The sequence below is a fragment of the Choloepus didactylus genome, chromosome 2 (assembly GCF_015220235.1).
Source record: "Choloepus didactylus isolate mChoDid1 chromosome 2, mChoDid1.pri, whole genome shotgun sequence".
Taxonomy (NCBI): Eukaryota; Metazoa; Chordata; class Mammalia; order Pilosa; family Megalonychidae; genus Choloepus; species Choloepus didactylus.
The window spans coordinates 15,245,956-15,317,641 of record NC_051308.1 but is presented as its reverse complement, the minus strand read 5'-3'; the positions used below and the strand labels follow the sequence as shown (position 1 = coordinate 15,317,641).

At 44.4% G+C, this 71,686-nt stretch overlaps 1 protein-coding gene and 1 pseudogene across 1 annotated transcript; one reads left to right on the top strand and one right to left on the bottom strand.

Annotated features, from left to right (window-relative positions):
* Positions 1-12,465: 12,465 nt before the first annotated feature.
* Positions 12,466-18,409, bottom strand: LOC119511100 (annotated as a pseudogene).
* An 11,694-nt stretch (positions 18,410-30,103) lies between these two features.
* C2H1orf198 (chromosome 2 C1orf198 homolog) lies at positions 30,104-69,130 on the top strand. The gene is made up of 4 exons (XM_037820854.1): positions 30,104-30,584; positions 47,816-47,866; positions 59,456-59,998; positions 65,656-69,130. The coding sequence occupies exons 1-4, from the start codon at positions 30,237-30,239 to the stop codon at positions 65,710-65,712; spliced, it is 999 nt and encodes a 332-aa protein (XP_037676782.1). The 5' UTR covers positions 30,104-30,236; the 3' UTR covers positions 65,713-69,130.
* The last annotated feature ends 2,556 nt before the right edge of the window (positions 69,131-71,686 follow it).

Here is a 71,686-nt window from a genome sequence, read left to right as displayed (position 1 = left end):
CATTATGACCCAGTTCAGTGACTTTGGGGGCCTTATCAAAGATCAGTCGGCCATGGATCTCGGGTCTATCTCCGAATTCTCAATCCGATTCCATTGATCTATATGTCTATCTTTGTGCCAGTACCATGCTGTTTTGACAACTGTGGCTTTATAATAAGCTTCAAAGTCAGGCAGTGTAAGTCCTCCCACTTTGTTTTTCTTTTTTAGAGTGTCTTTAGCAATTCGAGGCATCTTCCCTTTCCAAATAAATTTGATAACAAGCTTTTCCAAGTCTGCAAAGTAGGTTGTTGGAATTTTGATTGGGATTGCATTGAATCTGTAGATGACTTTGGGTAGAACTGACATCTTAATGACATTTAGCCTTCCTATCCATGAACATGGAATATTTTTCCATCTTTTAAGGTCCCCTTCTATTTCTTTTAGTAGAGTTATGTAGTTTTCTTTGTATAGGTCTTTTACGTCTTTGGTTAAGTTTATTCCTAGGTACTTGATTTTTTAGTTGCTATTGAAAATGGTATCTTTTTCTTGAGTGTCTATTCAGTTTGTTCATTTCTAGCATATAGAAATATTACTGACTTATGTGCATTAATCTTGTATCCCGCTACTTTGCTAAATTTGTTGATTAGCTCTAGTAGCTGTATCGTCGATTTCTCAGGGTTTTCCAGATATAAGATCATATCATCTGCAAACAATGACAATTTTACTTCTTCTTTTCCAATTTGGATGCCTTTTATTTCTTTGTCTTGCTGGATTGCCCTGGCTAGCACCTCCAGCACAATGTTGAATAACAGTGGTGATAGCGGGCATCCTTGTCTTGTTCCTGATCTTAGAGGGAAGGCTTTCAGTCTCTCACCATTGAGTACTATGCTGTCTGTGGGTTTTTCATATATGCTCTTTATCATATTGAGGAAGTTTCCTTCAATTCCTACCTTTTGAAGTGTTTTTATCAAAAAGGGATGTTGAATTTTGTCAAATGCTTTTTCAGCATCTATTGAGATGATCATTTGATTTTTCCCTTTCGAATTGTTAATGTGTTGTAATACGTTGATTGATTTTCTTATGTTGAACCATCCTTGCATACCTGGAACGAACCCCACTTGGTCATGGTGTATGATTTTTTTAATGTGTCTTTGGATTCGATTTGCAAGTATTTTGTTGAGGATTTTTGCATCTATATTCATTCGGGAGATTGGCCAGTAGTTTTCCTTTTTTGTAGCATCTTTGCCTGGTTTTGGTATTAGATTGATGTTAGCTTCATAAAATGTGTTAGGTAGTGTTCCATTTTCTTCAATGTTTTGAAAGAGTTTAAGTAAGATTGGTGTCAGTTCTTTCCGGAAAATTTGGTGGAATTCCCCTGTGAAGCCACCTGGACCTGGGCATTTATTTGTGGGAAGATTTTTGATGACTGATTGGATCTCTTTGCTTGTGATGGGTTGGTTGAGGTCTTCTATTTCTTCTCTTGTCAGTCTAGGTTGTTCATATGTTTCTAGGAAATTGTCCATTTCCTCTGCATTATCCAGTTTGTTGCCATACAGTTGTTCATAGTATCGTCTTATAATTTTTTTAATTTCTTCGGGATCTGCAGTTATGTCACCCTTTTCATTCATTATTTTGTTTATATGGGTCTTCTCTCTTTTTGATTTTGTCAGTCTAGCTAGAGGCTTGTCAATCTTGTTGATCTTCTCAAAGAACCAACTTTTGGTGATATTTATCCTCTCTATTGTTTTTTTTTGTTCTCTATGTCATTTATTTCTGCTTTAATCCTTGTTATTTCTTTTCTTCTACTTGGTTTAGGATTGGTTTGCTGTTCATTTTCTAGCTTCTTTAGTTGATCCACTACTTCTTTGATTTTGGCTCTTTCTTCCTTTTTAATATATGCGTTTAGTGCTATAAATTTCCCCCTCAGTACTGCTTTTGCTGCATCCCATGGGTTTTGGTATGTTGTGCTCTCATTTTCATTCATCTCTATATATTTAGTGATTTCTCTTGCTATTTCTTCTTTGACCCACTGATTATTTAGGAGTGTGCTGTTTAACTTCCAAGTATTTGAGTATTTTCTAAGTCTGTGATGGATATTGACTTCTAATTGTATTCCATTGTGGTCAGAGAATGTGCTTTGAATAATTTCAATCTTTTTAAATTTATTGAGCCTTGTTTTATGTCCCAGCATATGATATATTCTGGAGAAAGTTCTGTGTGCACTAGAGAAGTATGTGTATCCTGGTGATTTGGGATGTAATGTTCTATAGATGTCTGTTAAATCTAATTCATTTATCAGATTGTTTAGGTTTTCAGTTTCCTTATTGGTCTTCTGTCTGGTTGATCTATCTATAGGAGAGAGTGATGTGTTGAAGTCTCCCACAATTATTGTGGAAATATCAATTGCTTCCTTTAGTTTTGCCAGTGTTTCTCTCATGTATTTTGAGGCACCTTGATTGGGTGCATAAACATTTATGATTGTTATTTCTTCTTGTTGAATTGCTCCTTTTATTAGTATGTAGTGGCCTTCTTTGTCTCTCAAAACATCCCTGCATTTAAAGTCTATTTTATCTGAGATCAATATTGCTACACCTGCTTTCTTTTGGCTGTAGCTTGCATGAAATATTTTTTTTCCATCCTTTCACTTTCAATTTCTTTGTGTCCCTGTGTCTAAGATGAGTCTCTTGTATGCAACATATTGATGGTTCATTTTTTTTTAATCCATTCTGTGAATCTGTATCTTTTAATTGGGGAGTTATCCATTTACATTCAACGTTATAACCATGAAGGCATTTCTTGAATCAGCCATCTTATCCTTTGGTTTATGTTTGTCATATATATTTTTCCCCTCTCTCTATTAATATCCTTTATTGTACCCATACCAAATCTCTTTAGTACTGAACCTTTCTCCAAGTCTCTCTGTCCTTTCTCTGTTTCTCTGTCTGTAGGGCTCCCTTTAGTATCTCCAGTAGGGCAGGTCTCTTGTTAGCAAATTCTCTCAGCATTTGTTTGTCTGTGAAAAATTTAAGCTCTCCCTCAAATTTGAAGGAGAGCTTTGCTGGATAAAGTATTCTTGGTTGGAAATTTTTCTCACTCAGAATTTTAAATATATCGTGCCACTGCCTTCTTGCCTCCATGGTGGCTGCTGAGTAGTCACTACTTAGTCTTATGCTGTTTCCTTTGTATGTGGTGAATTGCTTTTCTCTTGCTGCTTTCAGAACTTGCTCCTTCTCTTCCGTGTTTGACAGTGTGATCAGAATATGTCTTGGAGTGGGTTTATTTGGATTTATTCTATTTGGAGTTCGCTGGGCATTTATGATTTGTGTATTTATGTTGTTTAGAAGATTTGGGAAGTTTTCCCCAACAATTTCTTTGAATACTCTTCCTAGACCTTTACCCTTTTCTTCCCCTTCAGGGACACCAATGAGTCTTATATTCGGACGTTTTATATTATCTATCATATCCCTGAGGTCTATTTCGATTTTTTCAATTTTTTTCCCCATTCTTTCTTTTATGCTTTCATTTTGCATTCTGTCATCTTCCAGGTCACTGATTCGTTGTTCAACTTCCTCTAGTCTTGTACTATGAGTATCCAGAATCTTTTTAATTTGGTCAACAGTTTCTTTAATTTCCATAAGATCATCCATTTTTTTATTTAGTCTTGCAATGTGTTCTTTATGCTCTTCTAGGGTCTTCTTGATATCCTGTGTATCCCGTACTATGGTCTCATTGTTCATCATTAGTTCTTTGATTAGTTGCTCTAGGTGCTGTGTCTCTTCCTATGTTTTGATTTGGGTGCTTGGGCTTGGGTTATCCATATCGTCTGGTTTCTTCAAATGCTTTAGAATTTTCTGTTGTTTTTGGCCTCTTGGCATTTGCTTAACTTGATAGGGTTCTTTTAGGATTTGTAGACCAATTGAAGTCCTTATCTCTAATTTATCAGATCTACAGCTTCGTGGAGTACACTTTCTCTGACTAACCAGCAGGTGGTGTCCACGAGCCACCTGTTCTCCACAAGACAGTTCTCCCCTGCTTTGCCTTTGTGGTGAGTGTGGGAGTGAGTCTTGTGGGGTCCAATTAGTGTACCAAGCTTGCGTGTGTAGTTGGTGTTGCCCGCCCTGTATATGGGGCGTGTGTCTGGGCGGTCAGGGAGCGGGGGGTGGCTCTAACAATCAAATCTCCCTGGTGTTCCTGGAGTTTTAAAGCTGCTGCAATAGTCTAATCCTTCAGTTCAGTCCTGCCACAGTTTGTCTCTGCCACTGACCCACAAGTCCTTGGTATCAGCGTATGGCTCCTGAGACTTGCTAGTGGGTCTTTCTTCCAGGCCGTGCACCCCCTGGTCCTCTGTTGAGGGATGACTGTGCTATGTCACAGGTGAGTGCCGTCCCCCCAGGGTGGTTCTGGGCTGCTGGGCTGTGTAGAGAGGCTTCCAGTCTGCTGAAATGACGGCTGAATGGGGCTTTGTTAATTCACACTGCTCCACCTTCCCAACTCTGAGACAACCAGCTGAGGGTGCAGGGAAGGCTAATGTCCATGCCCAGTTTTGTGGTGTGTGCGTGTTATTTGAAGCACTTCCGTCACACTGGGTTGTCTGGGGCAGCTCTGGGCTATGGGGCTGGCGAAGGGCAGGAGTGTTTCCTGTCTACCAGGATGATGGCTGTGAGCGGACACCCCTTTTCTTGGGAAGTTGTGGTGTTTAGTGAATTTTCTCAGCCACTGGATTATTGCCTTTTGTCTCAGAGCTCTCTTAGTTCTGCTCTTGTCTTGACCTGCCCAAATTGCAAGTCTTTGAGGCTTTCTGTATTGGGCTTCTTAAAGTAATTGTTTTAGAAACAGAAAAAAAAAAAAAGCCCTCCTCACAGATCTAATGGATTATTGAAATGCTAAGAGACAAAGCAATTAGGGCCATTAAGGAATGATCCAGGGGGCAGAGAGATCAGTTTTTCTTCGGGATTTGCATATGAGCCTCAGGGCCTGAGCTCTGCCCTTCCCCTTTCTATGTTCACCAGAACTCCAAAAAGCCTCCGCTTTTATTTTGGAGTTTTTCTTGCTGTTTTTTGCTATGCCTGTCTCCTCTCTGCTGGGCTGGCTGCTCTCAGATTCTCTGGTGTCTGGTCTCAATCTATCTATGGTTGGAGTTTGGATCAGTAGAATGAGTTTCCGATAAGAGCTGCCACTGCAGTTCTCCCTTCTCCTTCCCAGCGCTGACGGCCCCTCCTCCCATGGGACTGAGCCTGGCAGGGAGGGGCGCGGGTCCCATGGCCACAAAAACTTACAGATTTCACTGATCTCAGCAGTTCCATGTGTTCATGAGTGTTGTATGACGTATGCCCAAAGTCAAATTGCTCTGTGGTGTCTAGTCCATGCAGTTCCTGGCTTTCTACCTACTTTCCTGGAGGAGTAACTAAAACATACAGCTCACCCATCCGCCATCTTGCCCCACCTCTCTCCCTCATTATTGAAAGAAAATTTTGCCAGATATAGAATTTTTGGTTCGCAATTTTTGCTTTCAGTGCTTTAAATATGTCATCCCATGTCTTCTTTCTTCCATGGTTTCCAATGAGAAATGGGGATGTAATCTTAGTGAGGCTCCCTTGTATGTGATATGTTGCTTCCATTGTGGCTTTCAGAATTCTGTATCTTTGGCATTCAACAGTTTGATTATAGTGTGCTGTGATGTGGATCTGTTTGGGTTTATCCCGTTTGGAGTTTGTTGAGGATGTCTTGTGTTAAATTTGGAAAGTTTGCAGCCATTATTTCTTTGAATATTCTCTGTGCTTCTTTCTTTCTGCCTTAACCTTCTGAGACTCCCACAATGTGTATATTGGTGTACTAGATCATGTCCCATAGGTTTCTCAGGCTTAGTTCACTTTTTTTTTCTCATTCTTTCTTCTTTCTGCTCCTCAGACTGAATGATTTCAATTCTTATCTTCAAGGTTACTGATTCTTCCTTCTGCCAGGTCCAATCAGCTGCTGAATCCCTGTTCCAGTTTGCTGATGCTGCCAGAATGCAAAACACCAGAAACAGATTGGCTTTTATGAAAGGGGGTTTATTTGGTTACACAGTTACAGTCTTAAAGCTGTAAAGTGTCCAAGATAACACATCAGCAATCAGGTACCTTCACTGGAGCATGGCCAATGGCATCTGGGAAACCTCTGTTAGCTGGGAAGGCACATGGCTGGCATCTGCTCCAAGTTCTGGTTTCAAAATGGCTTTCTCCTAGGCCGTTCCTCTGTAGGCTGTAGCTCCTCTTCAAAATGTCACTCTCAGTTGCTCTTGGAGCATTTGTCCTCTCTTAGCTGCTCTGGAGCAAAAGTCTGTTTTCAAAGGCCATCTCCAAAATGTCTCTGTAAGCTGCAGCTCCTCTCTCAGTTCCTGTGCATTCTTCAAAGTGTCCCTCTTGGCTGTAGCAAGCTCACTCCTTGTGTCTGAGCTTATATAGGGCTCTAGTAAACTAATCAAGGCCCATGCTGAATGGGCAGGGCCACACCTCCATGGAAATTATCCAATCAGAGTTATCACCTACAGTTGGGTGGATCACATCTCCATGGAAACACTCAATCAAAGAATTACAATCAAATCAACACCAATACATCTGCCCACACTAGATTGCATTAAAGAATATGTCTTTTTTATGGGGGACATAATATATATACAAACTGGTAAAACCCCTCTAGGGAATTTTTAATTTCTTTTAACTGTGGGTTTCAGGTCTGTTTGGTTCCTTTTCATAATTCCCATCTCTCTATTGATATTCTCTCTCTCTCTCTCTCTCTCTCTCTCTCTCTCTCTCTCTCTCTCTGCCTCCCTCCCTCCCTCTTTCCATCTATTGTTTTCCTTATTTCCTTTAGTTCTTTGTTACTGTTTTCCTTTGAGTATTCTTAGGACCATTTTTTTTTCCACAATTTTGTCTGGTATGTCCCAGTTCTACTCCTCCTCATTGTGGTTTCTGGTGCTTTAATCTTCTCCATTGCCTGGGCCATCACTTCCTGTTTCTTTGCATGTTTTCTAAACTTTTGTCAAAACCTGAAGTTTTTTTTTAAAAAGCTTTTTATTAAGAGTCAGAACAAATTTTAAGGTACAAAATTCATCAATTTTTTTTCAAACAAAATCCTTCAAATAGTTATGTCCTAGACTTAAAGCAAATTATTCCAAATTATACAGTAATTTAATCTTTTTAAATTAGAAAATACAACTTCTTAAGCTCCTAAATTTTGCCCCAAATAAATAAATGTTTTTCTAGTTCTAGATAAGTTTCTTAAGACAGCAATGTACATTTCCTTAAAATAAATCTAGTTTTGTCACCGATATGCATTAAATATGTTTAGGACTTCAACAAATATACTTTCTTACAAGTATAAGCCTTGTTTTTTTTTTTTTTTATTGCATAATGCATGCTGTTGATTATAAAAGACACAATTACCAGAACTAGTAACGTAAAACTCCAGTATACCGTCTCTCAACTTTTGTCATGTATAGCCCAGTGCAACAAAGTCAATTCCTTAAGAAAAAAGATATAAAAATCAACCTTATATGTACATTTTTTTATACTTTCAGTCTTGACATTATAGTAGTACAAACATAATGCACAGTATTGTGGGAGAAAATTGGTGTTCTCTACAGGATATGAAAGATTTTAAAAATTCTTTTTTTTTTACAGGAAAAGTACGGGAACATCCTAGCATCCCTCAGGCTTAAAAAATTCACGTATTCACCTATTTCCCCTTGTTTTTTTTTCTTTTTTTTGTTTTAAATTAAATTCAGTTTTATTGAAATACATTCACACACCATACAATCATCCATGGTATACAATCCACTATCCACAGTATGATAACATAGTTATGCGTTCATCACCACAATCTATCTCTGAACATTTTCCTTACATCAGAAAGAACCCGAACAAGAATAAAAAATAAAAGTGAAAAAAGAACACCCAAATCATCCCCCCATCCCACCCCATCTGTCCTTTAGTTTTTATCCCCATTTTTCTACTCATCCATACACTACATAAAGGGGGTGTGATCCACAAGGTCTTCACAATCACACTGCCACCCCTTGTAATCTACATTATTATATAATTGTCTTCAGGAGACCAGACTGCTGGGTTGGAGTTTGGTAGTTTCAGGTATTTACTTCTAGCTATTCCAATACATTAAAACCTAAGACGTGTTATCTATATGGTGCATTAGAATGTCCACCAGAGTGACCTCTCGACTTCATTTGAAATCTCTCAGCCACTGAAACTATTTCATCTCTGTGCCGGTTTGAATGTATTGTGTCCCCCAAATGCCATTATCTTTGTGGTCTTGTGGGACAGACATTATGGTGCTGGTTAGATTTGCTTGGAATGTGCCCCACCCAGCTGTGGGTGGTGACTTTGGTGGGATACTCCCATGGAGGCATGACCCCACCCATTCAGGGTGGGCCTTGATCAGTGGAGCCATATAAAACATGCTGACAAAAAGAGACTGGAAGGAGTGCAGCTGTGAGTGACGTTTTGAAGAAGAGCAAGCTTGCTAGAGAGGAACGTCCTGGGAGAAAGCCATTTTGAAACCAGAACTTTGGAGCAGACGCCAGCCACATGCCTTCCCAGCTAACAGAGGTTTTCCGGATGCCATCGGCCATCCTCCAGTGAAGGTACTTGATTACTGATGTTTTACCTTGGACACTTTATGGCCTTAAGACTGTAACTGTATAGCCAAATAAACCCCCTTTTTATAAAAGCCAGTCCATCTCTGGTGTTTTGCATTCTGCAGCATTAGCAAACTAAGACAATCTCATTTTGCATCCCCCTTTTGGTCAAGAAGATGTTCTCAATCCCATGATGCTGGGTCCAGATTCATCCCCGGGAGTCATATCCTGCGTTGCCAGGGAGATTTACAACCCTGGGAGTCGGGTCCCACGTAGAGGGGAGGGCAGTGAGTTCACCTGTCGAGATGGCTCAGTTAGAGAGAGAGAGGGCCACATCTGAGCAACAAAGAGGTACTCAGGGGGAGACTCTTAGGCACCATTACATACAACTTTAGACTCTCCTTTGCAGTAATGAGCTTCCTAAGGGCAAGTCCCATGATCGAGGGCTGAGCACATCAAACCGCCAGTCCCAATGTTTGTGACAACATCAACACCAGTCCAGGTGAGGATGTCCAACACATCCGCACCTTCCCCCGGATCCTCGGGACTGGGGAGGGGGAGGCTGTAAATATATTTTTTATTATCTGCCCAAATTACTCTGGAATGTGTCACTATTTCACTCCAGCCTATACTAACCTACCATATCTCCCTTCCTATTCAAAGTTCCATGCAATGTGGTGTTTGAACAAATCGACTGTAGAGTTGTACCGTTTAGAAAATTTAGATCCTGTACCAAATAGATATCTCTTCCCTTGGTCTCATATGGAAGTTGAAGTTTTAAAACACAATCAGTTTCAACCTTTACCCTTTGGCCTAGCTTGCCCTGGGCTTGACCAGACCTGCTTCGTTCATATCACTAATTGAAGTCTGGGCTCTTTTTCAGCTTTTTTTTTTTTTAACAGTGGCTGTATGCATGAATACTGACATTTATATCTGCCAAGCTCTAGCTCTGAGTTTCAGGTGTCTCAGAGATATGTATTGTTCCAGAGAGCAATCAGGTTATACGCTAGGGGATTAGCATCTCAAAGTTTAGAGACAGGCATTACAATTCAGGGATAGAGTTTACTGCTGTAAGAGCTTACAATCTAGGGAATATTACAATTATTATGCCCACGTTAGGCTATGTTCTAAGATTCAATTCTGAGTTTACACATTGTAGTTAGTCCATATTGGTGAGGCATTAAAGTGTTTGCCTTTATTTCTGGTGTACTTCACTCAGATACTGTGTACAGGATCCATTCACCTCATTGTGTGTCTCACAGCTTCACTCCTTCTTGTAGTTGCTCAATGTTCCACTGTATGTGTACACCACAGTACACCATTCCATTCTTCGGTCAATGTACCCTTAGGTCATCTGCACCCTTTGCAAATCATGATTACTGCCTCCATGAACATTCCCTTGTTTTTGAAATAAACTAAACTAAATGCCTGTAAAGGATGTATTTAAATACTAATTTAATTCAAATCATGAAAACTCCCTTTTAAGCAAATTTCACACATCAAATACACTAACATTAGTGTCATAACAAGACACTTAACACTTTGCCCTAAAACACATCAAGCTGGACCCTAATCCACAGATCCCTTCAATACTAGGAAGACCACCTGATGGCACCCCAAGAATAAATCTATCTGGGAGCCTCTAGGGCCTTGGTGACTAAGTTCTGGAAACAGTGTGCAGGAGCAAGGACAGTGTGCTGTGTGGTGGCCCCGGATGTTTCAGTCCTCCCTTTCATAAGAACTAACTGTGGCCTGAAGGCAGCACCTCCTTACCCATTTATATGAGGGGCTAGGAAGGCCCTCCATAGGAGGGTTCAATTCCCAAGGTCATCAGACATAAGCAGATGATAAAATTACCACCAAAAGTGACAGACACATCACATGAGCTTTGAAAACTAGAAAATTTCTGATGTGGCTATTAGGAGGGAATCCTGCTATTTTGGGATGGAGAAAAGTTTGCATTTCAGCTTGTAGCTGAGCTGCAAAGATAGCATCATTTCTCTTTCAGTCTGCAGAAGGAAGAATTTCTATAAATATTACTTAGATCACATCAGAGTCCATTTCGCTTATTACTGCACTTGCCATCAACTCTCACCCCATTAAATTTGCAGCTCCTACTGCCTGGAAGCCCAGGATCCTGTGTTTCAGAATTTAACTGCAGCCACACGATGAATTGGCCACAAAGCTTGGGGGATATTAGATAAACATGTTAAAAATGAAAAGATAGCGGTCACCTCTAGTTCTAAAACAACCACGCTGAGCATAGAATACACCAAACCGAGAATGGGCATAACTGCTGGGCCCCTACCTGGTTGGGAGGCCATTATTATGGCAGAAATTGAAATAAGGAATGAAATCTGTAACTTTAAACTAGACATTCTTTTCCTAGTATGGGTTCCCCGAAACAATGGCATCTTGAAAATCAAGCCTTTTTCAGTACTGTTTGCCAACACTGTTTACGTTCCAACAGTTCACTATTGAAAATATCCTTCAAGAGACATTATTACTAGAAATAAATCTTTACTAACCCCTCTGAGTGAGTGAATAAAAATTCAGGTTTTTGAAGGAAAACGATGTGATGTTTTATGGCTTCACAGTGAGAAAAATTAAAGGTTATATTTAAAGTGTTTGTACTAGTTAAGAGTTAAGATTTTAATGCTTTCTCAAACTTCTCTGAAGTCACTTCTCAATTCACCAGGTTAGGACTCTTTCAAACAAAGACAAACACGATTCTGACTTCAATTCCTATTCTAATTCTTAACTCTAGCACCATATCTTTGGTCATGAAAGCAACAAAATATTCACATTTTTATCAGACTACTTTTGACTTTCAAGGTTAGAATATTCTGCATTTGAAAGGTATTAATACAAAAATTTCAAATCACACATCATATATATATGTGTGTGTGCATAATGGAACAAAATAAGGTATAAAACATGGTTGAAGGTTAAGAAACTAATTACAAGATTAACAGTGATCCACGCAATTATGATGAAACAGAATATGCCAAGATTACGTAAAAGTTAAGGTTGTAGTTTCTGCAAAATTTCCTGGTAATGAACTCTTCTGTCCTGCTGGGGAGGAAGTGTTCTGGGGAGCGATGTGGCCAGATGTTTGCCACCTGGCCTGGGCAGATTCAGCAGCAGCATGTGCAAACACAACCTGAGTGGGGCGTGGCAGCCGTCAAACCTCTGGAACTAAGCCTCAAGCCCTCCCCTCTCTCCATGCCTGGGACACAGTGCACAGTCAGAGAAGCCCTAACTCTCCACGATTTGATGTGAACAGAAATGTTAACAAACAAGGAATTTGTGCAGAGGGGAAAATACTGTACATATAAACATGTTTACATTATGACATTAAGTTTTATGTAATATCAAATCACTTCACTCTAAAAGTCAAAGAAATTTATTGCATCCAAGAGATGGGAACTCTATTATACTGCAACTCAGAAGAATCACATTATTTGTCTCAAAGTGAGAGGAAGAAAAGAAGTGTTTGTTAAAATTTTTTTTGTAAAATCTGGAATTGTATTTTGCAGAGGAAAAAAAAAGAACCCATGACTACATTCCTGACATGGATCAACTAAGGGCATTTGTGCATATGTCTTTATCTTAATACTTTTCTCAGATTATTCTCAAATCCAGGCAATTTGAGGGACATTAAATGGACATTCAAGAGTCAGCTTAGAAAGGGCTGCAGAACCCTCCCACCACCAGAATTCTTCATTTTAATACATGGATTTGCAAGATTCCACAATAACAACTCGTTAAGCTACATCAAAACAAAGCTATCTTTAGTCTTGGGGAAGGCTGGTCCTTCACCATTAACTAGGTTTCATTTATATGGGTTCCAATCACATGATCTTTTCTGAAGAGAACGCTTTTTCTGCCATTTCAGAACTGGTCATGATTTCCTCATCTGAGTCTACTAACATGGGAAGAGCTACATCTGTGAATGAAGAGGGAATATTTTCTCCCACCCACTTCAAATTTTCATCAAAAGTATCAGAAGTAGCAGGTTTAGTTGTTCCATTAGAAACCATTTTTGACTCTTAATTTACTCCTCCAGTTATGTTTTCAGATGTTACCCTGAATTCTTCAATTTCATCATCAGGATCGTCTATTAAGGGCATGAAGGCATATCTCTGATTATTTGCTGATGGTCTCCACAGAAACATTATTACAATAAAGATAAGTGAAAAAAGGAAGCTCCAATGTGCATCATAAACTCAGCATTCCATCCAATCCACTTGGCACTTTGCAATTCTAAATGTCTTAGTTGTCCGTACCATAAATACAATAGAGGCCAGTAGGGCAAAGATCAGAGTATTTGTAAAGTGCCTGTATCAAGAAAATTTTACTGTGTTCTTTCTTAGCCTCAGTGTCTTCATAGATTGTGCCAAACTTACAAAAATGAACCGTACAAAAATGGAGTCAATAACTGCTATAACAGTGTCACCCAGACCAACAGCTAAATGGTTAGCACCCCCAGTGACTCTCAGGACAGCTGCAAAGATAGTGAAGAGCCCCCAGTCCAATCACCCAGTACATGACTGTTCCTAAAATGCACGAATGTTCCTAAAATTCACGACTGTTCCTAAATGAGCCTTCACAATATGTAGCCCAAGCTCACAGTAATCAAAAGGAGGCGAGCCAATGTCCCCTTCATCACAGATGCCAACTCCGCAAACATTAGTAAATCTCGGGTTGACAGTCCAGGGCTGTTGATATTTTGGTATTCAGTATAGAACCCTGCCTTGTCAAGCATTCCCAAGAAAATGACAGCTGCAACCCAGAACTGGATTCTTAATTTATCTTTCCCATAACAGGCAGACCACATTAGCCAGCCAGAGCATGCCATATAAAATATAAATATACATCACCATGTAAAAAATCATTAGATGCCAACTTGATATAGAGGTATACCCATGAGGCCCTATAGAAAGAGAAACATTCAAATTCCAGCTTGCATCTGTTTTTTTTTTTTTTTTTTTTTTTTTTCCTGTTTTAATAGAAACAATCAAGATATGAAACCCAACCCTCTGCATTCTGGTACAACATCCATTGAGCTGTCCTGGTTGAAACATTTGTGATATTTGATATTTGTTCTTTTATCCTGAAACAGGTTTGTAGGAAAAGATCAGGAACTCTGTTCTAGATAAGTTGGTTTTCACATTCCTGTTAGACACTTAATGGAAGATGCCAAGTAGGTAGTTGGATAAATGAGTCTAGGGTTCACTGAGGAAAACACTTGTATATCACTGTTGCAATTTAGGTTTTCAATTTTTGTTGTCCGACACTCAGTGTTCTCGAAATAATGACCATAAAAGTCTTCATCAACACCGAGCTCGTGCTTTTGTGGCAGATCTTCCAGCTCAGAATGTTCATTGTGACAGGTACGAAACTTCAAATGCCCCTCTGTGGGAAGCTTCACAGGTCCGGAACAATGGAAAGACTTAACAGAAAACTTGATCTCAGTAGAGTCATACACAGTTTTCCTAAATGTCAAAGGTCCAGATTTGTGGCTGGCATCACTGCCCAGGCTCAGGGATGGCAGCTACATCTGCTGGGGACCTGCACAGGAGGTGCAGGGAGACATAGTGGGTGGCGGCCACCTAAAGCCTGGACATTTTGATATTTTAATGTGTTATTGCTGGAATGAAGCCTCTGAGTCATCTGTTCCTTAAGATTGTACTTGACTACTGTTAGGATAGAGCTTTCCATGGATGCCTGGAACTAACAAAGGAGAAGGAGGAGGAGAAGGAGGAGGAGTGAAAAAAATACCTTTCCCAGGCTTTGCAGATTGACTTGGCACATGCTCTCTTTCAGGGCTTATCCATACAATGAGTTTAGAGAATAGCTCAAGGCCAAAATGTAGGAGCCTCCCAGATTCTTTCTGAACACGTGTTTTGTCTGGGACATGAGTGTGCAGCCTTAGGAATTCCCTCATCCACAAGGTTCTGAATGTCCCCTCTTCAGGAGCAAACAGTTTCCTCACAGTTCTCGGCACTGCACTATTGGTTCTACAGCCAGCAATCCCTTGCCCCAGGCAGACCTGACTGCTCTCCCACAGTGTTCTGTAGGAGAGCTCTGTGGACTGCCTTCTACACAGGACAGGTTCTGGGATGGTCAGTCCCTCAGGCCATCACCAGGCAGATTGGACCAGACATACTTGTGCTCCCAGTGTGTGCACGAGGGTTACTCTGCTCCCTCTGGGACCAGCACCAGGGTTCTGTACTGGGAGCTGGTGAGGGATGGGCAAGGGGCCAGTCAGGGCTCCACGAGATCCTCCTGCTTTTTTTTTTTTTTAAATCTTCATTTTATTGAGATATATTCACATACCACGCAGTCATACAAAACAAATCGTACATTCGATTGTTCACAGTACCATTACATAGTTGTACATTCATCACCAAAATCAATCCCTGACACCTTCATTAGCACACACACAAAAATAACAAGAATAATAATTAAAGTGAAAAAGAGCAATTGAAGTAAAAAAGAACACTGGGTACCTTTGTCTGTTTGTCTGTTTGTTTCCTTCCCCTATTTTTCTACTCATCCATCCATAAACTAGATAAAGTGGAGTGTGGTCCTTATGGCTTTCCCAATCCTATGGTCACCCCTCATAAGCTACATTTTTATACAACTGTCTTCAAGATTCATGGGTTCTGGGTTGTAGTTTGATAGTTTCAGGTATCCACCACCAGCTACCCCAATTCTTTAGAACCTAAAAAGGGTTGTCTAAAGTGTGCGTAAGAGTGCCCACCAGAGTGACCTCTCAGGCTCCTTTTGGAATCTCTCTGCCACTGAAGCTTATTTCATTTCCTTTCACTATCCCCCTTTTGGTCAAGAAGATGTTCTCCATCCCACGATGCCAGGGTCTACATTCCTTCCCCGGGAGTCATATTCCACGTTGCCAGGGAGATTCACTCCCCTGGGTGTCTGATCCCACGTAGGGGGGAGGGCAGTGATTTCACCTTTCAAGTTGGCTTAGCTAGAGAGAGAGGGCCACATCTGAGCAACAAAGAGGCATTAGGGAGGAGGCTCTTAGGCACAATTATAGGGAGGCCTAGCCTCTCCTTTGCAGCAACCGTCTTCCCAAGATCCTCCTGCTTTTAAGTAGCTTTTTTCTTGATTCTGCACTTGCCCAGTAACTACAGTCCTTTAACTGTGTTCTGGAGCTTCGAGAAAGATGTTCCTGCCTGCTCTTGGGAGCAGTTCAAAGCTTGGGGGATGGGGATGGGGTGGAGCGGATGGAGCTCTGAAGCATCTCAAGCACTCAGTTCACTTTTGAGAGATGAGAGGAAACAGATAGAAGGTAGGAATGTTCCACACACGTTTGAATGACAAAGGGACCTCAGTGCCAAGTGGTTTTATGTCAACAAAGCAGCCCCAGTGCTTTGCTTTTCAGGATGCAGAGAAAGAGCCTGGGCAGAGGGAAAGAACAGCTTGGAGACACAGGGGCAATTTTGACTCCTCACAAGACACAAACAACTTTGGTCCTCTTGAATAAGCCCTGTGCCCCCATCCCGCCTCCACCCTCTCTCCTGCATCAGACTGAAATGTCCACAGCCTGCATCTGCCCAGCTCCCTGAGCCTTCAGAGGTTCCTCCCAGCTAAGCCACAGGAAGCCCTCCGAGGGCCCTCCACTCTTCTCAGCCTTCCTGGGCTAATTAAGGACATTCCCATTCTGGGGGGAAGGTAGAACAAGAGCCTGAGCTACTTTGAGGTATGGGCCATCTCACTCCCTGTCTGGGTGCCTGCTCCCTCGCCCTGAGGTGCAAAGGCTGTGAGAATCCTGGGGCAGGATTCCACCCAAGGGCAAGCCCAGGGCTGTAGCCAGCTCGGCAGCTGCACATGTCTGGGTAGCCTGAGTTGCTTCCCACATGGCCTTCTTGGAACCTGAGGCCACTTCATTCCCTATTTCCTCCCCATTTCTATGGACTGCCTTCCTCCTCCCTCATCCTTATTTTCACCCTCTCTTCTGACGGTTTTCCTTCAGAACTCCTTTTGCACCGTAAGCCAAGTGCCCCCTGATCCCAGGCTCTTCCTGGACTGTTTGCTCCTCCCGCCACTTTGTGGAAGATTTCATACCTTTTCTGAAACCCGACATTCCCAGAGCTCCCTCCAGGGTCCCTAAAATCGGGTCTCTCATTTCCCGGGGCTTCATGGGGTCACTCTTCGTAACAACGTCCCTTTTAAACACACACTATCCCACCCTATCTCTGCTTCATTATCGTGGCAGAATTTCATTTTGCAATCCTACTAGCTTTGAGTGAGAGATATGTGTCAGGCAATCCTTTAAGATCCTTTAAGTATTATATACACACACACACACAGACACATGTATATATGTGTATATATGTGTATATGTGTATGTATGTACATACATGTGTATATACATGTATATGTGTATATATGTGTATATATATGTGTGCCTGTGTATGTATATATGTGTATTTTAATATGTATTTTATCTCTTTATTTTCACCCAAAGTAACATAAGATTTTGCATTTATTCTGGTGAAGCTTGATTTTTGGAAGCACAAGTGAAAAGGTTTGGCGTAGGAAATTAATTTATCTTTTTTTCCCCCTTTTGTCTTGCTGAAATGGTTCATAGTTTTTAAGTTGGAGAACTTCTACTTCTAGAGGATTTAAGCATGGCAGACGGGCAGAGATGGCTGCAGAGCTGGGGGGATGTATGGTTGGGCAGGTGGAAATTGGTTATAAGCTAGGATTTCTATCACCCTCAGTTTGGTGTTTCTTAAATGCCCTTGGGAGTTAGGAAAGGCATTAGGGAAGCAGGGAGCAGAAGGAAAATATTTTATCTCTTTTAACCCACACAAAACCTTTCTGAAGTAGGTACAGTTATTATCCCCATTTTACATACATAGAAACTGAGGCACAGAGAGGTCATCTAACATCACACCACTTATAAGTAGCAGTGTAAAATTTGAGAGCAGGTAATCTGGCTCCAGAGGCTACCTGCTAAGAGAGACTTTTCCTTCCTCTCCAGTGACTTCCTCCACCTTGTGGAGGCAAACGCCTTCAGGCAGGGGGCTGGGAGTGGCAATTATTTGCCGCCTGGAAGGGAAGATGTGAAAGCACAGAGACAGAACAAAGAGGCCAGTTTGTCTTAACACATTTTTAAACTCATAGAAAAGGCAGTAAAATCGATAGGCCAAGATGCTTTGGATGTACAAGTGCTAGGCTTTCAGTGCCTGTAGCAGAAAAAGATTTGGTTTTGTTCTGGTTTGTTATTTTTGAGTTTCAGAAGCTTGGCTTCGGACATCATGAAGGAACACTTTATGTATAAAGTTCACACTATAAGCAAGAGAGTTGGAAGATGGCAACATATTCTAAGGGCTAGTTTTCCACCCAGAAAGGAGAGAAGTGGCGGAGGTGGAGGGGACGGGAAGAAGAATGCAATAGTAATAGCGTTCGCTCCGGAGGTGGGCCTCTGGGAAGGGGTCTTCCCACACCGTCTCCCTCACCCACCCTCTCTCACGTGACTGTGTACACGCTGGCACACACCCCCTGTGTACTGGATGGGGTCAGAGTGGTCCCCTGGCGCAACGGGCCCTCGGTCAACTCCCAGCCTTTGCCGCTCTCTCTCCATGCAGCCCCTTTCCCCTTCATGTGTGCCACGGAGGAGGTGAACCCCTCATCCTTTCCCATTGAGCTCAACCCTTCATCTTCTCTGCAGGCTGTTCTTTTCCTCCCACAGGTGGTCATGGGCTTCCTTCTCACACCCCCAAAGTGCCTTTTGCTTGCCTGTAATGTAGCAATTACCATGCCGTGCTATCATCATTGGTTTTCACATTTCCCTCTCCAGACTGTGGGCTCCCTAAGGACGGAGAGAGTACTGAAAAGTACCCTTGGAGTCCCTGACACCGTCTAGGCACTCAGTACATGTTGAATGGCCTCCTAATGCTCCTTCACTCTACTATGATTATCCCGCCTAGAATAGGCTTATTCGGAGCAGGAGTTTGGAGAATGTCCTGTGATTACCTGCAAGGCAGGTGAATTCTCAAACCGTGAAGACAGAGGTGATTTCCTTCCTTAGGTTATGCCATCCGCAAGCCCATTTCCCTTGCTAATTAAGGAAGAGAAGACTCGAGCGGCATCCAGCATAACACATGAGAAGAAGAAGGGAGTTTTCACTCCCAGATTCGGTGTTGTCTGCCTTTGGAGGAAGGCCCTGTGACTGGGATGCATGTACTTTGGCTTCAGGAGGAAAAGGGCATGGGGAGTGAACAAAAGCATGTTCAGATCCCTGCTCTACCTCTGACTAGTGGTGAGACTTTGGCAAGTTACCTGACCTTTTTTTAGGGCTTAGTTTCCTCACTTGTATTTGCGGCGATAGTATGAGGATTCATGCCAAGCTTGTATTCGATAGATGGGCTAGATATTTGTTTCCTTCATAGCAATCAACACATTCTATTTATTTTGTCTGTGTGCTTACTTTTATGTTACTTGCTCTCCTATTAGATTATAAGCTTTGTGAGGGCAGGGTCTTTTTTAAAAAATTAAATTCAGTTTTATTGAGATATATTCATATACTATAAAATCATCCACGTTGTACAATCAACTGTTCACAATACCATCATATAGTTGTGCATTCATCACTCCAATCAACTTCTGAACATTTTCCTTACTCCTAAATAAATAAATAAATAAATATAAGAATAAAAAATAAAAGTAAAAAGGAACACCCAAAGCCTTCCTTCCCCCTTCATTCCACCCTATTTTTCATTTAGTTTTTGTCCCTGTTTTTCTACTTATCTGTCCATACACTGGATAAAGGGAGTATGAGCCACAAAGTTTTCACAGTCACACAGTCATACCATTTAAAATACATAGTTATATAATCATCTTCAAGAATCAAGGCTACTGGGTCAACAGTTTCATGTATTTCCTTCTAACTATTCCAATACACTAAAAACTAAAAAGGGATATCTATATGGAGCATAAGAATGCCCTCCAGAGTGACCTCTGCAATCTCTCAGCCACTGGAACTTTATTTTGTTTCATTTTTATTCCCCCTTTTGGTCAAGAAGATTTTCTCAATCCCATGATGCCAGATCCAGGCTCATCCCCAGGAGTCATGTCCCATGTTGCCAGGGAGATTTACACCCCAGGAGTCATGTCCCACTGCTCCGGTTTGCTAATGCTGCCATTATGCAAAATACCAGAAATAGATTGGCTTATACAAAGGTGGAGACTGAAGGCCATGAAAATGTCCAAATTAAGGCAGCAACACAAGTATACCTTCACTGAAGGAAGGCCAATGGTGTCTGGAAAACCTCTGTTAGCTGGCAAGGCATGTGGCTAGTGTCTGCTGATCCCAGGTTGTGTTCCAGTCCTCTCTCAGCTGCTCTAAAGGTCCTTCTGTTTGTGAGCTCTTTTATAGGACTCCAGTGATTAAATCAAGACTCACCCTGAATGGGCGGGGTCCATATCTTCATGGAAATAATTCAATCAAACGTTTCACCAACAGTTGATTGATTCACATCTCCCTGGAAACAATCAAAGGATTCCAACTCAATCAACACTAATACATCTGCCTCCACAAGATTGCATTAAAGAACACTGCCTTTTGGGGAACATAATACATCCAAACCAGCACACCCACTCAGGGGGGAGGGCATGAGTTCACCTGCAGAGCAGGCGTAGAGAGAGACAGAGGGCCACATCTGAGCAACAAAGAGTTTCTTTGGGGGAGACTCTTAGGCACAATTAGAAGTAGGCTTAGCCTCTCCTTTGCAGTAACAAGCTTCATAAGGGCAAGTGCCAAGATCTAGGGCTTGGCCTACTAAATTGTTAGTCCTCAATGTTTGTGAGAATATTAGTAATAACCCAGGTAGGGACATCCAACATTTCCACATTTTTCCCCAGTTCCTCAGGGGGGCCTTGAGGGCAGGGTCTTATTTGCTATTGTTTCTGCATCTAGCCTAGTGTCTGGCACATATTGAATGGATGCATGAGTGAGTGAATGAATGGATGAATGCATATTAATATATTGTGATGGCATGTTAGGTTGAGACTCTGAGTTTTGCTCCTGACACTGACACTGATGTATTCTGTGAGCTTGAGCAAATCACTCTTCGCTTTCTCTATAGGAGTTTCCCAAACCATTAGGTGAAGGAAATTGAACTTCCTTCTTAATGGGGATGCCGTTGGGACCTAGGTGCTATTGTGTCTCAAGCACTTACACCTTCTTAGATGACAGTTTCTATTAAATATACAGGATGAACCCCAGGAAGTGCCTTGAACCCCCTGCCCCCAAGGATATAATACATGGAAAGCTTGGTTGTTGCTTTTTCCAGCTTTGGTTTGGAGAAGAGTGAAGGGATTGTGCAAAAGTGAATTCCATCCAGCTATTGTTTATTAAACTAGGCACATCACTCAAATGCAGCTTTCTTGACCTCTCTGCTTTCTGTTTTATAATATCTTCAAATGGCTTAATCAGAGCTCTCCATGTTTCTACTTTTTTTAGCCCGCAAATTCTGCTAGAAACCAACAGGAGCTCCATATACCCTGAAAACCGGGAGTTCACATTGGCTTTGTGGAAAGCGACAGCAGCTGCAGGTGCTGGACCAGCGGGGAGAAGGGGACAGGAAAGGCGACGAGGAGGGGAGACTCCATATTAAACTGTAGCATCCTCTGAGTGGCTCCTCTGTCATTTCCTCCCATGTTTGTGCAATCGTCAATAACCACAATGTGCTTTCCACTGTGCTGGTTGCCATGGCGATCACAGTTTAGAAGAGAGGGGATGCCTTGAATGTCAGGGAAATGGCATTTAAATGGAACTTCCAAGACTCAGTAGAATTTGATAGGGGGAGATGAGGAAGCGAGGCTTTCCACCCAAACGGATGGCTGTGAGCCACGGCACCAAGGTAGGAATGAAGACGGATGTGCCTACCTGGGGCTTTAGGGATGTTCTGGGATGGGTGAGGGGGAGGCTAGTGAAGGCCAAAGAGAGTTTAGGCCTAAAGTGCTGATAAAAAGGGTGACATCAAATGAGAGGGTTTGTGAAAGAGGAGGCTCCTGGCAGTGGTGTGCAGGGTGATTTGGAGGGAACATCTTGGAGTTGGGGGGACTAGATGGACGTGGTGTATGGAGTATGGTGGTGGTGGCAGACAAGGAAAGAAAAGAACAGAGATATTTTGAAGACCATTAAAAACATGATGTAACTTGTTCCTTGAATAAACCTATAGGATGAAGTAGTGAGCCTAATCACAACATGAAATTTTGGGGCCAAGGTGTAAGCAAGATTCTTTTCCCATCCACCTCTCAGCTCATTTTAAAAAATTGTTTATCGAGGGCTCCCTCAAGCACAGTGACTTTCATTTATTCCAAGCAGGGCAGCAGAACTAAATGGCAGCCATCAAAAGAGGTAACGGCTGCTCCTCCTTCCCATCTTGCAGGTTAGATAGGCTCACTGTCACCGACACACACACAGTGTATTTTTAGTGTTCAGTAGTATTTCACTGTATTTGAAAATGTGAATAATTCATAGCATTTGACAGTTTCAGTGTATTTATTACACAATTATTTTCACAAAAATTAAAAATTAAAAAATATAATCCTAGAGCCTCAAAAGTCAGCTGTTTTCAGTTTTTCATATTGTTCCCATTCTTTCTATCATCTTAGTATTTTGACAGTATTTCCGGTCTAATGGGATTCAAGGGCATAGATTAAATCCAAGCAGGGACAGTATAGTGAAAACATATAATCCCCATAAATCAGTCATTTTAATTGCCTAAAGTCCCTGTGCTTTGGCTAATGACGAAAGAGGTAAAGGAAAATGCCTGACTCCCATCTCCTTTCAAGCGGATGGCTTTGGCGGATTCCACAAAACTCCCAGAGGGAGCCCTAGGATGACCATCTACGGGTCTCGGGACATTTGCGAATCAAGGGCCAGGAACCACTTAACAAATGTCAGTGGAGCCTGAAGAGAGGAACAGAAAGAAGAAAAAAGCATTCCACATCTGGGACTGTTTAGAAGTCAGGAACAGAGAATTTAGAGGAGTCGAGGCAGGCATTCCCTTCACTTCTCAGTCAATAAATCATTGCCACATGCATTTAAATCCTTCTCTCCTTTGGCCATTTTTTCTCTCCTTCATTCTCCTGACTCCATCTCCTTCCCGGCTTTTGTCTGCCTACATTTCTGCAGTCTTATTAAACCAAATATTTATAATGAATTTGAAGCCATTTCCACATGTATAATGTCAAAAATGTTGGCATTTGTTTTTTTCCAGATCACCAAAGTCTGTCTGAGATCAACTGTTTCTTTTGATCTGTCTCTCTGCTGTTTCTGCCTTTCTTCTCGCTCCAGGGATGCGATCTTTTGGGCAGGAGCTGTCATCAGGACTTCAGGGAGAAGTGGGCATTTGAGCTTGGTCTTAAGGATGGGATTTCTATAGTTGGAGATAAGTGAGGAGGGGATTTCAGGTGAAGGGGAGAAAGAACTGCTTCCAGGGTTATTTATATTCTTATAGAGAACTAAAAAATGCAGAGCTGGTTCTAAAATAAAAGACTTTTGTTGTTTTGGAGAGGCCTTTTAACATTTTTTAGAGCATTAGAGTATGAGGTAGATAGAGAGAAGTGCCGTATTTGGGGCCTTAGGAGGTTCACGTGGCTTTGCTCAGGGATGGTGACTCTGTTCTGTGCTGTTTGTACAGGGTGTGCCCCACACCCGGCCACACTTGCGACAGACCATGGCTAGCTCGTGAAGACTCTCCATATATTTGGGAAGATGACCCCCACTCCTCAACATTTTCCAGCACATTTCCTGCTGCTGATGGGCTTGTAAAACCATCTCATCTCTCCTTTCTTGCCTTATCCCTTCTTTGTCTTCACCAGGAATGCTACACTCCAATTGCACCAGTGCGCCAGTCTTCTAAATAAACCAGGTCCACTCTTGCCACCCATTCTTTATGGGTGTGAGAGGCGAATGGCAGAGAACAGACCTGTTGCAGGGCACCATCTGGAATAACCAGTAACAGATGCTGAAATGAATCATCGTCCTCAGGGAGCCTTGCCTACATCCATGTTAAAAGCATCTGTAAGGAAGGCTGGCTTTATCTACCAGCAGACTGCCCTGTCATTTGTCAGGTCACTGAGAGGCTCCCTTCCCAAAGCTGGCGTCTGTTTGCCACAGTGCCTGGAATTTCACCATTAGGAGTTTAGCAACAGGCTTGTAAAACGTTAGAGCTTGTTACTCAGCTAAGCAGGACTAGAACACTTGCCCTTATGGTTTTTCCATTACCTTGCAGGGTATCTCCACAGGGCGGAGTGGGCTCACAAATTGTTTGGGACAGCAAATTCATTCACCAGATGTTTATACTTAGCCTACTTGGAATTCAGCTGTGTAGTAGGCACTTTGGGATGGGTGACAGAAAAAGAAGAAAGGAGCCTTGCCTTTATCTTCAGCAAAGATAAAAAATCTGAACTAACCATAGAAAAAACCATGGGATATTATATGTAGGTAAAATAATCATGACAAGTACAACACATGTATGCCAAGTGGATGTGAAGTCAGAGCAGCTGATTCAACTAACATTTGTTGAGGCAGGGGCTTTTGTGTATGCCATCTTCCTCATTTAATTAACACACTGCCCTGGAAGATTGCTATCATTATTCCCATTTTAAAGATGAAGAAACCGAGGCTTAGTAGGTTTAGCGCTACTTTCTCTGTCCCGTGCTTCGTCTCCTTGTCCACCTCAGTTGCAGACAGGGGCATAGTGACAGCACCCCACTTCAAGGGCCTCCACTTCACTGCCTTGGGGCTTTTTTCTAAAGCCACTGAATCTCATCAGCACACTGGCATCCCAGAGGTGCCCCCAGGGTGACCTTCAACCACAGGGGATGGGAGTTAAGTAAATGGATAAATGTCCCAGCCTCCAGACCTTTGGAGGTACAATTTTGAGATGCTTTCAAAATGGTATCCAGAGGGTGTTCAGTATGATTACACTTCAGTATCCACATTTGTAACCAGCCAACAATACCTCATCATTTAGTTTTTCCTATTTTCCTGTCTTACTCTCCCCATTCCTTCATTCCAGCTTCCTGGGATCACCTCTCAAACCAACTGCCCACAATCAAGTCCTTGTCACCATTTCTGCTTTTAGGGGAGCCCAAAGTAAGACAAGAGGCTAAGTAATTTGTTTAATGTCATATAGCTGGAAAGTGATTGAGCCAAGACAAGCCCAGGGCTTTTGCCTCCCATACAAGTACTATATGCTGTATGTGGCCCTGTCTCTAGGCTGCTGAAACTTCCCAAGAGTGCTGAGTTTTGCACCAGATCTTGAGGTAAGTGAAAGACTATTGCTGGCATAGACAAGGGAGGCAAGCTCTCCTGTTAGGTGAAAGGCCTAAACAAGTGCCCTTAGGAGAGACCCAGAGAGCTTTGAAAATGACAGCAAGAGTCAGGGTCCCAGGAGCTGGGCTGCAGTGTAGTGAGGGATGGAGTTGATGAGAGAACAACTGCTCAATTCTTACGAAAGTCACCTGCAGCTTTTAAGACATGCTATGACATGATGCTCACGACATCTGGGACAGAATTATGTTGTAAGCGCATGAAATAGATTTGAGCAGAATGGGACTTAAAGGCATGATGCCAGCTGAGCGTTCTCTTGTCCTTATTTAAAATTCTCTACTAGATCATCTGATTCACTTTGAAACAGTGAAAGGACACTGAGAACAGAGAAATAAATTTTCTGTTATAGAACGTCCTTGTTTGTTCCTCCCAGCTTTCTCATGACCTGTGTTGGATAAGGCTTCTGTGAATCAGATGACTGAGCGTACCACTGTGCCTTCATCAAGCGGCTGTCACTGTAGAACAGTGATTCTCAAAGTGTGGTCCCCGGAGCAGTAGATCTGTATCACCTGGGAATGCTCTAAGAATGTTAATTCTTGAGCCCCTTCAGAGACAGAATGAATCAGAAACTCTCAGGGTAGGACATAGAAATCTGCTTTCACAAAATGATTCTGGCATACTCAAGTTTGAAAACTATTGCTTTAGGTGACGCAAAGGAAGAAGCATGTGCTGTCGATGTATTCTACTTCAACCATCATCGTCATGCTGATCTATTCCTGAAGAACTTCCTCAAGCCAATCAATGGGGAAATAGAAATTAAATAGATGCAAGTTCTTTGAAAGCAGGGACATATATTAAAAATCTAAGTAATGTCAAAGTGTCTAACTACTGTAAAACATCTGAACTAATATAAAATTTCACAGTGCCTGCCAGAGAGGATGTCTATTTCTTTCTTCTAAGTAGGCAAATGGTAAAAAATATGTGAGAATAGGTAAGAATAATTGCCAAAGAAACAAGGTCAAATATACAATTACTTACAGTGACATATTTAATTTCTATTGTAAGATACTAGTAAGACATAAATAGAATATATTACATTTCCCTCAGTGATGCACTCTAACACACAGGACCACAGACAGAAGAGCAGGACAATTATTCTCTCCTTGCTGATTGACAGGTTCAGCTCAAACAGGGTGTACCTATTTTTTGTAGAGGCTTACTCATCTACCTTGAGACCAGCTATGGCATCTCTAGCAATAGGCCTTGTTAAATGGGGCTGACCTAGAGAGAGGTGTTTCAGGGAAATGAGAGTTAGCTAAGATGAAAGGCTCTATGGAGATGTTGAAATATTGGTCATTGTCTTGTCTATTCAATTATTATACTTTGAAAAGGTTGGCTCTGGATTTGAAAATTGAGTAACTTGGGAGCTTTAATAGATTGTGCTATATACCCAGTTTGCTATTACTAATAATCCAGTAATTAACCTTAGACATGCTGATCTGATCTTAGGGATTTCACCTGTTCTGTAAGTCTCAATTCATCAAAAACTCTGAAGGATGGTGGGGAATGATCTCAGGTGAGTTTTCTCCTCAGTTTCTTATCGGTAAAGAGTGATGATAAAGCAAATTATGCAACATTCATTCATTCTTTCAACAAAAGTCCTCGAGCCCTCACTCTGAACCAGACTTTGTTGTTCATAGTAGTGAACATGTCAGGGAAGGCTCTCACTGTTGTGGAGCTTCCATTCTGGTGGGCATTCAAGAATACGTCAGATGGTGTTGATGTTGTCACAAACATTGGGACTGGCGGTTTGATGTGCTGAGCCCTCGATCATGGGACTTGCCCTTAGGAAGCTCATTACTGCAAAGGAGAGGCTAAACTTACATATAATTGTGCCTAAGAGTCTCCCCCTGAGTACCTCTTTGTTGCTCAGATGTGGCCCTCTCTCGCGCGAACTGAGCCATCTCGACAGGTGAACTCTCTGCCCTCCTGCCTACATGGGACCCGACTCCCAGGGTTGCAAATCTCCCTGGCAATGCAGAATATGACTCCCGGGGATGAATGTGGACTGAGAGTATCTTCTTGACCAAAAGGGGGATGCAAAATGAGACAAAATAGTTTCAGTGGCTGAGAGATTTCAAATGGAGTTGAGAGGTCACTCTGGTGGACATTCTTATGGATTATATAGATAACACCTCTTAGTTTTTAATGTATTGGAATAGCTAGAAGTAAATACCTGAAACTACCAAACTCCAACCCAGCAGTCTGGACTCCTGAAGACAATTATATAATAATGTAGATTAGAAGGGGTCACAGTGTGATTGTGAAGACCTTGTGGATCACACCCTCTTTATCTAGTGTATGGATGACTAGAAAAATGGTGATAAAAACTAAAGGACAAATGGGGTGGGATGGGGGGGATGATTTGGGTGTTCTTTTTTCATTTTTATTTTTTATTCTTGCTCTGGTTCTTTCTGATGTAAGGAAAATGTTCAGAGATAGATTGTGGTGATGAACGCATAACTATGTTATCATACTGTGGACAGTGGATTGTATACCATGGATGATTGTATGGTGTGTGAACATATTTCAATAAAACTGCATTTAATAAAAAAAAAAAAAAAAGAATACGTCAGAGAAAAATAAGTGATACTTGCAAAGGAAGAACCCCATAGTTCAAGACAACAGAGGCAATTCCATCCCTAAGTTATAGCCATTTGTTGCTGTGACTCTCTAATTTCTAAGAAAAGCATTCCAGGATGTAACACTACCCGAGAACTCAAGTTTGCTTTCTGTAGACTATATGGAGCATACCCAAGGTCTTGAGGAGCTCATCTTGTATGGAACATAGATTGTCCATTACCAGCAGATTGACTAAAAATAACCCTGTATGCTCTGTTCTCAAACCTTTTGCCTCTCATCATAGTGCTTAACATAAAGGAGTAAATGCTTCAATACATTTTTGACGAATAAAGGAATATTCTTGGGACCACTGCAAGTTTTTAAAGCATTTCAGTGAGTCAGAGACTACATTTCTTTAGCCAGAGTCTACTGGCTAAACCAAATTCACAAAGACAAGGCAAGCTTCCTGCATCTTAATTTTTGCTTAAAGAAGATGCTTAGCATTAGATCCTTCCCACCATTTTACTTATTACATATTGGAGTTTGGCTATTCTTATTCCCCTCCCCAGTGTGTGTGTGTGTGTGTGTGTGTGTATAATTTTTCTAATGTAGCCAAGTCATCTGTCAGAGCCATTTAATTCCCCTGAGTTTCTTCTTATATTCTGGAAGAATTTTTCTTTTAATTTCCCCTTATCATCCAGATCCTAGACTTTGCATACTTTGGCTAATGTCCCTGAATTATCTCATATTTATATTATTTGGCAAACTTCTCTGGCAATAAATTATATCTGACTGAAAACACTTACAGGGCTTGCAGTTTTTTGAAACCAACATTTTTTTTTGCAACTCCTTTGAAAACAGCATGGGCCAACCTTCTAATCACATAGTACCCTTCATATGTGAATTGCAAAGCAAGTGCAGAGCTAATTAAATTTCAAGAATACATTTTTAAATATCATCCATGTTATTAAATAAGGACTAGAGGAGAGAAATCAGTAGGATTTGGGTCAGTGTACTGATCCTATATAGCAGCAACTTGAATAGAGAGAGAATAATACCAAAGAAATTTTTCAACCTTGCAGCTTCATAAATAGTATTCTGCATACTTTGTAGGCCAGATTATTACCTAGTGAATGGGTTGGGACTTTTCCCACCTCTTCCATATCTTATGCTAATAATAACATTGTTGATATTAATGTCTTTTATTCAAGAATTTGTCACGTTCATGACATTCCAAAAATATTTTCTTAGGATTTCTGGACCAGAAGATAATAATTAGGACATTCCACATTTAAAATAGGACTTCACAGATCATTCTCTACTTCTGAGTTCAGAAGTGCTACTTTGGAGGCAAAGAGCCTAGATAGCTGAAATGTGGTTTTATTTTTTTTTACGAGTGTACACTTAATTCTCATGGATGGTGTTATCTACTGTCACAGTGTTTAACATCATGCAGATGGAGGCTTTATATCATTTTAATTTTGTTGTCTGGGATACACTTCAGGCCCTACAAACACAGGTCTCTGCTTTTAGGATATCACTTCTCTGCTTGGTTAATTCAGAAAACTTTCTTCCCCTCTTCAGTCTGTAAACATGGAACTGGTGACAATTCTTGTGATTTCTGAAATTCCAAAGTAAGTCTTGTCATTTCCTTTGCGGTATCAAAGAAAGCAAAGGCCATATGGCCTGCCTGGGAAATACCTCTTTCACGACCTGGGCAACCTAAAAAGTGAACTGCTGCCCAGCAGACATCTGTAGTGGCAAAACGATCCACAGTCGGGCCTGGATCCTGGCCAGCCTCCTATGAGGGATCCGCCCAGCGGCTCCTAACTCCTCAGATTAAAGACTCATTTATGAGACCTCCTTTACTCTCCCATGCCTTGAGGAAGGGGTGAGAAGTAACCTTTTAACATGACAGGCCAGACATTAGTCCAGGAGTCATTCCTTCATGCTCCTCACAACCTCCCCACGACCATTGCAAGACCTTAACCCAGCTTCTGGGATTGGTTAAAGAAAGCTAAAGATGGCACATCAAAGAAAAGAAATGGAAAAGAGACAATGACAGGAGAAAGGCCCTAAAATGCTGGGCTTTCTTCGGACAAATTTAAGGGAGAAAGAAGTTTCCTTTGTCCAGCCACGTGGCGCTATGGAGACCGCCCGGCGTGGGGACGCGCCAACCACCGCCTGAGCCAGCAAAGGGAAATCCAGAAAGGTGTGGCGGTACACAGCAGGAACCCAGGAGCAGGGGTGGGTGACGGGGGAGCCGAGAGAGGTGCGCAATGGCGAGAGGCGGGGGAATCCATAGGGGGCGCGGAGAGAGGGGCTACCTGGGGAGGGGGAGCTGGAGAGGCGGGAACCCGGCGCCGGGTCCAGCCGCAGGACAGGGCAGCGGACGCGGGCGGCGGGGGGCGGAGCGGGGAGGCGGGCCCGAGCGGGATCCGCACTGGCGGGGCGGGGTCCGGGCCGGCGGGGCGGGGCCAGGCCGGGCGGAGCGCGCGGCGCGGCGGGGAGGAGCGCGCCGGGAAGCAGGAGGCGCTCCCGGCGCTCCCCGCCCGCGTCCTGTCAGCCGCCCGCCCTCCCGGCCGCGGGGAGGGACTGAGGGGGCGGGAACGAGGCGAAGCGGAGCCGAGGGGAGGGAAGAGGACAGGAGGAGGCAGAGAGGAAGGGTCCAGGGCCATGGCCTCCATGGCGGCGGCGATCGCGGCCTCGCGTTCCGCAGTCATGAACGGGAACCGGCCTCTGGATGACAAGGAGAGGAAGCGCTTCACCTACTTCTCGTCGCTGAGCCCTATGGCCAGGAAGATCATGCAGGACAAGGAGAAGATCCGCGAGAAGTACGGGCCCGAGTGGGAGCGGCTGCCCCCTAAGCAGCAGGACGAAATCATCGACCAGTACATGGTGGGGCCGCACATTGAGGCCCGCTACGCGGCGCACCGCGTCGGCGCCCCCGGGGACCCCGCGCCCGCCTGCTTCCCCAGCCTCCGCGGGCCCACCGGCCAGAAGATCGTGCACTTCGGGGACGAGGTAGTTGGAGGGCGGCGGTAGCGGGCTTCCTTCTACCCGTGATCTCCGAGCCGTCCCCGGCCGGGAGGGCACCTGCCCGGGCGCGGTCGCCCCAGCTGGTCTCGGTTAAATAGGGGCTGGAAAGGAGACAGGCAGCCGGGTTGGGAGTGGGTGGGAGGGGCACCCCGGAGCCGAAAGTCCTTCGGAGGACGGGAGGGGCTTCGTCCGGGGCTGAGGTTAGTGGAGAAATCATTGTGTGTGGGGGGGTGGGTATGGGTGGGGACACGGGGTATCTTTAAAGACCCTCCATCTAGACCTGCGTCCCCCGGGCCGCACCGGGTAGTAACTTCCCCTTAAATTGGGTACCCCAAAGTGGAAGGATCGAAGAATTTTAAGTGAGCGAGCCTGGGTGCTAATCCAGCTCTGCCGCTCAGTAGTTGAGTGCCGTGGGTGACTTACCTCTTACAGCCTCTGTTTTTTTTACCCCTGCCTAAATCGAGGATAATGATACTAACCCCACAGGGTTGTTGTGACAACAGAGAAAAGGTAAGCGTTTTATGCAGTACCGACCAGGGAAGGAACTCAGTAAATATAGCTAATATTAGTATTTATGATGAGTACTATGGGGAAAGTGAAATTGCCGAGCTGGATAACAAGAAGGAAGAGGTTTTCCCAAGATTAGAAAGCATAAGCCAAACCCCTTTCTAGGATGTTTCCCTAGTGAGCATATATTATGTTCAGTTTATGTTTCTGAATGAGCATTGTGGCCCCAGTTTTCTAGTGAAAAAACTAAGGGGTGGGAGGTTTAAATGAGCTCCAACAAGCCTTACCTCCCTATAAGATTATGCTTAGGTATGGGATCTAGACACTCAAACTGTGCCCAAACTTCTCAAAAGGGGCAGTCCTTGTGAAGGCTGAAACACTGAAACTGCAAGAAAAAAAAAATCTCATGGGTGACTGGTAGCTAAATCACAGAATCCTGGGTAGTTTGTGCTCATCAGAAACTTTGACCTTTTTTTTGGAAATATGTTTAACCAAAACCTATTTGGTGCCATTAGAATTTACACTTTGGCTATTTGACATTTCAGACTAAATTTATTGCAAGGAAGGGCAAAGTCAAAAGGAGTGAAAAGTACAAAAATGAACTCCACATGCTGTAAGGCTGTTAGGAATTGCACTTGGAGCATTTCTCTCATAGGAAGTTGTTGACTGTTGAAGTAATTCAAGTTAAGAATGAGATTTAAATCTAAATTTCAGGCTTGGGTGTGCTGAAACATTTCCTAATATAACATTGGTGGTAATAAACCCTCTTTAATGTGAGGGAAGTGTGAGACGATAGATATGTATTGCCCACATGGCCTTATTCTGATGGAATTAAAAGAAAATTCTCCTTTGAGCTTTGAACTCTGAGGCCATTGCCAGGAAAAACAAGTATTTGGTAAACTGGGGAGATGAAAATATAGGTTTTCAAATGTATTCCTAGAGTTGAAACATTTTAATGCAAAATATGCATCTCTATAAAGACATGTGGGTGTTATTTGTGCTCAGATTTAGGTGAAGAAACAGTAGGCAGTGCCTCTTGGGAAGAGTCATGAATAAATAAATGAGAGGAAATAAATCTGTAAGTACTTACAAATGTTGGAAAATGGTTGTCATTTTCCTTTAGCTTGGTGTCTGGCTAAGAATATACATATGCCTGTTCATCATCAAACACCCCATGCCATAGAGGAGCCCAGTATTTTTTTTTTCTTTATTATTATTATTTTTTGATTTAATTTCTTATCTGGTGTCAGTCTAAGCTGCTTCTGAATTTGTAAATCCAACGTCATTTAAAAGCAAATGAAACTATATGCTGTGTAGCTGTATGCCCTTCTAGGAGTAAAACACCCTTGTTTTTCAGAGCCTAATCTTGGCTTTGCTAAAGTGAGTGCGAACGTGCCCCAGAATATATCTGAGTATCCTCAGCTCAGAGGGCAGAGGGAGAAAGGGATGCTGAATTGTAGGAGAGGTACGTAGGGAAATTGCCCATGGTGTATTTTTTCCCTGCAGAGGCTGCCATGGTTTAATGGCACTAAGAAATTCAAAACTCTCCCCTGGACTGGGTAAGAGATTGGCTCCAGTGTGGGGTTGGTGGTCTCATTGTTGCCCCCGACAGATGGTTTATGGAGGAGGGCGATGGAGAAGGACAGGGTGGGATGGCCAGTAAGCAGTTAGACCCACCCAAATGGGTGGGCCCTGATTCATTTGAAATGACCCCAAACTAGATTGAATAGGGTACTCTGTCCCTTCCCACTTGATCCGTTGTCATCTTTTCTTCTTGATTACTGGACTTTATTATTATTTTTCTAACTTTTTATTTTGAAATACTTTCAAACTTATAGGTCAGTTAGAAAAATAATACAAACCCCATACAGAGAACTCCAACATACTGCTACCTCCAGATGCCTGATTCACAAATTTTAACTTTTTGTCACATTTGCCCTCCCTCCCTTCCTTCCTTCCTCCCTTCCTCCCTCCCTTCCTCCCTTCCTCCCTTCCTTCTTTCCTCCCTCCCTCCTTTCTTTCCTTCCTTCCCTCCTTCCCATCCATCCATTTTCTGAACATTTGAGTGTAGGCTGTATACATCATGCTCCTTGAACACTTATTACTGCCATATACAGTTCCTAAGAACAAGATGTTCACTTATGTGACCACCTTAAGTACAGTTGTCAAGTTCAAGAAATTTAACATTAATATAAAGCTTTCATATATTCCAGTAATGTCCCTTTGAGTCTCATCTCCTCCCTTGCTAGATCCCATCCAGTATCATGTATTGCATTTAATTGTCATGTCTCTTTAGTGCATTCTTTTTTTTTTAATTGTGGGAACATACATACAACATAAACTTTTCCATCTCAACCACTCCCAAGCATACCATTCAATGGGATTAGTTACCTTCACAATATTGAGGTACCCTCACCACCTTCCATTACTAAAACTTTCCTGTCTCTCCAAACAGAAACCCTATACCTATGATGCATTAACTCCCCATTCCCCCTGCCACCTGTCCTTGGCAATCTGTACTCTAATTTCTGTCTCTAAGAGCTTACATATTCTCTGATATTTTCTTTGTAGTTACCATGGGGCTTAAATTTAATGTTCTAAATCTATAAGAATCTCATTTGCTTTGATATCAATTTAACTTCAATAGAGCTCAACCTATGTTCTTATACCCTTTTGTCCCCCAACCTTTAATTAGTTCTTGTCACAAATTACATGTTTATACCTTATGAGTCCAAAACCACTGATTTCTCATTGCATTTTATGTGTTTGCTTTTTAGTGAAGTTACAAACCCAAAATACAATGATACTGGCATTTGTATTTCCCAATGTCATTACTCTCACCAGACATCTTTATTTCTTCATGTGGCTTCTGTCTATTTTCTAGTGTCCTTTCCTTTCAACTGGAAGATCTATGTTTAGCATCACTTGTAGGGCAGGTCTACTGGTGGTGAACTCCTTCAGCTTTTCTTTATCTGGGAATGTCTTAATCTCTCCCTCATTTTTTAAAATACAGTTTTATTGAGATATGTTCACATACCCTGCAATCATCTACAATGTACAATCACCTATTCACAGTACCATCATATAGTTGTGCACTCATCACCAGAGTCAACTTTTGAATATTTTTCTTACACAAAAATAAAATAAAATAAAATAAAGTAAAGTAAAGTAAAATAAAGCAAAATAAAGTAAAAAAGAACACCCAAAACATTCCATACCCGCCATCCCATCCTATTTTTCATTTAGTTTTTGTCCCCATTTTTCTACTCGTCTGTCCATACACTGGATAAAGTGAGTGGGAGCCACCAGGTTTTTACAATCACACTGTCACCCCATGTGAGCTACATAGTTATACAATCGTCTTCAAGAATCACAGCTACTGGGTTGTAGTTTGATGGTTTCAGGTATTTACTTCTAGCTATTCCAATACACTAAAACCTAAAAAGGGTTATCTATATAGTGCTTAAGAATGCCCTCCAGAGTGACCTCTCGACCCCATTTGAAATCTCTCAGCCACTGAAAGTTTGTTTCATTTCACTTACCCCTTTTGTTCAAGAAGATTTTCTCAATCCCATGATGGTCTATCTGTATATCAAAACCAACATTTACTGTCTATATTTTGCATTTTCCTGAATGTCAGTATAGTTGGAATTGTACATTATATAGGTTTTTCAAACCGGCTTCTTTCACTTAGTGACATGCATTTAAGGTTCCTCCATGTTTGTTTGTGGCTTGTAGCTCATTTCTTTTTACTGTTGACTAATATTTCATTATATAGGTATTCCTCAGATTGTTTATCCATTCACCTATTGAAGATTATCTTGGTTGCTTCCAGTTTAGGGCAACAACGAATAAAGCTGCTGTAGACATCTGTTTGCAGGTTTTTGTGTGGACATAAGTTTTCAGTTCATTTAGGTAAATGAACACAATTGCTGGATTGTATGGTAAGACTAAAGTTAGCTTTGAAAGAAAATGCTAGACTATCTCTCCAAGTGGCTGCACCATTTTGCATTCCCATTAGCAATGAATGTGGCTCCATATCCTTGTCAGCATTTGGTATTGTCAGTGTTTTGGAGTTTAGCCATTCTAATAGGTGTGTAGTGGTTGACCCATCTTCTGACTCCATCCCAGGGGCCTCGACAGCCAATCAAGTGTTGGAGAATGAACTCCTGGGCCATCCAGTGCCCTGTTATGGATGCCAGGGCCCACCAGCCTGACCACCCCAGTATCCACAGGCAGACCTCGGATGAATGGTTGGTCCACGTGCACCTCAGCTCTTACATTTAGGCAGACATCTGACCCTAGAAGATAAACGGTGGACCTCGTTAATATTTAGATGAAAAGCTGCTTGGGAATACAGGGTTTTGGGGGCTTTTCTTAAGGGCTGTCATAGAAAGAGCCTGTGCTTTGTAGTAGTCTTGAATTTGAATTTCAGTTCCACCATTTTCTGGCCTTTTGGCCATGGTAAATTCCTAACCTCTCTGAGCCTGGATTTTCTCACCTGTACAGTGGAAATAACATTAACAGTGTGGAATGCTGAAAGGCCTGTGGGCATAAAAATGGTTGCTGCTCCTGATGGTGGTATTGTTAATATTGTTAACTCGTCTTCCCATTTCTACTGGGAAAAGTCATTGGCTGTTGTGAAGTAAATTAATTCCTGCCGTCACAAACCCTGGAGCTGCCCATGTGAGGAGCGGCTCTGCGAGAATGGGCCCTGGTCATGTGCCTTGGAGCACATATTTAAGACCCTAGTTTGCTGTGTCCACAGGGTCTGGCAGTGAGTGACATTGCGTATCTCCTGACTAGCAGTCACATGAGCCTCAGATCATGCCTCCGTTTCCACTACCCTGAAGGACGGCTGCCTGTTTCTTTGAAGAGCCTCCTGCCCCTATCCACAGTAACATTTTGGTATCTCATATAGCAGTATTGTAAGTCAGCCCACGCAAACATAGCCTCCACGTGGTGACCGTTCATCTAGTCATTTTTATGTGTTGCAGGAACAAGCAAATAGGAGCTTAATTATATGATGACAATCATAGCCCTTGGTGGCTGTGAGGGTGGGTGGAGGCTAAGTTCACACACCAAAAGTTCCTGTGCTGTGATGCCACTTCTCCTAGGACAGGTGCAGCAATTTGGCATCCACGTATTTGTTTTTAATGTAGCTCTTGGTAAGGTGGGAAGATTTGGTCCTGGGCCTAGATCCATCCTTTCCTTGTCTTGATGAGCAGTGGTGTCCCCTGCAGAGAAGGAGATTGGCTGCCTTTGATCATTTAAGTTTTTTTTTGCTTCTCACTTTGGGAATCAGCAAATATCTACAAAGGCCCATTTTAATAAGAACCAGGGGCATTTTAGCTTGAGGATGCTTAACCCTCCCATGCTCTTCCCCAGCCCCACTAAAAATTGCCCTGCATGGCCATAGGAAGTCAGAGAAAAAGGACATACATACAGCTTCATCCCAAGGTCACCAGCTCCTCTTCCAATTGGTTTGTCTCCTCCAAGCCCCTGCTGTCTGGAGGCTCTGGAGCCGCTGCTCTTCGGGACATTTATCTCTTAGCAAAAGAAGAGAAGCATTTGGGGTCCAAAGGCCCCAATTCCAGACTTGGCTTTGGTGGCAGCAAGCCACTTCACCTTTTAAGGCTTAGGTCTCTCATCTGTAACATGAAGAGGTTGAACCAAATGGTTCACAAGGCTTCTTTCAGGCTTGCAGTCCTGGCTTTGAGCAGAGGCAGACCTTGGAGACATTCCCTTTGGGTCAAGTATTTTGATAATAACCTCAGGGCATGCGTTGCAAATGGATGCTTTTAACATTACAAAGTACTCTGTGTTTCTTGGTTACTGAGTCCTTCCCCCAGCAGTAAAGATTTGGGAATGAGTTGCTTTGGGAGATGAAAGGGTTTCATTTTATAAGTGTATAGGGATCACCCCACTCTGCTTCTCCTGCTTCTTATCAAATAGAAAATAACTGAATTTTTAGGGACGTTTACTATAATGTGTTGCTCCCTGCTCTCACCCCCAAACTCCTTGCCTCTGATTTAGCAGGATCTGAGTAGATTGATGAGTGTCACAGGGCTCCTCGCACTGTGCCATGTTCTTGGCTCCAAACCAGCCATCGATTTGGGCAGCTGGTGCATTTCCTTCATAGAGACCTACTTGCTTTTTCCATCTCTCCGTAGAGTAGGTGGAGCTGGGCAGGGGTGGTGTTTTGATAAGCCAGCCCATGAGGACCCTGACCTGGATTTTGCATGCTGTAGAACATAAAGTTTTAGGACCCTGGAGCCAGACTGCCCTGTCCCCTCTTCAACAGCTGACCAGGATCCAGCTGCTGCTAGAAGTGACCCCCTCGTGCCTCCATTCCTTTCCCCTCCTGCAGAGTCCCTCCCCAGGCTTCCTGTGCTGAAGGAGCCTGGCTGGCTTGCTGGCTGCTCTTATTCCCCTCAGAATTAACTTCTTTTTCTGGGGCTGAGTCTTGACCTCGCTGACTCCCAGGCACCTGCTGCTTGGTGAGCACCGTGCTTCCTTCTGCAGGTCTCGTAAGGCAGGGAGGCTTTCCCCACCCGCACTGCCCATCCAGCCTCAGCTCCCCGCCCACTGAGGATGTAACCCTTTTCCTGACATGCTCCTTGGGTCTTGAGGGGGCTTGGGGAGCAGGTAAGGAGTCCATGCGTTCAGCAGACATTGCTGAGATGCTGCCCTGGAGGGCCTGGGTGCTGAAAGGAGAGGCCCTCGTTGGTGTCCTGGGTGCTGCTCAGGGTCTGCCTGGCCTCTCCCTCCTCGGGGTCTGGCTTGGGTGCTGACCAGCCCAGATGATTTTTTTTTTAATTCAGTTGTATTGAGATATATTCACATACCAAACAATCATCCCCAGTGTACAATCAGTTGTTCACAGCACCATTATATAGTTGTGTATTCATCACCACATTCAATTTTGGGATATTTTCATTACCATACACAAAAAAGAATAAGAATAAAAGTTAAAGTGGAAAAGAACACCCAAACCATCCCATCCCCCCATCCCTCCCTATTTTTCATTTACTTTTTGTCCTCATTTTTCTATTCATCTGTTCATCCACTGGATAAAGGGAGTGGGAGGGAGCCACAGAGTTTTCATAATCACACAGTCACACAGTGTAAGTTATATAGTTATACAGTCGTCTTCAAGAATCAAGTCTACTGGCTTGCAGTTCAACAGTTTCAGGTATTTCCTTCTAGCTATTGCAATACACTAAAAACTAAAAAGGGATGTCTATATAATACATAAGAATAACCTCCAGAATGACCTCTCGACTCTATTTGAAATCTCTCAGCCACTGGAACCTTGTTTTGTTTCATTTCTCCTCCCCCTTTTGGTCCAAGAAGGCTTTCTCAATCCCACGATGCCAGGTCCAGGCTCATCCCTCGGAGTCATGTCCCACATTGCCAGAGAGATTTACACCCCTGGGAGTCATGTCCCACATAGGGGGGAGTACAATGAGTTTACCTGCTGAGTTGGTTTGGAGAGAGAGGCCACATCTGAGCAACAAAAGAGGTTCTCTGGGGGTGACTCTTAGGCACCATTTTAAGTAGGCTTAGCCTCTCCTTTGCAGTAACAAGCTTCATAGGGGCAAGCCCCAAGGTCGAGGGCTCAGCCTTCTAGTTTGGTAGCTCCCAATGCTTGTGAGAATATCATTAATCCCCAGGTGGGGAAATTTAATATTTCCACATTTTCCCCCAGTCCTTCAAGGGGGCTTTGCAAATACGTCTTCATTCTCTGTGAATGATTTTTTAAAAAATAAAATAATTTATTATAAAGTTACACCTATATATTGTTTAATGTTTCAAGCAGAGCAGAAGAAGCATTTTAAAAGTTATGTGTGTCCTTCTAGAACTTTTCAGTGCCTGTTCAAGCATTAAATATTTGTTTAGATCCGAGTTTGGTTGAATGTGTGGCTTTGGGATGCAGAACTGCAAGATGTCCTCTCTCCCCTTCCCCTTCCACTTTAGCAGTGTGGCCTTTTCCTTTTTCAGCCTTTTGTGAAAAACAAGAAGGAAATTTGGGAGTTGCTTTTTCAGTATGTTGGACTTTTTTTTTTTTTTTTTTTTTTTTTGAAGACTGTGAAATGTATAATTAAGATTCCCTCCTCCTGTCTTGATATATGTATTTCTTTTTAGAAAAGATGACAGGGTGGATGCTGCTTTCCATTTCCCTCCCCCCAGGGTTCTGCTGGCACCGGGCAGGAGTTGAGACCGTGGCCCTGTGTTCCAAGTCCAGATCCCAAAGGCTGTGAGGGGGAGACTGTGGGTCTCCTCTCTTGTTGGGCCTCCCCTTTCAGATTGATGGTTTCTTCTGCTCAGAGCAGTGCTAAGTGGTACCCTGCATACCTGGGGCTCCAGGGAAGAGGGTGTTAAATAGGTGAGCCCTGCACCAAGTCAAGGTTCTTGGCCTGCTGGCTCTCGTGGGAGGGGTGGCCCAGAGGCTGCCAGGGACATGTCTGGCAAACCAATTAGATGCCTTGTTCACCATCATGCTGAGGAGGGAAGGGGCAGAGCTGGGAAGCTTGTTGGCAAGTTTAGAGTCATTTTGTAACTGATAGGAGTCATTTTTACAGTCTCAGCAAGAGATGACTATAGTATTGCAAAAAATATGTATACAGGCATATCTTGGAGATACTTGCAGGTTTGGTTCCAGACTACCTCAAATAAAGGAAATATTGCTCTAAAGTGAGTCACATGAATTTTTTGGTTTCCCAGTGCATGTGAAAGTTATGTTTACACTATACTGTAGTCTGTTAAGTGTGTAATAGCATTATGTCTAAAAAATATCATACATACCTAAATTAAAATGTGACACTGAGACATAAAGTGAGCACTTGCTATTAGAAAAATGGTGCCAATAGATTTACTTGATGCAGAGTTGCCACAAACCTTCAAATTGTAAAAATGCAGTATTTGCAAAGCTCAATAAACAAGGTATACCTATATCAATTTCTTAACAAAATAAACAAAGGCCAGACCTTTCTGCTTAGCTTTCCTACTCATTAGTTAATTTCCTTAGAGCTTGCCTCCCTTCTATCCCCTTCTCGGTGCCTGCTCTGGTGCTGATGATTCGTTTCTACTGGGACCTGGGGAGCCCTGAATTTTTGAATTTGGAACTTGCCCAGTGCAAGGAGTGCTCGTCTGCTGTTGAAACTGCAGCTTGCCATTTCCAGTTATGGAAACCAAACCCCCTTGTCTCTGTGGACTTAAATATATCACAAGTCAGAGAGAAAGGCACCGTTTCCATAAATATATAAACAGTAGTCTCCTAAGAATAAGCAGTTAGTGTAACAGCATATTTTCTTCACTCTTCCTTCCTCCCGTTTTTAGTGTGGAGATATGAATATGGCAGAAGTACTGTTTAATTCAGGAATGGAGCTGTGGCTGGGAGGCTAGATGCAGTTGTTAGTTCATTAGCATTTCCCTTGAGCTTCAAAGTACAGATCAACAGTAAACAGCTCACCAGTAACAGTGTACTCCACCCTGGATGGACCAAGATGCCCAGGCCCCCGACATCATTACAGGATAACATAATCATCAGTATAGGGGACTTCCCCCTCTTTCCACAGTCTCAGTCTGGGTCTTATTTCTTTAAAATTTCTTTACCTGCAAGCCAAGATGCCACAGTTCTACCAACGAGAAACTTCCCGCATTAACATGCTTCAGGAGTACAGTGACAACTTATGATTCCATTGAGCAGCCTGCAGTGCTCCAGGATCCTGAAGTTGCCTCTGAATCATGTAAGAAAAATTAAATATATTTCTGGAGAGCTGTATTCCTAGTCTGTATTCTCAGTTTTAGATACTCAGCACTCCAGGTATGAGGCGATATTTAACAAAATGCACAGCGGTGCATATTCTGACTCTACCAGATAAGGTGTGTTCCGCTTATAGCAACATAGTTATAGTAATTGTGAAACACTTTTATTAAAAAGGCGTTGCAGTAGTTTTGTGTATAATCTTTGAATGCTGGGAAGAACAAAAGGAGCATTGAAACATGATGCTCATTATGCTGGAGTCTTGTGACATTTTAGGAGGCTGTTGATTTGCTTTGGTGGATTATACTGAAGTGTGGAGCCACCATCTTCTTGCCCCAAAGTGAGATGGATGAAGAATTGGCCCAGAAAACTTGGGGGATCCCTCATGAGAGCAGCCCAAAACTTAATGGGTTTAGGAGGGGTTTTTGATCTGGGGGTGCTGAGAGCCCACATAGCAGTATTTAATGAGGGCTCTTTGCATGCGGTGTGGCCTTAAACAGAGCTGGTGAGACAGATGCGAGCCTCTGAGCACCAGAGATGAGTGACCTGAGCCTGCACGGCCACATGTTAACATTTAAGAGGGGGCTCCAAGCATCCTCCGAAGGGCTGGGCTGTGAGAAGCTGATCAGTGAAATGACCACATTAGAATTAGCCACGGTTTTTATTTTATTTTATTTTTTTAATTAAGTCAGGGTGGGACCCAAAGATTCTGCATATTAAAATAAAATCTTAGATAATTCTGATTTGCAGCCAGACTTGGGAAGCACTGGGTTTGTGGCTCCTTGAGGTCTCTCTCAGTCCTGAAGGTTTTTGAGTCTGGGCGTGTGTAAACAGTTCCAGTGTGAACCCAGGATAATCACATTAATGGACAAGGAGGTCATTTACACTGGGTACAAATGATGGGTGGGGGTCCCTGCAGTGTGGGATAGAGGGTGGTGCAGGAAGACCTGGTTATCCAGAAGGAGACGGAAGAAAGCCCTTCAGCCTGCCCTCCAGAGATGCTTGCATTTTAGAATAGACTTTTTTTTTTTTTTTGGTTTTCATCATAGCTCTTTTTTTTCCTTAAATTCAGTTTTATTGAGATATATTCACGTACCATACAATCATCCATGGTGTACAATCAACTGTTCATAGTACCATCATATAGTTGTGCATTCATTACCCCAATCTATTTTTGAACATTTTCCTTACACCAGAAAGAATCAGAATCAGAATAAAAAATGAAAATAAGAAAGAACACCCAAATCATCCTCCCATCCCACCCTATTTCTCATTTAGTTTGTGTCCCCATTTTTCTGCTCATCCATCCATACACTGGATAAAGGGGGGTGCGATCTACAAGGTTTTCATAATCACGCTGTCACCCCTTGTAATCTACATTGTTGTACAATCATCTTCAAGAGTCTAGGCTTTCAGGTATTTACTTCTAGCTATTCCAATACATTAAAACCTAAAAAGTGTTATCTATATAGTGCATAGAGTGACCTCTCGACTCCATTTGGAATCTCTCTGCCACTGAAGCTTAATTTCATTTCATTTCACATTCCCCTTTTGGTCAAGAAGATGTTCTCAATCCCACGATGCCGGGTCCAGATTTCAAATAGACTTTTAAAGTGATGCAAGTGTCTCAGAAAGAGTGTTGCAGGTGCTGCTTCTTGTCTGCTAGGCTGCTAGGTGGCCTGGCCTTGTGCAGTTGCTACTCAGAGACCACTTCTGAAAGCCGCTGGTTCGTGCTCCCTTTCTCAGGGTCTGCTTGTGGCGAACTTAGTGGGACATCTACTTGGGCAGTGCTGACCATTAGGTGCCATCACAAAATTTGAGACATAACAATAGAATTTATTGGCCCTAAAATTAGAAAAGTAAGTTATAAAATAATAAATGCATCATAGTCTGTAATCAACTTCATTAATAGGAAAGATTAATATTTGTGCAGTTTCATCATATTTGAAATGTATTTGAGGACTGATTTCCTCATTTTAGAAGGGTTTTGGAAAAGGAACAGTTTTTTAATAGACTATTTTTTAAGAACAATTGTAGGTTTACAGAAAAACTGTGGAGAAAGTACAGAGTTCTGTATACTTCCTGCCAGCCTTTTTCCCGCTCAGAGTTTCTCCTCTTATTCCCATCTTGCATTAGTGTGGTACATTTGTTACAATTGATGAACCAATACTGAAACATTATTATTAACTAAAGTCCATAATTTACATAAAGGTTCCCTCTGTGCTGTACAGCTCTGTTGGTTTTGACAAATGCATAATGTCATGTATCCACCATTACAGTATCATACAGAATAGTTTCACTGCCCTAAAAATGCCCTGTGCCCCACGTCTTTATCTTGTTCCCCTTCCATTGAACCTTTGGCAACCACTGTCTCTTTAGGATAGATAAAACTTTTTACAGAGAAATCATAACCAATTATAAATGAGTTACTTGCAGCTGAATAATTTCGGAAGCGGAATTGTCAAAATCCCCATAAATTTCAGTAGCAAAAAAATTACATTTAATGTGATGAATTTCCATATGTTTAATAGGATATTGGTTGCAGTCAATGGTGTGCTGGCAAAGTTTTAACAAGTGGCTCTGGGGTGGAGGTGGAACCTACCCTGATCTGTAGCATTTGCTGGCTTCTACGGAGTAAATGCCCCGCTATGCTCCGATCCAGGCTGCCAGTGAGATTCACTGAATGCAGAGGTGTAGGAGATGCACCAAGCCTACCATTATGTGGTATTGCTGCCTTACAGACACAGTAGACGTAAATAAGCCCAAGGGCTTAGAGAAGAGTGAAATGTTCTAAAATGAGCAGGAAATGATGGGTTTTGAGTATTTGTTACCTTTGTTTGAAATACATTTTAATTGTAATTTTATATAATTTTATTTTTAATAGGTTTATAAAATTTAATTTTTAATAATGGCTATATTTAGCAACAGGCTCAAAAAATTCCTACAGATTTAACAAACAGCTCTTGTGAGTTGGTCTGAGCCTGCTCCAGCACACCACTAGGTGCAGCCTCCAAAAATAAAAATGTGCGAGGTCTGTAGAGGTCTTAAGACACTCTTGACGTCCATTCTTTACCAAGTGGTAAATGTTGGAGCTTTTGTGCAAATATGTATTCAGGTATTACAGGCAGAGAATATATGTTCTGAGTTTTAAAACAAAAAGTAAAAACCATGTTGGAGGAACATTTGTCTCAGATAAGAATGCAACTTGTCTCTCAGATCAGTGAAAGGATTCTAGAACTTTAGAGGCAAATCTCTTTGAGTCCATCCATGTTGGAGTCCTTGTGGCTCCCCCTTGTTGTACTGGCTGCTGATAATCACCAAATCCTGTGTGTGTCCTTGGCTTTCAGTGGATTCCCCTCTGAGGTTTGGTTTTCTCCTTTGGGATTTGGTGACCCGAAGCATCTTCTTGTGCCTTTCTCCAGAGAATGAATCGTTTCTAGAGAGGTTCAGTTGTTGTCTAATATCTCTTAGGAAGAGGAATTTTGACTGTAAGGAAAATTTTCAGCAGAAGGGAAACCCACTCTGTTTTGTTCTGCAGCAATTTGTGGATGTGTTCTGGTGCTTTGGCAATTTTAGATCTTGGGCACTGGGACGGAGCCTTCAAGCAACCCTACAGAAAAGCCAGAAAGCAGATGTGATTGGTTTATAAGAATGGGTCTGGCCACATTTTGGCTGCCTGCTGGTCCTCGAGGGAGAAAAGATACCACTGTGTGTGTGCATGCTCAGTCTTCTACTTTGCAATTCTGATGCCATTTTGCATCCAGCAGCCTGGGGAGCCTGCTCTGGCTGCCAATGCTTTTTGTGGCTGGAGCGTGCAGCTGAGGGCTGACATCAGAGCTTTAATCACATTTTTTGTTTGGCATGTTTATTTTTGTTAAGCGCTTAATTACTTTTTATGAACTCGGAGTTGCAGAAATCCAAGGAATCTGCCCCGTGACTCAGTTTCTTGCTGGAGCAAACAAAAGGCTATTGACTTGACACCAAGTTGGGGAGGAATTAGTGTGACCCTCTCTGATTCTGTGACGCCCTTGGGAATTTCTGCCCATATGGGCCGCCATCACTGGAGACTCAGCGGTCTTGCTACACTCTACGCTAAATCTTTGTTCTTCAGACGCTTGCACCCACTTCCCTTCCAAAGCCAAAAGTCTTATTTTACTCTTTACAGATTTCAAAGGGACTCAGATTACAACATTAATATTTAGAAGATAGATCATATTTTCGTGGAAGAACTTTGTACCCTTCCTGCCTTCTGCCACCCCCATCAGTTTGCGTGTCCTTCACCTGTCCCCTGAGGTTGTCAGTGGCGTTTCCCCCTCTGAATAAAGGAGCAAATTTGTCAGTTGATTTCCTTTACCTAGAATAAATGGCATTTGCATTCTATCAGCCTCCTTTATTTTTCCAAGCTGAAAAAAGAAAGTCCTTGTTTTATTACTTCTAAGAAGAACTTAGGGGGCTCTGAGATCATAGGACTTTTTGAGACTTTGGAGTCATTTAGCACAACGGTGCTCCCGTGCCCAAACCCGGGAGCATAGAGACACTGACCCAGGGGCCACGCGACAGCTGGAGGACGGGCGTTCATCCTCTACTGGAAACCTTCTAGTCACAAAGCCTTGTTCGCTCACTTTCCTCTAGGCGGCCCATTTCTATTTTTGGAGGAACAAGTTCATAAATTGGGAAGTAACTTGGGTTTAACTGAAATTCCCAATAGGAAGGCAGTGTTCCCTCTAGTTTATAAAAGTTTTGTCTGACAACCATGAGTGATAGACGACGCAAACCAGCTCACAAGTCCGGATTATAATCAAATCAAATCAAATGAATATTATTCTAACATTTTAATGACGGGGATACTCTCGTCCATACAGTACTTAGTTTCATGTGGTACGTAGTTCTGAAAAACACTCGAGTGGACACTACAACTACTCTTATGCAGCTCAACCCAGTTTCTAGTGCTTTTTAAAATTCTCAATATTTATAATTCATACTTTTGTTAGTGTTCTTTTTCCTGATGCAAACTTACTTAGTCCTTTTATATACTCACTTATGGAAAAATAAAAGTCTGGTTTCTGATCTTCCAGCAGCTTCTTCTCTGGGTCTTCCTTTTTCTTGAATTCTCTGTCTGTGTGAAGCATTTAACCCGCAGATGTACAAGTCCTTAACACACAGTCGCCTCTCTGTTCCCATCCCCAGTGGACAGGGCGCTAAGCAGAATCTCTGTACCATGTACGTGGAAGGCTCAACCTCCTGGGTTCCAGAGCTGGGAGGTCCACACAAACAATGAGTGGGAAAGGGCAGCCACGCGGAGCCCGAGCTCTGCATCCCCATGTTGTGCATCTTGGGTGGGTGTGTGTTGGGTGTGGGAGGTTGGGAGTGAAGGATCTGGGCTTGTGCTGAGTCACTCATTCACTGTTGGTCATTGAGCCATCCGCTATGTGCTGACACTGTTCCAGGCACTGGGGACACAGTGGTGAATAAACAAAACTCCGCTCTGGTGGACTTTACCATCTAGAGTTGCCCGGGCACTTGGGGTGTGCCCTTCCTCTGCCCTGTTCCTTGGGAAAAGGCTTTCATTGCCAAGACCCTGAAATGCCCTAATTATTGGAGGTCAAAGACAGATTGCCCACTAGTTAGTCATTTGGGAGGGGTCTGCATGGAGAATGCCACAAGGCTGAAACAACTAAAATTAATGTGTCTGTAAGGCATTCTCCCATTGTGCGGGCCCCTGGTCTTTCCTCCCAGTCCCTGATTCTTGAGGCTGAGCTGGGGGGTGGAGATGGGCTCTGTCAGAAGCTGAAGGCAGTAGGTCCTTTTGTAGAACTGGTTTGCCTTCTAGACTAGGGGAGAACCAGATGACCTAATTCTGGGGACAGGGAACTCTGGATGGGAAAAAGACCTAATCTACCTGGAGGTGCTTTATGGAAAGGACATAAATTACCTGGGGGTTGTGTGTGTGGGGAGGTGAGGAAGGGTGGGGTGGGGGTGGGGAGGCATGCATATAATAATCTTATTATCAGTCTTAGTTTAAAATATCTTATCTCATTTTCAATCTGTTATCACATGGCATGTCCTAATTTTGGGTTGAGAAAATATGGTCCCCAACAGAAACTGAGCACAGATGAGATATTTGCTTGCACAGGAATACTGCTGGGGGCCAGGGAGTAGGTTGATGTTACTCAGAGAAAGGCATTTCCCCAAGTCATTCATTCAGAAAAGAGCAGAACACACTGGATCCAAGATGAGATTCACAGTTGCTATTCTAAAGGGCTCTTTTTATCATGTTCTGCTTGGTGAGGGTGGAGAGTGATTTCTAAGTTCCCATTATGATTAGGTACTTCTGTTAAATTGTTTTCTTCACTGACTTTGCTGATCAACACCTTTCAGATCTCTGGCAGGCATATAGATGGAAGGAGAGAAGCTCAGACACATTGGTATTGACTGTGTAGATTATTGCATGGACTTGCTTTCATGTCTTACCTCATTTAATCCTCACAACAACTCTGCAAGGAAAGTATCCTCCTTTTACAGATCAGGAAACTGAGGCTCAAAGAGGCTAAGTCCTCTTCACACAGTCACACGGCCGAGCCTTGGTAGAACTGAGATGTGAGCTCGTGTGTCTACTAAACAGTAGAGCTCTATTCCCTTTCTACTCACCTTCCCTATTTCATTCTTGGCACCTAGCAGGCATTCATTAAATGTCTGTTTGGTGGGAAGAGGGAGCACCTGGCTGCTTGAAATGGACGTGCAACCTCAGTCTGAAAGGTGAGGGTGAAACTAGACTTAAAAGGTCAGCACATTCTATTCAGAGCCTCCAAACATCAGGCTCGCTTAGAGCTAGAAGTTGGGATTATTCCTAAGTTTTGGATTCCCTATGGCTTTGGGTGGATGTTTGCCTGTGGTATGTCTGGGTTTGGATTTCAGATTTATTCTTGAACTTTTATTTCAGGACATAACTTGGCAAGATGAGCACTCTGCCCCATTCTCCTGGGAAACAAGGGTAAGTTGGATTAAATTTAGATTTATTTGTACTTTTAAGAAGAACTGAGTTATTATATATTTTTCTTTCAGCATTTGATGGACTTAGAAGGCAGTAGCACTACTCCCTAGCTGCAGTTGACATCCTCATTGTCAGTAGAGAAGGAAAGACCAAGGACGTGGAGAGAGAATTGTTATGAGTTAGGAAACTTGTGTGTGGTGGGTGATAGAATTTAAAGGAGTAGTTAGTACTGTCAGCCTGGGCCTAGTGGTGCCCACTGACTAGGTGTCTTACCCATCCTAGCAAAGCAGGGTTAGCATATCTGGGTGCCCTTTCTCAGCTCCTACTTCTACTCACCAGTATTCAGAGTCTTGGTTGTTCAATAATACAAAGCAAGGATTATGATTATAGTCTATAGTGATTTTAGCTGGTTGAGTTTAAGTCTGTTCTCCCAATCATTCATTTATTATTATTATTATTACTGTTATTATTATTATTACCAGTTGCTTAAGAGCATCAAGTTTGACTGATTTTATTTTCCTATCTCCCCAAGAGTCCCAGTAGAACTGCATTAATAATTAATGACATGACAAAAAGACTTATGTCCAAAACCCAAGGGAAAGAAACAAAAGACCGGGATTTTCTGAAGACTAGAAGAGTCAGTTCTGTGTATTGGAGAGTTCTTTCCACAATGGGGGTGATGGACTTGCCTGTGTGCCTAGAATAAGGCTTAGACAGGGTGTCAGATCAGGGTTTTCAGGCACTGATACTCTTTGGTGTTTGTCTCTTGATTTTTCACTTGGCCCATGGCTGCTGATCAGAGCCCCTCATCCCAGCAGTATCAGTTGGAGAGGGCAGGATGCCGGCCATCCACAAAGCCTGTCAGGAGAGGATCCGGGTTGGGTGAAGCTATGAGGGGGTCAGCAAGCAGCCCTGGGGGTGATCGCATGAGGAACTATGTCTTTATATGAAATATTTCACAAGGGCTTAGATGGATAGGGACAGAGGGTGTTGTTTATTGCATGCAGGCAGCATCTAATACATGATTGCTGATTGCCCTCAGTAAAGTGAGCTGGCTTAGGACATGGAAGCATACTGAAAGTGAATTTATTCTTATGTTAGCATTAAGAGATGGTTTTTTGAGAACACGTGGCATTAATTCAGATGAACACATTCATTTGGCAAGTCTAGATTCCTTTTGCCTTCGATGCATCATTACGTTGGCTCCTAAACATTCTAAAAATAGAGACAAATATCTGCATCCCATATGTCTGATTTTTAATTTCCCCTGTGGATTAATAACTTAGGTCTGTGCCTAAGGCAGGTGAATGGAAATGGTCTGCCTGGAAGTTAGAGTCTTCCTAGGGATTCTGGACAATAGTTGAAGGGGTGATTGAGGTTGAGGGGGAGGGAGGGAGAAAAGGTTAGGCATTTGCAGCTTGGAATTGCAGTGGCTCCTAAAAGACAACAAATCCGGTGTCTTTAGTGACACTGCAAAGGAAATTGTAGGTGGGTAGAAAGCTCATCATCACATTGGGCTCCAGCCAGAGGCCTCAGTATCCCACTTTTATGGACTCCCAGTGTGGGTGTTTGTGAGAAGCACTAATCCTATATATGGTATCTAGGAGTAATATGTAAATAGTTACTCTGTATATTGGGAGGTAACTGTGTACTGGTCCAGAAAGCAGCACAAATTGCCCTGTGCTGGGCCCTGTGTTTGATGCTATCCTCGTGAGGAGAGCACAGAGAAATCAGAGTTAAAATGTCCTCAAGTCCTGAACCTGTTGTGGGACCCATGAGCATTTCTGGTTTCTTAAGAATTTACCTTGTTAAATGTCCCTGAATCAGCTATTTGTGGGATGGGATGTTACATCTATTACTAACTTACTGCAGATGACATTCTGGGACAAGGATGGTGCAGTGCCTGTGGTGGGCTGCTGATACAACTGCTGGGACCAGTGTGGGAAACAGTTCTTGGCAAAGGTCTCAGTCTTTTGACTCGAGAACAAATAGAGCCTAATACGTAGCAACTTGGATAGCATTCATGCTAATGCCAACTGTCCACAGACATCAGCTGGGTCACTTAGGAAGCCAACATAAATCGAGAAGGGTAGCTGAAATCGAGTTACTATGTGTTGCCCCCTTGCACGCTGTTGTACCCGAGTTCTTCGAATCCTGCTAAGTTTTTCAGCTCATTTTTCCCTACCTCAGTTTCTCTGACCCCAGCCAGGGTGGAGGAGGTGGTGGTGGTGGAGGTTGTGGAGGTTGTGTTGAGGTGGTGGTGAAGATGGTGGGCATAGTGGTGGTGGTGGAAGTGGTAGAGATGGTGGTAGTGGTGGTGGTGATGGTGGTAGAAGTGGTGGAGATGGTGGAGATGGTGGTGGAGGTGGAGATGGTGGTGGTGATGGTGGTGGTAGAAGTGGAGATGGTGGTAGTGATGGTGGAAGTGGTGGAGATGGTGGTGGTGTTGGAGATGGTGGTGTTGGTGGAGATGGTGTTGGTGGAGATGGTGGTGGTGGTGGTGGTAGAGATGGTGGTGGTAGTGGTAGTGGTAGAGGTGGTGGTGGTGGTGGTGGTGGTGGAAGTGGTGGAGATGGTGGTGGTGGTAGAGATGGTGGTGGTGGTGGTAGAGATGGTGGTGGTGGTGGTGGTGGTGTTGGAGATGGTGGTGGAGGTGGAGATGGTGGTGGTGGTAGTGGTAGAGGTGGTGGTGGTGGTGGTGGTAGAAGTGGAGATGGTGGTGGTGATGGTGGAAGTGGTGGAGATGGTGGTGGTGGTGGAGGTGGTGGTGTGGTCCATCTTTCCATTCATCTATCGGCTTGGCAGGCTTGCTGGGGAGAGGGTGCCTCTGGGACCAAATGTTGATTTTCTCTCACATGCTACTAATGTTTCAAGAGGAAAAAACCCAGCACTTGGAATGCTCCCGACAGAGGAGGCAGGGAGTGGAGAGGATTCTTTGCATTCTCAGTCATCTTGGTTTGGAGCGTTTAGAGGAGACTGCCTGAGGAGGCCGGGTCAGGTCATGGCATTGGTTCACTAGGCCCTTGGGGCTTCCACCCCCACTCTTGCATTCCTCCCCTGAGCTGTCTGGCTTTTTCCTTTCTGTCTGCCCCATCCTCCACTTGATGTTCAACTGCTTATTTTGGGATGATGAGTAGATTGGGGGTAGGGGTTAGTTCCTTGATTCTTTTAATATTGAAAGATCTCCAATGGCCAATATAGATCATTCCCAGAGTGGGAAGCCTTCTAGCTTCTTCCTCACGAAGGAAAGTAAGCATGTACTGGGTGTGAGCACTTCCTGGGTGCTGTGCCCCACTTTAGGCATCTCCAAGTGCTTTGAATTCTGTCATGCTACCCTTGAAAGGGAGGTATTTTTGTTTCCTTGTGTTTTAGTTTGCTCATGCTGCAGAATGCAAAACACCAGAGATGGATAGGCTTTTATAAAACGGGGGTTTATTTCACTACACAAAACGTCCAAGGTAACACATCAGCAATCGGGTACCTTCACTGGAGGATGGCCAATGGCGTCCAGAAAACCTCTGTTAGCTGGGAAGGCACGTGGCTGGCGTCTGCTCCAAAGTTCTGGTTTCAAAATGGCTTTTTCCCAGGACGTTCCTCTCTAGCAAGCTTGCTCTTCTTCAAAATGTCACTCACAGCTGCACTCTGTTCAGTCTCTTTGAGTCAGCATGTTTTATATGGCTCCACTGATCAAGGCCCACCCTGAATGGGTGGGGTCACACCTCCATAGGAGTATCCCACCGAAGTCACCACCCACAGCTGGGTGGGGCACATTCCAAGCAAATCTAACCAGCACCAAAACGTCTGTCCCACAAGACCACAAAGATAATGGCATTTGGGGGACACAATACATTCAAACCGGCACATTCCACCCCCTGGACCCCAAAATGACATTATCTTTCCAAATACAAAATACATTCATTTCATCACAATATCACAAAAACTTAAACCATTTCAGTAACAAAAGTTAAGTACAAAATCCTGTCAAAATCAATTTAGGCGTGGTGGGTCCTAAGGCACAATTCTCCTTTAGCTTTGGATCTGTGGACTTAGAACAAGTTATATGCTTCCAATATACAAAGGAGGGACATTCATAGGATAAACATTTCCATTGCCATAAGGAGAAAGCATAACAGGACCAAAACAGTTCCTAAAACCTGCAGGACAAACTCCATTAGATTTCAAAGTCAGACAGTCATTAACAGAATGACGTTGCATCCTTGGGGCTTGAGAGAGCGGGAGTCTAACCCTTCCTAAGGGCCTTTGTGGCAGCCCTTTTCTCTCCAAATGCTTGGGTGAGTGCTCCAACATTTCCACACATTGGGGAGACCACCTTCTCGGCCCCACCCTCCTCAAACATCGGGGCAGCTCCCGGATTCCCTTCCATCTCCGGGGAACACGCTCAACCCCTTCCGAATGGTGTGGTGGCAGCCAGGCTCTCCCCAGTTCCCTGGGAATGTGCTCCACCCTCTTTGGGACCTTGGGTGGCAAAACTCTTCCAGAGCATCGAGGTGGAATGCCCACCCTTGACCTCCAGGGCAAACTCACCCTTTCCATGCATGTGGGCTGCTCCGCTCTCCCAGCCTGAGACCTCTTGACTCCAGACCTCAACCTCCATGGCTCTGTCTTTGAAGAAACTTTTCCTTCAGTTTGTTCCTTGTCTCTCTCCTCCAGTCCCAACTGGCAGCGGCTCTGTCTGTAAAGATCTTGCAAAAATTCTGTTGGCTTCGCATGAAGCATGCAGGGGTCAAAGCCATCAGACAACAGGAGTTTCCGCAAATCCTTTCTGGATAATTCCATCTCCAATCTTGGCTTGTACTGAAATGGTGGCTGGGTTCCATGTTTGGTTACATCCTCACGTTGGGCTGTAGCTTCTGGGATTCCACCCCCTGGAAGCCCGTAATTTTCCAAGCCATCAGCTTCTGGTTTCTTTGAACCCAAGAGTTCAGTTCTAAGTTTATCTCTTTCCGCTCTCATTTTACTAAAAGCTGCAAGGAGAAGCCAGGGTATATCCTCCACAGGTAGTCTGGAGATCTCCTCAGCTAAGTATTCCAGGTTGTCACTTTTAAATTCTTCCTTCCATCTGACACCAGGACTCAATTTTGCCAAATTCTGTGCCACTTTAAAACAAGGATCGCCTTTCTTCCAGTTTGCAACAACACATTCATCATCTCTGTTCAAGGCCTCGTCAGAAGTATCTTTAGAGTCCATATTTCCACAAACAGTCTCTTTAAAGCAGTTTTGGCCTTTTCTATCAAGCTCCTCACAACTCTTCCAGAAACTCCCCATTATCCATTTAAAAAGCCGTTCCAACATGTTTGGTGTTTGCAAAGTCAGCAGCAAAAGCACCCCACTTCTCTGGTACCAAAATCTGTTTTAGTTTGCTCATGCTGCAGAATGCAAAACACCAGAGATGGATAGGCTTTTATAAAACGGGGGTTTATTTCACTACACAAAACGTCCAAGGTAACACATCAGCAATCGGGTACCTTCACTGGAGGATGGCCAATGGCGTCCAGAAAACCTCTGTTAGCTGGGAAGGCACGTGGCTGGCGTCTGCTCCAAAGTTCTGGTTTCAAAATGGCTTTTTCCCAGGACGTTCCTCTCTAGCAAGCTTGCTCTTCTTCAAAACGTCACTCACAGCTGCACTCTGTTCAGTCTCTTTGAGTCAGCATGTTTTATATGGCTCCACTGATCAAGGCCCACCCTGAATGGGTGGGGTCACACCTCCATAGGAGTATCCCACCGAAGTCACCACCCACAGCTGGGTGGGGCACATTCCAAGCAAATCTAACCAGCACCAAAACGTCTGTCCCACAAGACCACAAAGATAATGGCATTTGGGGGACACAATACATTCAAACCGGCACACCTTGTTACAGATCAGGAATTTGAGGTTCAGGGAAGTCAGATAACTGGCAGGTTAACTGGATGAGGTGAGATTGGAACTTGGGTCTGTCTGGGCTTGCAGGTGTCGGCTTCCCATGGAGGGACAGAATGGCCAGTCCGTCAGGGTGTTTCGTCCATAGAAGATTCCCTTGGTTCCAAAGGTTGGCCTTGATCGGCTGCCCCTCCTTACTGTCAACTGCAAAGTTTCCCTCCAGCCTTTAGACCTCCCCTTCCGCTGGCTCCGCGTCTTTGCCCCATCGTCCTGCTCCTTGTCAGGCCCTTTCTTTGCACTCACTCGGTCTCGTCCAGGGGTGCAGTCCTGCCCTCGGCCCTGTCCCTAACTAGGCTTCCCGAGACCCACAGTGGGCCCATTGTGGCTCCCTGACTCTGAGACCTTTCCTGGCTCTCCCTTGGGTGTGGAATCATGTCACCAAGCTCCCCCAGAGCAGCCTGCCCTTTGGCCCCAGGGTATCTTTCCTGCAGGTCCCCCTTATAGGAACTGCTGTCTCCTGCCTCAAGGGGCCCTGCTCATTCTTCCCTCAAGGTCTTTGCTGAAGCAATCCCTCCACCCCCAATGCCTTCACCCACCACCACCACCACCCACATCCATCTGTGAACATCCAACCTGCCCTCAAGAGCCAGCATAAATCCAGTCTTGCATGATTATCCCAATCCTAATAACAGCCACGTGGCTTACCTGGGCTTAGCACCTTAGGTGCTTTTCCTCATTTAAGCCTTACAACAACCCCATTTTACAGACAAGGACACCAAGGCATACAGTAGCTAGTGAGAGATTTGATCGCCGGCCGGTCCTGACTCCCGAGACCACATTCATAACCCTGATGCTACAGCTTCCAAATTTGCCCCACTTTGAACGCTTTCTCTCCCTGGGTTGCGATTGAGAAGTGCTACAGTAGATGTAAGATGCAGTGCTGGTGTTCTATTAATTATTTGTCGGTGTGCCTTTGTCCCTATTAGACGATAAGCCCCCCGAGGGCAGAGACTATTACTTTAGCCCTTAATCTTTAGAAGCACAGGAACTCAGAGTCCCTGGTACACCCTACACATCCACCCAGCTTTTGGTCTGAATTGGGTCATCCCCAGGCCACGTTGCCGTGGAAGCTGGGGAGGTGTGGACTGGTGCAGGTTTATCCCACTTGTTTTCCCAGTTCTACTGCCTGATTTCTTTAGATCCTTGGTGCTTCTTGGTGGCTTTGGTCTGGTGAAAACATAGGTGTGTGGTGTTTGGCCAGTGTGACTGTGCACACTGGCCAAACACTGGGAATTGCGCCTTTTCTAGCTTGCCCAGAGCTGCACTGTGGGGCAGCAGTTGTAGAAGCTCCAGTTTCCAGTGGCCTCATCATTCTGTCTCTTCCCTGTCATGTCACTTCCTCTCATTTTGTGATCATAAAGTTTTTTCATTTTTTTCCCTCTTCTTCCTTCTCCTCCTCCTCCTGAAGTGGCGGTGGGGAGAATAGATGTTGAATGCTTTGTGAGTTTATTAGGATTTGCTCTAGTAAACTATTATATTTTCTGACAATGTTTTTGCAGCTTTTGTCTCCACAGTTTAGATTTGCTGGCGGCTGCCAAGACAAACAATTAGTTTTGGCTGGCATGTATTCCCCCGCTTTACTGAATATTACAAATTCCTCTCCAGTGAATAGGACATAAAAATAGATGCTGGGTTCAGTTGTGGTCTCTCTGTTTTTAGAAAGGACATGGCCAGCTGAGACCCAGTTCCCCACACGAGTGGCTGACGCCCGAGTCCTGGCTTGGCCAGACTCGTCTTCCTGGCATATCCTCCCTGGGGGCTCAACCTGAGCACATGGGGCATGGAGGGTAGGGGCTGTCAGCTTTGCTGCCAGGGGATAGTGGTTCCTTATTTGCTCTTGTCTCCCCTGCTTCAAATATCGTGTAAGGCCCCTGAGCCAGATCTTTCCCCACCCCAACATTTTGCTTATACTCAGTGTGGTTGAGTTAGAGTCATCTAGCCATCACCTCCCTGACCTTCTTTATATGCAGTATCTTTCTGGGTTACCGCATGCAGTGGTGCTCAGCACTGAGGCAGAGGAGCTGACATTATCTCCTTTCCAAGATGCGTGGAGCCCAGCTCTTTCTCCACACCTGGAAAAACAGACTTGGCTACCAGAAATAAGAAAATCGCGACTGGGACTTCATTGTCTTTCCCACATCTACATTCTTCCCTCTTTCCCAAGTCCTGTGCCTATGATAGGTTCTGGGTAGAGGTATTGCTGGTGTCCTCGAAAGGGGATGTGTGCAGGGCTGCCATCTCCTGGGGCTTTTTTAAAAATGAGAATAATGACTGTGTTTACCTTGTTGGCCTGTTGTGAAGATTAAATGGGTGGATGTGTCTAAAGGTTTTCTGACAGTGCCTGGCCATGGCAAGTGCCCAGTAAGCATAAGAAAATTCACCCTTCCTCCCGAGCTCTGCCCTGGAGAGGTCGGTTCCCCTCCACTCCCTTGATCCTGAGACCTGAGGATGTCAGTGGTATCCCCGGAGTTTCTCACTGGGCCCTGGCTTCTCTCACGCTTTACTCTAATCACTGGGGTTCCACTCGTTGGGACATATAGCCAGTGTCTGTGCCTCGAATAGCAGAGCTGGGATGACTGCTACTCTGGAGTCCTTTCTGGGTGCCCAGTTTCAGCCAGTGGAGCCTGAACTGTGACATCCTCCTTAGATCTGGCGGTCGAGCCATTGTCCAGTTTTAAGGGCTCTCCCAGAGCCTTGCGTTCTGGGACTGTTAGGGGTGCTGACCACCTTCGCCTTCCATGAGCCTTTGATGGCACCTTTGGTCATTGGTCACGTGATACTGGAGGTCCTGAGGAACGGGTGTGAGGAGGGCCCTGGAGCACCTTGGGGCCCTTCTGTTGCTGGAATAGACCAGTGAGCAGGAGAGAGGCAGTTCTGCCCTCGTGGAATTTGCAGTCTGGTAGGAGAAGCCATTTCTGGACAAGTGTTATGAATGCTGTCTAGGAGACACTGGGGCTGTAGGGGCTTATGTAGGAAGAGCTGTCCAGGTTGTGGGGTTGGGGCGGGGGGCAGTTGCACTTGCCAGGGTGGGCCACCTGAGTACTGAGGCAGAGACTTGGATGCTGAGCAGGAGGCATCGTGGCTGAGGGTTGGGTGCAGGATGCGCTGGGGCTGGGGGTGTCGTGCCACGGTGTTCCAGATAAGGGGTGTTTCTTCTCCTACCTGGCTGACTTCTCAGGAGGAAAGCAGACTCTGCCAGGCCTCTTCCAGGCCAGGCCCAGGGCTGGCACAGCACTGCTTCTACCTCTTTCTATTGGTGCATGAACTTCAAAAGGCCACCCAGACTCAAGGGAGGGGAAGCAGACCCCACTTCTTGTTGGGAGGAGTGGTTGGATGCAGGAAGGAGAAATTGTGGCAGCTGTCTTTGGAGACTTTTACACGCAGGGTAGTGACATGTCCGAGTTGGGTGTTGAAAGATCAGTGTCCATCTGCTGTGTGGAGGATGGTTTGGAAGGAGGCAAGATGGCAGCAGAGACCAGTTGGGAGGCCAGATGACGAGGGGTGGACTGAATATTTCTAATGAAGAATTCAGGGTTTGGTAACTGATGGAGTGGATGAGGGGAGGAAGAGTCAACAGCAGCTCCCAAATTTGGAGGTTGGGCCAGTGGTGGAGGGTTTTGCCATTTACTGAGGAAGTACAGGTTTGAGGAGAAGAATATGACTAGTTTTGGGACTTGGTGAGGTTGCAGTCCCTTTGAAAGATCTTGACTAGATTATCTGATAGCCCTGGAGCTCAGTGCAGAGCTCCCTTTGAGAGAGAATCTGTGGCTCATTGATAAGAAGATGGTAAGTGGTACCTTCTAGGGAGAAAGCGTACATAGAGAGCAGCAGCCCAGAACTGACCTCTGGTCTGATAGAGAAGGAAGAGTGGACAGCATGGAGGAGGAGGACATGAGGGAGTGTCCCAGAAGCAAAAAGGCATTAAAACTTATTTCAAAAAGGCAAAAGGAGCCTGAAATATAATGGGCACCAGTTTAGAGAACCCCCACAGGGCAGATTGAGATCCCTGGGGGCCGCAGGCCCTGGAGAAGGCTAGTTCACCCCCAGACCCTCCACCGGACCCTCCTAGAGTCAGTTTTTATCATGGTTCCTGGCGTTCTTGGAGCTAAGTAGGATTAGATCCAGACAGGAAAAGAGATCTTTTCCTCCCCTTCTCCCTCTCTCTCCAAAACACAGGAGTGTGTTTAGAGAAACTAGATGACAAGCCCTTTTCCTTTGGGGTAAGGGGAGGCAGGGATGGAAAAGAGAACCATTGCAGGACAGAGTGACGTACTTTTAAGGAGATCATATTTTATGACCATATTTTATTCACAAAATTGAAAACAACATACGTAGGGGGAAAAAGACTTAGGAGCAAATGTGTTAGCACTTTTTCCTTCTTGAAATTCCTGTTTTCTCCGTGTTCATTCCTCCAAAACCCAGGCCTGCGGAGCTCTTCTCTTGGCATAGCCCTCTCCTCTAATCAGAGGCCGCCTCTTTGAGAGCACAGTCACGAGACCTCCTGCTATCCAGGAAGAGATGGGAACAGTCTCTGTCCTTCTCCCTGGGGACGTCCGGCTAAGTGCTGCCTGAGTTCCCCTTTGACGATGGCCCTGAATCCATCACGGACCCTTTCTGGCCGCCCTTTCTCCCCAGCGTCTGGCTCGGCCCTTTGCCGCCCTCCACGCTGACAGAACATCCAGCCCCGCCTGCCAGAGGCTCCCAAGCAAGGATCCTGACTGGAGAAATTGCTGATCTTAAAAAAGCCTGTGGTCTGATGAAGTGCTCAGTTTTAAGTGCCTCCCTTACACTACAATTTCCAGATCAAAGTCGACTCTGTTCTCAGAATCTTGGGGCTCCACTTCCGAGACATTTTTAGCAGTTTGCTTATTTAAAGAAACCTTCATCTCTAGGCCTACAGTCTCTCTGTGTCCTGTTTTGAAGTTGGAAACATGCAGAATATTCAGTATGGTTCACTCAGAAACTGTCCTTCAGAAATCAAGGTAGAGCATTAAAATAGTTACTGAAATCCTGCTACAGACCAGGCTCTGCTGTTTACAGTGGCATTGCCTCTGGGGCACCTGGCTCTTTGTACCTCAGGGAGGCCCCTGTGACTTCTCTTTGTTTGGTCTGGGGAAGCTTTCTCCCAGATCTGACTTGGCTGGTCTTCTTTTACCTTTCTCCACCACCAGGTCGGGTGAGGGCAGAGGCCTGCAAGCTGGGGCCTGGCTTTCACCCTCCCTCCCCTGCTTTCCAGTGTGATCGAGGCCGGCTCCTTCCTCCTCATCCTCTAGGTGTAGGCAATCACCCGCCAGGCCTGTGCTTCCTTAGGAAGGTGCTGGAATCACACACGAGGCGACGGGTGGGGAGGCTCTGCTTGCCGAGTAAGATTCTGTGATATCCAAGTGGTCTGTGGCATAGGTTGTGATGGGGCAGGGGGGACCTTGACATCAGAGCTCCTAATGTGTTTCAGGTATGCGTTGGGGCTCCTGAAAATAATCACTCAGGACAGACGGAAATTTCTAGCAGATAGAAAACAGTAACAAAATTGATTTAATGAATGATACTGCTAATGTATGATGCTGGGGAGATGTGTGAGCTGGCAGAGCTGTTATGGTTGGTTATAAGGATTGCTTTCTTTTTTCTCTTCTTTCTCGTATTCTGCTGGTCAGAGTCAAATGGAGTTCAGCATCTCCGCCTTATCCATCCAAGAACCAAGCAATGGCACCACCGGGAATGAGCCGAAGCAACTGTCCAAAGCGTCTCAGGGCTCGCAGGCCCTCAAATCCTCTCAGGGCAGCAAGTCCTCCAGCCTGGACGCTCTGGGGCCTGCTTGGAAGGAGGAGGAAGCCTCCTTCTGGAAGATCAATGCAGAGCGGTCCCGGGGAGAGGGGCCCGAGGCAGAGTTCCAGTCGCTGACCCCCAGTCAGATCAAATCCATGGAGAAAGGGGAAAAGGTCGTGCCTGCCTGTTACCGGCAGGAGTCCACTCCAAAGGACAGGGAGGCCAAGGCAGAAAGACCCGGCAACCTCCGACAGGAGCCATGTGTCCTTCCCAGTGTGAGCATCGAGCGCGAGAGACCCCAGCCCATGCAGGTCTCTCCCAGCACGATGAGCGAGGTGGTCCCCTCTGAGCCCGTGGGGAAGCTGTCCTCTCCTGATGCCAAACAGGATGATATGGAGGATGTTCTGTTACCGGAACCCGAGCTTGCACAGGTGAGTGGCCCTCGGCCAGTGGCTGCTTCAGGTCAGGTTGGGGGGCCCTTCCAAGAGGGACCGAGGGGCGAGCTTGCCTAGGATGGGCAGGCCACATGGATGCCCAGGTTTCCCCTTCTTCCTCCTTCCTTCCCCTGCCTTCCTCCTTAGAGTACACGGGGGTCCGGAGACCTGGGCTGCTAGTCAGCTCTGCGCTGATACCTGCGCAACTAAACGCATTTTGCAAGTCCATCTTCATGCCATGACTTGTTTGGCTGGTGAGTGGCTGTGCCCCAAAGAGTGTCCACTGCCTTTCTCCCCAGGTGTGTGAGGACCAGGGAAGGAGGAGATGGTGGGAGGGGAGAGTGAGCAAGGGAACTCAGGAGGAGAAAGCTGAGTTTGGTGTGAAGAAAGAGTCAGCAGATGTCCTGAGGAGCAGAGGAGGCAGGTCAGGGTGCAGAGCCACAGCCCAGAACACCCGTGCTTGGGATCTAAGGGGACTCCTGCTTCAGGGATGGGCGGCTCCTCGTGTCCAGCAGGGCCAGAAAAGGGATCCTAAAGGAAAGAGTCTTTCGGTGGATGGAGAACTAAAAAGAAAGGGACGTCCATGAGTCTCCGTGGGTGAGGTGGGGTGAGTCACGAAGAAAGGAACCCTGTAAGAGATAAATGGTGTAAATGACTTCTTTGAACTCCTTCCCCATTTTTTTTTTTTTTTTTGTGGGAATGGTGGCCATTGTTCTTGGTCATTGTGCTTGGCTTGCATTTGTTAAGAATTTGAAATGGCAAGAAGACAAAATGTTTGGTAATGACTTTAAGTGGAACAAGTGTTGGGAGGTTTTCACACACACACAAATGCAGTCATCTTATGTTAGAGGGAAGCTTTGCTTTTGAGGCATTGTTTTCTAAGAAAGCAAGAAATTTGGATATACGCATGTCTGGGAACCATTTCCGGGAGGCAAAGGGGGTCCATTCCTACGTCTGGACTGATGTCGTCCTGCAGAGGGATTGCCTCACAGCAGCTACCAGCCACGGCTTAGCTCCTCTCTCATAGCGTTGTGCTGCTGTCATGGAAAACGCTGGATGCTTTCCATGATAGTAATGGTTTATGGTCGCTCAGAGATTTTTTTCAGAGGAGTCAGGGTGCTTGCTGAGTCTCAAAGGAGGGAGGGAGAGGATGGGAAGAGGGAAATCTGCTCACCAGATGCGGAAGGCAGAGGGAGGGAACGAGGGCCTGGGGGCTGCAGCAGCTGGCGCCGTGGGCCCCACCATGGGGGACCCCATGGAGCCAGCCTGCTCTCCCTGTCCGGGCTCAGATTCCCAGCATCTTCTGAACTGTATGCTCATGTGTCTCCAGGGCCCTGGTTGAGAGCTCTGGGCCTCTTCACAGGAAGGCCGCTCTCCTGGTGCATTCTGACCAGGGTCTGCCGTCTGCCACCAGGGCCCACCCCCCCCCTTGCTGCCTTCCTCCCACCCTGGGGCAGCCGGTATGGGCTTTTGGTACCGAGAGTAAGGTGGACAGCAAGCTGTTCTTGCTGCTTGGAACCCCTCCCTCACATCACCACACTTTGGTGGAAAAAATGCCGAGCAAATCACCATCTGGCAAGGCTTTGTATGCACATGATTTCCTAGCTCCAAACAAGAATCACCCCGCAAGATAAGCTGTGATCTCCATTTCATAGGTGAGAAAACTGAGGTCAAAGAGGCTCAAATTTCCTACTAATGGGTAGCAGAGCTAAGGTTAGAGACGAGGTCTCCTGACTCCAAGTGCTCTTCCCATTGCCCCTTTGAAAGAAAACAGGCATTTGGGGGAGTTCTTAGGGGAGGGGGCTGTAATTCAGCTGCCGTCTAGAACAACTGGGAGGCCTGAATACGGGATTGGGAAGTAGCTGCTCAGCTGCAGTACCTGGAGCCAGGCAGGGCCAGTCTGGGCTGTTCACTATGAATTAGGAGACCTTTGAGCAGCACTTTGAAGTGGGGCGAGGACCTGATGTGGGCAGGGGCTGTGGGACACTTTCCAGCAGGGACGAGTACATGCAGGTTATGGGGGTAGGTGGGGAGGAGGATACTGAGCTGCAGACGAAGGATAAGGTGAGGCGGGTGAGGCAGGGAGTCTGGATAGAAGACCTTATTGCTTAAGAAGGTTGTTGCCTTGGCCATCACTAGTAGAAGGATCCACAAAATGTGGCAGAATGAGTCTCAGGAAGGCTGATGAGTCTTAGATGTGGAATAAATGGCAGCCAGACGGGACGGGTGGTGGAGGGGTGATGGGCAGGCAGCCCCCACAGCTCTGCCGACTGAGGCCTCCCAGCCTGGGGGGTGGACGGGTGGTGCCGAGGTACAGGGAGACACATAAAACCATGCCAGCAAGTGGTTGCAAAGGGCCTGAATCAGTTAGCGTTCACCCAGAGGAACTGAACCAGTAGGGGATATAGGGAGATTTATGCAAAGAATTGGCTTGAGTAATCATGGAAGCTGGCTAGGGAAGTCTGAAATCCATAGTGCAGGACACCAGGAAGGGCAGGGGCAGACTGGGACCCTGGGGCTGAAGCTCCTGATCACAGGCGGAATTTCTTCTGGGAATCCTCAGAACTGTTAAGGTCTTTGAACAGATTACATCAGGCCCACCCAGGTGATCTAGGATAATCTCCTTTACTTAAACACAACTGATTATGGTCTTTGGTCACATCTGCAAAATATCTTCCCAGCAACACTGAGATTAGTGTTTGATTGAATAACAGGGGACTGTAGCCTGGCCCAGTGTCCACATCAAAAAGACCATCACAGGCATCCAGCCAGATGTAGGGCTGGGGCGGCCTGGGGGAGGCACAGGTGAGTGTGCAGGAAGGACAGGTTCCTCTCGTGGTGGGGAGGTGAAATGCTTATCTCAGGAACATTAAACAGAACTGCCTTCTCTACTGCTCTGAGTAAGGAGCAGCCCTTTTCCCTGGAGAGAGTTGGCTGTGAATAGGACAAATAGATGGAGAGGGCCGAGGGAGCAGGGAACCTGCCAGGAAGTGGGAAAGGGGGTTGGTGTGAAGAAAGAAATGGGTGAATTTCTGATTCCTGACCCCCTTCGTAAACATAGAAGGACCGAGAACTTCCTGATGTGATCATCCCTTGATGAGATCGATCTTGATTTTGAACATTGGTCCAGTTTGCTAAAGCTGCCATTATGCAAAATACCAGAAACAGACTGGCTTTTTTTTTTTTTTTTTTTTTTTTTTTTAATTAAATTCAGTTTTATTGAAATACCTTCACACACCATACAATCATCCATGGTATACAATCCACTGTCCACACAGACTGGCTTTTATAAAGGGGATTTATTAGATTACAAATTTATAGTTCTAAGCCCATGAAAGTGTCCAAACTAAGGCATCAACAAGAGGATACCTTCTCTGAAGAAAGGCCAATGGTGTCCAGAAAACCTCTGTCAGCTGGGACGGCATGTGGCTGGCATCTGCTGGTCCTTTGCTCCTGGGTTCTGGTTTCAAATGGCTTTCTCCAAAATGTCTCTGGGCTTCTGTCTCTCTTAACTTCTTTCTCTCAGCTTCTGTGCATCCGTGCTTGTTGTCTCAGGGCATTTCTCTGAGGGGTCCTCTCTTATCTTCTTCAGGGCAAACTCTGGGCTTCATCTCCAAACGTCTTTCTGTCTGCATCTCCAAGCATCTCCCAACATCCTTCTGTCTGCATCTCCCAGAGTCTCCGAGCATCTGGGTCTGTGTGGGCTCTTAGTCTCTTAAGGACTCCAGTGATCTAGTTAAGACCCACCCTGAATGGGTGGGGTCACATCTCCATGGAAAAAAACTAATCAAAAGGTCCCACCCACAGTAAGTCTACATCCACAAGACTAGATTAAAAGAACATGGCCTTTCCCGGGGTACGTAAGAGTCTCAAACCAGTGTAGACATGCTGGTGCACAGAAAGCCTGCAAGCTCTGCTGTTTTTAAAGGTGTCCCCTGGGGACTCTGCACCTGGGGCTGTCTTGGCTCAAAATTCTATAAGACCTTCTCTTTGGGGACTGTCTCTACAGCCTGGGGCCCATTCTTTAAGGATGGGCTTGGCTTTTGGAGCCAGAAGGAAGTTTTGGGCACACTCAATAAGCCCCACCCCTGGTCTCTGTGCTCCGTGTGTGCCCCCCTGGGCCCCTGGCTGCCTTGGGGTTGGGTGAACCTTGCTGACTTATTTTCCTACGTGTCGTTGTCATCCGGCCTCCATTGGGCCCTCGGTATTCCTTGGCCACCTTGTCATCATCTCTTAAGGATTCTTGCCTGGAGTGGTGGTTCTAAGTACTTCCTCTCCTGTCACCACCTCTCTCAGCAAATGACCGCATCTGTTATCCTCCCGAAAAGAGGAAGCCCTGTGATACAAACTCCCTCCACTTTCCATCGTCTCCACGTTGGTGTGCCATCCTCTGCTCTTTCTCATGTTTACTGCACCATCTTAAGCCAGAGCTTTGGAGCCCATCTTTTCCTGCCTCCTCTAGCTCCTTGCCCCATCTCTTATCTTCTTTTTGTTTTGCATCTCTAATCTTTTCCTCTATCAGCTCTCCTCTAAATAGTTCTCTTTTTCTGATACTCTGAGGTTAAGTCTCCCTCAAGAGGTGGTATTTATACAAAATATACAAGAGTCTTAATCACAAAGAGAAGTGTAAAGTGTGTGTGTGGTGGGGGGAGTGGACAGCAGAGAGATCACAAAATGCCTTTCAAAGAACAGATTTCTGAGATCAAAGCACAGGGTGAAATGCCACAGCATTTAAGAAACTGGAAAAAAATCAGAAGAAGAAAAACTTGACTGAACTGCTTTGGATTTCCACATTCGGGCTCACGGTGCTTCAGTCTCAGATGCGGCAAACCTGGGCTGAAGACAAGCTTCTAGGATAAGTCGCTTAGTCCAGGCCTTGCCATTACCTCCACGTAAGCATTTTCTGTTTGCCAACTGTGCGGAGGCGGCAGTGTCTAGTTTCCTTCCTCAGGAAGATCTTAGCCAATCAGATGAATATCTGCTAGAGTTAGAGTGGAGGAAAAAAGGCATCTTAAATCACAGGCTGCTGAGCAGAAGAAGCCTGTTGGAATGTTTAAATGCAGCAGCACCTTGAGACAGCCCACATGTGCAGACAGTCCCTTTGCATCGAGCCCCATTTCATTTAAATGGTCTATCCTTGACACTGAGAATGTTCCTGGTTTAGGGAAATGACTCCAGAACCTTTAACATAATCTGAAAGGAATAAGTTTTAAATTCTTTCCTTGTATTTTTCATTCCCTGAGCTTTGCAAGTTTTTTGTTTTGTTGTGTGTGTGTGTTTGCTTTAACATTAGAAAGAATATCTTTGTGATTGGTTCTGTTTCGTGACGAATAAATTTCGACATGTCTCTGTCATTCAAAAATAGGAAAAAAATATTTTTTTCTCCTTTTCTTTGTAGGTAAGTCTATAAAGCTGCACAGGGACAAGCCTGGGGAGGAAGTGGGGAACGTTGGGGGCTGGCAGGGTGTGGCCGGCATTGAATTTTATTTAATTTTCAGGTTCCAAGCACTGAGGTAAATTGAGGTCAGGGAGCCTCTGAGACAGAAGCAGCCTACTTCATCTGGGTCATTTTAAGTGAGATGCTGTTTTTAGATTATGTGCAACTGAAAAAAAAAAGCTCCTGCCTTACTTCAGTGTTTTTGTCCCTTCTACAGGTCAGCTCAAGTAATGTCATCTTGAAGACGGGATTTGATTTTCTGGACAATTGGTAAAATGAGTTAGACAAGAAAATAAAACCAAGAACCCCAAAAAGTTTTCCAAAGTGGTGTGGTGGAGGAGGATCAAAAGGGCGACATTTTACCTGTGCGTTTTCCTAGTTTCTCTATACTCTTTCCTTAATCATTTGGAAACTGTTAAATATTGCCTTGTTCAGATATTTCCTTTTTTTGGTAAGACCAGATATATATGCTATTTTCAATGATTTGATAACAGTTTTACCTTTGGAATTTTTAAAGACCATTAGAAGGTCAGTAAATATTGTAAATGAAACATCTGTTCCATGCTTCACTCAATTTTCCTGTTCCTCAAAGAAAGAAAGAGTTTTCCTCAGCCGTGTCACAGATGTCATAAAAGTGATGTCCACTACTTCTCCTTTATTCCCCTTCTCCGTTTTTTTAACTGTAGGGGGTTAACTTCGATTGATGGTGACGTCCTCAGCCAAAATGGCATCTGCACCCTGGCTGTGACCCGGGAAAGATTTGCCCCCAGTATGTGCTCACGCAGCACTCCCAGCCTCCCCGGGGGTTCTCTTGATGAGGACACATTCTTTGTGCTGTGTGCCACCCTCCACCCTCACACCGTTTCTCGGAAACAGGCTATCGGCGTATAGTAAAGCTTGTCTTTAAGCTGCGCCCTAATACTTATTGAAACTATTGATCATTGTTTAAAAAAAGCTGCATGTTTAAAAATTTTGTATTAACTTTTCATTATTTTGTATCTAGATTTAGTAGCCATAAGGCTATCACTTTTCTTGGTTTTGTACCAGTTTCTTAGAAGTTCTTTGTTACTTAAGTGACTGGTTGGGTTATTCCCTGTACCGGGCATAGAAAGGAGAAAGGGTGGATAGCAGGCATTGCTGGAGGACAGAGCTCTTCTGGTTAGCTGTGCTCAAACCTTCTAGCATGAGACTGGCAGGGAGAGAGGGCATCTTTCATCCCAAGAATTGGCCAGACTGCCTCGGATTGGACCTCCCCGCCCCCAACCCCGACCACCACCAGGAGTGGACGAGTCAAGCTTCTGCATCACCTGGCAGCACCCCTCCTGGAGACCTTGGAGGCGTCACGGCACAAGGGGGTCTCTTAGAGCTGGACTTCGCCACCCACTGTGTTGCCTGCTGCTCCGGTCACCGCTGACTGTTGCTGAGGCCCAAGGCTGCCTGGTGGAGAGGGCTGACCACGCTCCACGTGGGGTGGGGGAGTGTGGGCCTTTCTGTGGGCAGCCGTCCCGGCCGTTCTGCTGCCCACACAGGGCTCCCTGGCTGGCTGCACCTGAGCAGCACGGGCATGTGGTGTGTGCCCCGGGTGGAGCTGCAGACCCTGTGATTACACATTGCCTCTCACTGTGTTCTCCTCACCTGAAGCCTTAATTCCTTTGAACCCTCGCCAGTGAACATTTGGTTTCAATACCAGGGTGTGTATTTTTAACAAGTTTAATGGTTTTCTGTTTCATAGGACCCTCTTCTGAAATGATTTCCAGAATGTTGTTTCTGGCTCTGAGGTAAAGCATGTGGCAACTTTTTAATTTTTTTATTTTTTTGCAGGGAAGTTTCTGCCAAAGCTGTGGCTTCGCCAACTTTCGGGTTGGTTCCTGCCAATTGCTTCATGTCCCTAAACTTCCTTTGGCCCGTGGAGGTCTTGGATTTTTACATTCCTCCTATGGTGACTGACTATAACTTGGCCAATATAGGCTTTTTCTGTACTGCTTAAGTATAGTTGATTTATGCAAAGGGGGAAAAGGCTCTGTAGCATTGCGATGAGGGAAAAAGGAGCTTAGAAGTCCCAGCTGGACCAGCACGAGCAGGGTGCCAGCTCTCCTCTTGGCTTCCAGCCACTTTTCACAAAGGGAGCTCGAAGCGCGGCTTACAGCCACCCTCCACTCAGCCTCTCGGCCACGGGGTGTTTCGTAACCCAGCCTGGGAAAAGGAGTTCCTGTTTTGTTTTTTTTAAAGATGTATAGATGTTTGTATTCCTTGGTGTGTGTGTAGCAGGGAAGAAAGGTCTAAGGTCTGGGGCATTGGTTGAAGGCGATCTGTCTGTTCTCTTGGGAGAGGATTTTAATTTCCATCTAACTTTCTCATAAAGCCCGACAGCTCCTTAAAGTCCTTGGAGCTTCGGGGATGTGGGGATTGTTGAGAGCTTCTGCCACGCTTAGAACCATCTTAGGCCCAGCATCCACCAGCGTTTTGTTAACTTTCATCATATTTTTTAATTTCCTAATGATAGAGCCTCCCACAATTAAATGTAAGATCAATAATTGGGAATGGGTTTGCTCAAGCTTCTGAAGGTGCAGAGTCAGAAGGGGGAGAAGTGGAAGATTCGAATTCAAGCTCTCGGGGTGTTTCATTCTGCCCTTACCTACAGGATCTTATTCTCAACCCCGGGCAAAGTTTGGACAGAGATGGTGTTTTCATTTAAACTCTCAGGCTGTACAAGTTACCACCAACTGCTTGGCTTAAAATAGTCGAAATTTCTCTGTCATGCTTCTGGAGTCCAAAAGTCTGAAATTGAGGTGTCAGCAGGGCCACATTCCCTCTGAAGTTCTAGGGGAGAAGCCTTCCTGTCCTCTCGCAGCTTCTGGTGGCCCCAGATGTTCCCAGGCTGGGGCGGCCCCACTCCAGTCCCTGCCTCCATCTGCCTGTGGTTGTCCTCTCTCCTGGTGTAGCTTCTCTTTGTCCAAATTCCCCTCTTCTTATCAGGACACCAGCCAGATTAGATTTAAGGCCCACCTAACCCAGTGTGACCTCCTCTTAATTTGGTTACATCTGCAAAGACCTGACTTCCAAACAAGGTCACCACCCCAGGTTCCAGGGTTGGGTCTTGAACGTCTCTTCTGGGCAGGGTGTGGGGGGGCCCTATCCAACCCCTAAGAGATGGTCTCCTTCCCCTTTCTCATGGGAGCCTGTGTTCCCTGAGCCCAAGTAGAGGAAAATTAAGCTCTTATTTTGCCACATGTTTTCTGTTTGTCAGGATGGAGTTTTCTTAAACCAGGAGTTTATATTTATTAAAAAAAAAAAATACACACTTCTCAGCCAAAGCCTATATGTGATTTTGGATCCCCCACCCGGACCTCATGCTTTGCACCTGGGATGGAGCTGAAGGATTCAGTACATTGCCTGGGGTGACTGCATTTTACAAAAATCTCCCCAAGAAAATTAGAAACCAGTCTCTGTTCTTTGACCTGAGGGGCCGCTGCCCTCGGCCGCCTGGAGTTTTGGAGGACTGCCCACACTCAGGACAGCTGTGTCACCCAGCTCTCACCGCTGACACCTGCCAGACGCCAGGAGCGGCCACCACAGTGGTCAGTGCGCCACCTTCCTTTGATACACATTTTCAAAAATGATAAATTCTTACAACTTGTAACTTGTCATATTTTATATTAATGACCTTTAATAAAGCCATTTAAAATATGCTAGATATGTATATTTTGGTCTCTTCACAAAAAACAATAAGGGATAGCTATATAGCACATAAGAGTGCCCTCCAGAGTGACCTCTCGACTCCATTTGAAATCTCTCAGCCACTGAAACTTTATTTTGTTTCATCTCTCTTCACTTGTTTGTTGAGGAAGGCGTTCTCAATCCCATGATGCTGGAGCCAAGATCATCCTTGCAAGTCATGTCCCATGCTTCCAGGGAGATTTACACCCACAGAAGGAAAAACAAATGATTAATACTAGTTAAAGCGAGCTTGAAACCTCCTCGGGAAACCCATTTTCACAGCTTTGATGCTGCTCCCTCTGCAGGCCATGGGAAAGCGAGGCTGGAATGCACACAGCCCCAGCAGGGGTGGGCTTGGGCCTTGAGAGCCACTGTGTAGTCCTTTGGGTAAAACTGAAGCTAGGGTAACTTTTTCCCTAAAGCAAGTGGCTCAGAAAAGGAAATCCTAGCTCCCTGAAAGCTTTCAGGTTGAGTCTGACTTGAAGCTGATTTTTGGTGGAAAAAATGCAAAATTAAGCACGGCCACTTGGTTCTATTCTATTCACTAAAATACAGGTGGCAAATTGCCAACTATATGTCAAGAAGAATGTTCAGCTGTCAAGTTTCCATATCAAATATGTTTTTAAACTAATCCATCTCAAAGGAAAGACAAAGGTCTACCCTTTGCAGTGAGAGGTGTGCTGGGGACCCTGGAAAAGGTGTGTCCGTAGTGTCACCTTGGCTTCTGCTTCTGACCCTGTGTCCTGTGGGTGGTCAGTGCTCCAGACAGACAGACTGCTCCTAACTTATTTGCCTTCACAGTGGGAACTTGCTGCCTCTGGGACCAAAGATATCCAGGTAAGAGAGTACTTTTACTTGCTGACTTACTGGTTTGTAGTATTTGTGATGAAGATTATGGGCTGTCAAGAGCTGGATTGTTACATAGACCCATTATGGGAAGAGGTGAAATAGCTCCCAAGGTCCTAGGTTTGGCAACTTTTATGGTAGCTTAGTATGTGATGTTAACATATCGAAAAAAAAAAGTGTTTCTATACAAGAGGGAACCATCAACATAGAGACAAAATATATCTGGGTTTAAAGGAAGATGCTGAATCCAAGGGACAAGAACACTCTCTGTTGCTGGTTGGGGCATGTCCTGGGGCTTTTTCAGCAATTTCTTTGGTCTGTTCCATGCTCATATGCAATCTTCTGTTGGAGTTATCGGCTTTCCAGGTGCCTTGATGCCAAGAGGGGTGCCCTAGGAGGAAGTCAGGGTGATTTTGAACCCCACTCAAACTCAGGTAGAAAATGAGTGAGCAATGCTAGATTAAAGACAAGTTTACAAAAATCAAGAGCAGCATTGCCAACTAAAAGTTTTAAAAGTTACCACTTACAGTGTGGTGATGAATGCGCAACTCTGTGATTACACTAAAAACCATCAATTGTACACCTTGGTTGTAGAGTAGGTGAATGTATCGCAGTAAAACTGCAAACAAAACCAAACAAACAAAAGTTACCACTCACAATGGCAATCAAAAGTATAAAGTACCCAGGAATCAACTTAAACAGGTATACAAAGACTTCATTAAAGAAAGCTATAAAAATCAAATAGAAGAAAAATAATCCTGGATGGAAAAACTTATTATAAAAATGCTAGTTCTTCCAAATCATTTTCTAAAGTTAGTGCAACCTCAATAAAACTTTCAGATGGATATTCTGAGAAATGTGATCAATGTACTCTTAGTTGTAAATGGAGGGATAATAGTTCACTGAAGAATAATAAAGGTATGTATGTGTTGGGGGGGTGGGGTGTTCTACCAGTTATGAAAATGAGTTACAAGTCTGTAGAAATACAATTTGTGGGTGTTGGTACAAAGATAGACCATTAGAGCAATGAAACAGAATGGAGAGCTCAGAGACAAACCCATAGATATATGTGAACTTTATTTACAATCAAGGTAGCACCACAAACTGGTGGGGAAAAGGATGGATTCTCACTATATGGAGAAATATAAACTTGGATTCCTACCCAACACTGCATAGAAGCTGGGCTCTAGATGTATTAAAGACCAGATTATAAAAGATGAAACAATAAAGCTAATAGAAGAAAGTATCTTGTGACCCAGGGCATGGAAGCAGTTCTTTAATAAAACCTCAAAAGCACAAACCATAAAGCAAAATATTGATGCATTTGATTACATGAAAATTTAAGATTTTTGTCAGGGTGGTACCACTATAGATAGAGTCAAGTCGCTGAAAGAAAGGGAGAAGATATTTGCTCTGTCAATTCCAATAAAGCACAAGTATCAAGAACATACAGGGTACTCCCGCAAATCAACAAGAAGCAGCCAGCAACCTCAATGGAAAATTAACATTAAAGAAAGTTCTACAAACTGTCAAGTATGTGAAGATATGCTAAAAATAGTTGGTAATCAGAGGGAAAAATTAGAGAGCTAGATAACACCAAATGTTGGCAGAAATGGGATAGAGCAGTGGTTCTCAACTGGGGGTGATTTTGCCCTCCAGGGGACATCTGGCAATGTCAGGAGACA

What these genes read in the sequence shown, in the direction of transcription:
- C2H1orf198 (XM_037820854.1), top strand. Translation starts at nt 30,237, where the DNA reads ATGGCCTCCATGGCGGCGGCGATCGCGGCCTCGCGTTCCGCAGTCATG. An exon ending in TCGTGCACTTCGGGGACGAG is followed by an intron (nt 30,585 to 47,815) that starts GTAGTTGGAGGG and finishes CTTTTATTTCAG; the next exon opens with GACATAACTTGGCAAGATGA. An exon ending in CGGAACCCGAGCTTGCACAG is followed by an intron (nt 59,999 to 65,655) that starts GTGAGTGGCCCT and finishes TCCCTTCTACAG; the next exon opens with GTCAGCTCAAGTAATGTCAT.